Raw genomic sequence first — 72,089 nt, 5'->3', positions numbered from 1 at the left:
GCAGTCTAAGTGATAATTTTGTAAACTTCCATGTCAATATGAACCATCAGTCTGATTCATGTAACCAATGGATACACTTAAAACAGACAAACTGTGAATGTCCGAAAGTCATATTATTATGCGAGTCAACATCGTTCACTTAAAACAAGGCAAACAATTAGAAAATACACATCAAAGCTTGAGAATTGTTCAGCTGTTTCCGGCTGACATCGCAAGACTAACTCAATACTTTTAGCACCATATAGTGATATCATGGAGTCAACTGAAAACTAGTTGACAACTAAACCAACATGAGGAGCTGCCAAAATATAACAGCTCCCAAGAAGATAATTAACTGTAGATCAGCAAACATGCCATCAATTCTATTCTAGATGTAGTAGGCAGGTACAGGGAGAAATAACTTATATATTCCACTATAAATTCTGAAGACTTAATCTTAACCTTCAACCGAAACAATTATATCGGCTGCGTGTTTACATAACAGTTCGATGCATGTGTATTTGTATAAATAGATGATTGTGGTGTAGTAAAAAGCACTTCACAGTTGACAACAAATGTAGAATATGACATAGCACTTCTAGACAATTTTTTAAACTAAATAGCTTCTATACAAGACATAAACCAAGTAATTGTCGATGAGGAATATTTCCAGTAAAAATCCACCATCATTATAACTAAGAAACAAAGAAAAATACCCATACTCGCATACCCAGAAATTCAAGAGTTCTTTATTCTCAAATTCCCTGCTTACCAGTGCTTATTTCAGTCTAGAAAGTGCTGTGTAACTCATCCCAACTACAATGGGTCATCCACTCATAGGTGCGACTGCAATCTTTAAATTATTCATCCACCTAAGCATTCTGATATTTATTCCAAGATACTCCCTCCGTCCCAATTTAGTTGTCCATCTTTCCGTTTTGGGTTGTCCCAAAATACTTGTCCACTTACCAAGTTAAAACAATATATTTCACATCTTTCCATAAAATACCCTTAAAATTTTAAAAATTTCAAACTTGATTATATATATATTTAAACTTGAAAGGGTAGCTTTGTAATTTTTAAAGGGGACAGTGCAATAATTACCTGTCCCCTTAAAAAGTTCTACTCCCCAAAAGGGACAGAGGGAGTACAACTTTACCAATATTCCCACACAGGATTTTGTAATTAGAATCTTCCAATGCAACTACAACTTTATATGCAAGGCAACCTCTTGTACAAGTAATGGCAGTAGAAAATAGCAAGTAAATACTGCAGAGAGCCAAAAATTAAAACTGTGGCGACCTATGCGGGTTGTGTGCATGGGCAAGTGCGAGGCACTGGCAAGCTATTACACTGGACGAGCTATATGTGCACAATCCCGCATTGCCTGAGTAAGAGAGAGGTAAAGTGCTTATATGTGGTGATGCTATCTCCAATTGGTATGAGGTCTTTTGCGGTAAAACCCAAGAACAAAACCATGTGGGGCTCAAGCCCAAAGCAGACAATATCATACCATGTAGTGGAGGAAGTCATTAGTAGGAGTGGCAATGGGGCGGTGAACGCCATCCCCATCCCCATCCCCGTTTAGAATAGCAACCCCCATCCCCGCCCCAAAACTCTTTATTAAACAGGGCGGAATTTGTAGAAGAGTATTTTCGTAATTGTAATACAAATATAACAAAAGTAAATAATAAAACAAATTTTCAACTATGATAATTATTCTTTTTCTTTGATGCAAATAAAAACAAGATTCAACTTCTCAATTGAAACTTAAGACTAAAATTATTGTTGGAACATAAAAGTAATACATGGAAATTATCAAATAAGAATAATACAAAATAATAGCGAGTCATTAGTAGGGATGGCAATGGGCGGTGAACGCTATCCCCATCCCCGTTTAGAATAGCTACCCCCGCCCCAAAACCGTTTATTAAACGGGGCGGGATTTGTAGAAGAGTATTTTTGTAATTGTAATACAAATATAACAAAAGTAAATAATAAAACAAATTTTCAACTATGATAATTATTCTTTTTCTCTAATGCAAATCAAAACAAGATTCAACTTCTCAATTGAAACTTAAGACTAAAATTATTGTTGGAACATAAAAGTACATGGAAATTATCAAATAAGAATAATACAAAATAATATTTAGTGATTAGAATAGAATAAATTAAGATTTGGTTAATATATACCTTAAAATTGTAATTTATAACTATAAACGGGGCGCGGGGGGGTTGGGGTTGTGACCTTTTCCCATCCCCCCCCCCCCCCCCCCATAACTTTGCGGGTTTTCAATCCTAACCCCCATCCCCACCCCAAAACCATTTAACCGCCGGGGGGGAGGGGGGCGGGGGGAAGGTGAAGTGCTTATATGTACTAGTGCTGTCTCCAATTGGTATGATGTCTTTTGGGTTAAAACCCAAGAACAAAACCGTGCGGGCTTAGACCCAAAGCGAACAATATCATACTATGTGGTGGAGTGGGTCTTTACAAATACGGTAACAATTGAAAGATGCTTTACAACTTAAAACAAGTGACCAAGAAAGAGTAATAATGAAATCTGTCTTTATGGCTTTAATCACTAGAACAGTAAAACATTTTTGGTTTGTTCCATAGCAATCCTTAAAAAAGAATTTGGAAACGGATAGTACTGGAGTTTAATCGCCGACCCCATTTGTTTGGGATAAAGGCAAGGATGATGATGGCCTTAGAGTTTAAGGGCCTATAGTAACAAAATTATAATAGGCAATGCAGTAGTAAAAATTAGGTGTTTCAGCAATGGAAAGTTGGAAACTACCAATGACCAAGCAGTTCGCAAAGAATAATCTTTAACCGCTAATGTACAATGTTCATGCTTGCAATCAGCTGAGTCGATGGTTGCAAATATAGCAACCAACAGGATGGCGTCAAAAAAATGTGATTTGTCCATGCAGAGATAAAAATCTCTCTCACCCCCATTTTGAAAGTAGTAATATGAGGCATATTTCTGGCGAGAAAAAAATATAATCATAATAATAATAATTATTATTATTATTAATAATAATAATAAATGAAATAAGATTTTGTCCTAATAAGAATGCCATTGAGTGAAAACAACAATTTCAAAAACTCGGCGTTTCAACCACACTTCGAGTGTGCAACTTTCCTTGCTGCAAACCACAGAAAAAATAGTATTCCTACTCAACGAATGTGAAAAATGGTAGCTTTAGAAAAGGAAATTGCAGACAATGACAGAATGATGAAGGAGGACTGAAATGCAAAAACCACCTTACCAGATAGTTTATGAATTCATATTCATCCTTCTTTTCTATTTAAGAAAATATTTACTGACCATGTAAGTGCTCCAGCCTTGTGCAGGTATGTTGCCTTGAGAAGGAGAAAGAACAATAGGCATGTAGGCTTGGGGACTCTGAATGGAGGGACCAGATAAAAACGGGGCTCTTGGTGGTGTCCATGCAGGAAGTCCACCTAAATAAGGTAGACCTGATGAAGGCATAATTGATGAGCCCGCAGATCCAAAGGCAGTAGGCCCACGAACAGGCAAGACAGTTCCAGCTGATGCAGGCTGAGGATGATGAAACTTGCATGCGACTCCAAACTTACATAATCCAGTTCGCATGTAATAAGGACACGGCTTTTCTTCCTGAGAAAAAAATTGATTTTTATTTTTATTTTAAATTCGATCACCTCACTATATGTAGAAACAAACAAATATTTGGCAACACAACTGCTTGCACAAATAGAAAGGCTAATAACCCACTATGGTCCCTGTAATCAAGGGTACTAGGAGGGGCAGACTGGGTACAGATTTAAATTTGGCAGTACAGTGGCTGCCCTTTGATTCAAACCCACTTCTCACACTAGTGAGCTTGAGCTTCTACCACTGTACCATGTAATGGCCCCAAACTGCTAGCACAATGATAAGTCAAGAAAAGAATCCAGATATGGAAGGGAAATGACAACCTGACGCATTGGTAGCCCCATACTGTTTAATGATATTGTTCCAGCACCGTGCCTATCCCTTGGATGATGATATTTACATGTTGATCCATATTTGCAAGTTCCTGTCTTCAGAAAATACTGCAATGCACAATTGGAAGTGGACAATCATTAATAACATAACTCACCGAGGAAACCTTTCTAATTGTATCATCCATAAAGGGAGACTTACTAATGATTTGAATCTTATTCTCTTGCCACATGGATTAATAACCAACTTTGGGGAAGTCAAAACATATATCAAAAACTAACCTTTTTCTCTTAAGCCACCTCAACATTTTCCACTTACACAGTCTCCTCACTTGGTTCCAAAAATAAATAAATAAATAAAGGGCTTATTAGGTTGGCAGGTGTCTTAAACCTATTTCCCAGTTGACATATACTGTCACGGGCTTATTAGTCAACAAACTGACTAAGCCTCAATCCATAAAAAATCAAGTTAAAATTGTGACCGCTACTGACAGAAATTTGTGGTACAAGATAAAACACATGCTATGTTTTTATAGCTTAAATTTTCTTAACGGATGTAGAAACTGAATGCACCCACAATAATATAAAATTGCAGTCCAGTAGATTCTACCAAGTCCAAATACAACATGTTCTTTTACCACATGAAATGTAAATAAGAAGACAAATACTCCTGAAATTATTTAACATCCCATGTAATTGCATGCTCTAACAAACTTTAACGTTTTTCATGAAAATTAACATGAAAAGGAAACCATGTTTTCCCAAATTAATACAGCTAAGTAACTGCGACAAAAATTCATAATAAAAACAATGCAACTGAACATAAAGGAAAATTGGTGAAACAACTACGAACAACCTTTAACTGACTACCTTTTGAACAACTTCATTAACAAAGTTTCTCTTGAGAATACTCCGCAGTCTTATCTGATGGAAATCTGGAACAAACTCGCATACTTCTAAATAATTACTTTGACTATTTATTCAACAAATATAATTTAATTTTACAAATACAAGAAAAATAAATCATATAAACAGATGTAAGAAACTAATAATCAAACAACATTCTATTCCCTTCTGCTATCCAAAAGACTTCTAGTATATCCCAGCAAAAGACAGTACAACCATCAATGTAACTGCCAGTTAGTCGAAAGACAAGAATCTCAATTGGTAAACAAATTTACCTCACAGTCAGGTTGCCCAACTCTTTCCGGGAGTTCACCTCTGCAAAGACCATCCTGTGCTTAGACACATGTAATGGATGTATTAGAACATTTGAAAAGAATTATCAATATAAAGCACAATGGATTACTAAGAGCAAGCAAAGAACATAGAAACACTCACAAATCTTCAAATATAGGTGTCTCAAAAGCAGTCAAAACTTGAATTGAAACAAAACACTAATCGGATACAAGCTCATATACCTGTCCAGTATAGGCTGGATGATTGAATTTACAATTGCTTCCATAGCCACACAACCCAGTCCTCAAATAGTAGATGCAGTCTGGTTCCCCAGGACGATCCGGATAGGGGGTCGAATAACCCACTGCATCACTGTGATGATTATCATTGGTCTGAATTTTCAACCGCCTTATAGCTTCTACAACACATTAATCAAAAGAAAAGCAATCAAAATCAACACAAGTTAAGGATTTAGAACACCAATATTCATCGCATTGTACTTGATTTTATACGCATAAATACATGTACGTGTGTGTGCGTGTGCGTGTGCGTGCGCGTGTTTGTAGATGCAGACATATATGCGCAAGATTAAATATTTCTTCAGGAATAAACAAAGCACACAACTTAGGACAACAGAACTAAAAAAAAAAAATCAAACATAGAGTGAATTCAACACTTGTAAATTGCTATGTACAACAATAGATGCATTGCAATACAATCTAAAAAGAAAAATCAAAACTCTGATCATATTCCAAAGATCGTCGCTTTAAAATCAAGCAAAAACAGAGAAATGCTTTCAAGATCGAAATTTACCTTCGATGTTGTTGACGGATGGATTGGACGAACTGGGCAAACCACCATTGCTCCGGACTTGCCGATTCTCCGGCATCGATGTCCGATGGAAGCTATCTCTCACACACACACAACAATCTATATATGTGTTTAATCTCTCTATGTGTACATAAAAATCTAAATCTATAGGCAACCCATAGTTAAATCACCAATTCGTACCAAAATCAGATGACAGTTTCTCTCTCTAAAAAGTTAACCTAAGCCGAAATCGATCAGAACATATTATGATTTATGGATGAACAGTAGTAAAGAGTTGTGATATTACCAAACTGGAACAAAGTTTTCATCAATGAGACTGAGATGAAGAGAAAATAAGTTGAGAGAGAGAGAATCACAGACGTAATTTAGGTTCAATTCAATCAATGTGAAAAATCTACAAATATTCCAATTCTACAAATTTTCTATTTCTCACTCTCTCTCTCTCTCACTTTTTGTTCCCTTTCACGATTTAGTTTTAGATTCGGAACTAGGGAAATTTCGGATCTGTTCAGTCTGAAACTCCCCCAAAATTGTATTGAATAATAAATAAAATAAAGTTTCTTTCCACTCGTGTACGATAAAATTACAGTAAACAAATAAAGATGTCTTCCACAAAAGACAAAAACATCCCCCGAAAATTCCAAACTGTACAACGTTTGTTACGTTTTGTCGCGGTAATAAAGGGCGTTAATGTCTTTTCCACTACTAATATAAGCGCTAATTCACCCGAGTATTTAGTGTGTGTATTGTGTGTTGTGTTGTATTTTTTTAAAGTGGTGTATTTGAAAAAGTGTAAGGAATCGTCGCCGTCAAAGCTTGTTAAATCTTGGTTGCGTAGATGAAGGGGTAGTGAGATCTGGGCCGTTGGATGCCACAGGAGGTTCCAGTGGGGCCCAAAAGTTATGAAAACGTTTCTTGTCAAATATTGTTTCGTGAGTAGTTGGGGCCCACTGGCGTGTCTCTCTCTCTATTTCCCTCGGGCCGACCACCTTCGTCTTCAATGGGCTCCAGGCACTACACCGTATTCTCATTAATTTTGGTAAGTAAATTTGTTATTAATACTCTACTTGGCAAGTTTGGTATCTATTTTCTAAAAACTGAAATTTTATAATACTTCGCATATAAATTATTCGATTGACAGTTTTATGAAAATTATTTATTAAATTAAAAAATATATGTTTTTAAAAACTATCCTTAGGAAAATAAATGTATTTATTCTAAACTTTTTATAATTATTTTCAAAAAATTGAATCAAACAGACCATAAATATTTTTTTCTTTTTCTCATAAACCTTTCCAAAGAAAAAGCAATAATATAATAATGAGTTTGGTTGGTAACAACTTTTTGTTCTCTAAGAATTGAAAAACAAAAAATATTAACAAATGAGTTAAACACATCACTTTTATAGTTATATTGTTTTAGAGTTTTTTGAAACAATTTTATGCTAGATAACTTTATCATAAATTTTCCATCCTAACCAAATAGTTGAAATAAAACTTAAATTTATTTCATTCACTTCGCTTTTTATTATTTTTGCTTTTTGAAATTATTTTATTCATAAAGAAATGAAGCCAAAATATATATGTTAATAAGGAGAAGGAAAAGGAAATGAAAGAATGATGACATTAATTATGAAATAAATTATATTTATGTCAACTCTTTTTTCTTGTAATCAATCTGTTCTAGAGTGAAATAAATAGAAGTATTTATGTAAATACTGTTTAGACTCGTTACATGAATAAAGAATATAAAATAGCACTAATCTCGCCAGCATTAAAGCACCTCGTGTCTGTGTGATGGTAAATTGGAGACAACCACCATAAGCAATGCCTAAAGAAATTATTGGCATTTCCATTTTCCTATAGTTATGAAAGTAGTTAATGAAAATATACTTTCATCTTTGTAATCATTCTAATTTTTCAATAGTCAATTTTTTGACACATGAAACTTCACTTTAGCAGTTTTTTTATTTTTTGATTTTAAATGTGACTTTTTTAAAAAACACTTCTATTTTCAGTAACTTGACAAATTAGAATTGGTTTTAAGGAAGAAAACTCACACTTATTAGTCTACTATTGACATGGAAGAGTATAAATCATTTGGCGGAAATTAAAATTTAGTAAGGAATTATTTAGTAGTCTAATTGGTATTAGGTTCGTCCATATTGGGTCTCCCTCCCATAATTTGTCAGAAAAAAATAAAATAAAACCTCAAATTTAGTTGAAGGTAATTTACAGATTGTGTTTGGAATATGCAAGAAGGGGAGGGGAGTGCTTATTGAAGGGTACATTTATGAAAATATTTAAAAAATGATATGACCAATCAACATAAGGGGCTTGCTTTTGACACCTGTATAGAAAAGAATGTTATATTAAAGGACTAATTCCATAAAACCCTATCCCGTATTACTTTCAAAGTTTGATCATAAACTTTCAATCTATTTCAAAAAAATATTCAACACTTAAAAAAGTTATCACATTACCCTAATATTCGTGTCCGACCCGTTAACTATGTTGTGAAATGTCAAATTTGATCTTGCTATTTAATATTAAATTAAAATATATAATTATTATTTTTGCAATTATAAAAATACTCCCATCTTCTTCCTCCTCTCCCCCCTCTCCTTTCAATATCTAAACCAAAACAACCACCACTAACCACAATCCAAACATCACCATCCAAACATCTCTGGTTGGTTCGGTGCAGAGTTTTGGCCATCGCAAATAGCAGCGATCCGCTACTTTTAATTGACCCATAACAGGTCATCGGCAGCGATCACCAAGGTCGCTGGAGCGCGATTGGAAACCACCATGGACGGCGACCCATAGTTGTCGTCCCTCTCTAAAAATGTTGGGTCACTAACAAACGACCCAACCCTTTCCAAATTGCGACCCAAGGTCGGTCATTGCTCTTCACGACAGCTTACCACGGTGAGTTAATTCTCACTCCCATCATTAACGTCTGTGGTTCCGGAAATCACAATAATAATAGTAATAAATTATGTGATTCATAAACCAAAATGAAACCTTTACAAAAAATAAACCACCATATATAAATGCGGGTTGATTTGCAGATATGTCCGTGTGTGTGTATGTATATATATATATCATCACTCAAATTACTATAATTGCAATATATATTTATATCACAACAAAGATGAAGAACTGAAGAGAGTGGGTGTGGTTTTCGTTTAGAGAGAGATGGGGTAAAAGTTTCAGAGGGAGGAAGAAGAAGACATGGAGATATTTCTGTAACTTCAAAAATTATAATTATTTTTTTAATTTAATATTAAATAGTAAGGTTAAATTTGACATTTAACAGTCGGGTAATGGATCGTATATGAATATTGGAGTAATGTGATAACTTTTTAAAGTATGGGGGATTTTTTGAAACAGATTGAGGATTTATGATAAAAAATTAAAAGTAACAGAGGTTTTATGAAATTAGCTCATTAAAACTTATAGTAATTGCAAAACTTTTATTAATTTCTAATAAACAAAATAAAATAAGGGAAGGATTCTTCCATCCCTTTTCCCTTTTTAGTCATTTCAAATATATATATTTTTTCTCACTGTCCAATGAATTATTAAAAACACAACAGAAGAAAAGTTATGGAAATCACTTGGGCAAAAAACATAAAAAATTAAAATTAAAATTAAAATTAAAAGCATACCAAATGTATTTACAGTTTTTTGTTTTCAAATAACTCAAAATCGAAAAAATGCACAAAAACCCTTTTCAAAAATTAGTTTTCTAAAAGGTCTGCTTGGTTTATAAATTTGAGAACTAGAAAATTGTAAAAAAAACTCTGTTTAGTTCATTTTTTGAAATTTATTTTCTGAAAATTCATACATAAAAAGACCTATTTTAAGATAACTGAAAATATGTTTTTGTTTTCTGAATTATTAAAAATTGTTTTAATAGTTACAAACTAATCAGACCTAATTATTAAAAGATAACTGTTTTTTAGAATTATTTAAAAATAATTTTTTATTTTATAAATTTCTAAAAATTATTTTCAGAATTATAAATCAAATTATGATTACTTAAAAACATTATAAAATGAAATTTCGCAAATAAAATGGGGGCACTAGAGGCATGGGAGCAAGTGTACCAAAACTTTCCCCATGGTAAAACACGGCCACCTCTGTGATTCTATTGACCCGGCAGATCTTTCCATACCTTCTTAGTCGTCTGGCAACATGAAAATTTAGTGGGTCCCAAGAAGATTTTTAGTCAATTATACATGCAATGACAGAGAGCCACGTGGCCAATGACCTTTATTTTGCTTCAAAATTTCCACGAGAGATCCCTTCACATGCCAAAAATCAGTTCAAGCCTGAGACCCAGTGTAATGATGAGTGGCTCATTTCCACAGATGAGTGGCCCATTATTATGAGGAGTAAAAACCACCACCAGTCAACTAATTCTACAGCTCCCTCTATCTCTCTCTGCTCTGCCCTAGAATTGCTCTGCTCTCTGCTATCTGTTCTTGACTTGAATTTGAATACAAATCTATATCCCAAATAAGCAGAGTAAAGTCAAGAGTGTCGGCTCTGTGTTCCCTATTGTTTGGCTCTGGAATGGAAAGGAAAAAGAAAAAGAAAAAGAAAAGAAAATTTGTATGTCATTTTCTCAAGTGATGTCTTCTAAGGTCCATCTTAAATTAAGACAGGGATAGGAGCCTCGATCCTTCGTATCAGTTTTATCGTTCACTCGTTCAAGTGATGAAATTCGTTAAAAATGTATTTAATTTTTTTATTTTTTTACGGTCACAAACAAGAAAAGATTTCTCCGACTTCTCTTCTAATGTATTATGATGACATTATTCAAAATTATTCTAAAATTTTAATAAAGTAATTGAGTAAATATGAGCTAGATTTGGATTCACATTAAGTCAAATAAATTATAGTCCAACTACATCGAGCCATTTGTATTCATTAAAAAAAAACTTAAAATGAAGTCTCAATATCATCCTTTTGTCCTTGTTAAAATTTTAAAATTGCATCATTGATGACATATGATGCTCATAAGCTTCATCATCATTAGGGACCTACATTGCAATTTTTTACTAATACTAATAAAATAAGCAGTTGGAAGTTGGGCTAGGAAGTTAAAGCAAAGTTAATTATTGGAAACTATAGCTTAGGTCAAGATCACTTTGTTGTCTGGTTAGTAACCAAATGGATGGTCATGTGTTCACACTTCCAATTGAACTAATGTTTGATCCAAACGATGGTCTTGTTCCACAAACTTTAGACCAAATGTATTTTAATTTAAACTATGGTTCTGTTTCACAACTTTAGACCAAATAATCCAACAACCAAACAAGGAATCATATCATATCAATCAAAGGATGAATTTCATAAAGCCAGAACTTCTTTCTCTTGGGTCAAACCTACTTTTTCAGCAACCGACTCTAACATCCAATCACTCCTAAATGAGTGATCATTGTTCCCCCAAGTTCCATGGACAAGAAGGGAATGCAGAAATCAAGTTGGTTGAGTGTTCGAGTTATTGTGACATAGAAATATATATATTAAATGTGCGAGTTTGTTTGAATTTTTAAAAAATTTAAAAATGAAGACGATGCTCGTTTTTCATATACAAACACTCAATTTGTATAAAAAAGAATGACATTTTTTTTTTTTTTTTAATGGGTTGGAGAATGAGAGTTGAGAAAATGCAAGATAATGGAGAAGACACGGTATTAAAGATATGTAAATAGAGGGGAGATAAAGGTAGGAATAACAAATTGCTAATTTTGGAACTTATTTGTACTGTCAACCATTAGATCAGGGGTTCAAGGACCGGTGAGAAGAAAAATAAAGATGGTTTTTGATTGCCCAATGGCTCTTATTAGTGGAAAAACCTAAGTCAGATTACCTTTTCTGTTGCCTGAATTCTCTTGGGTCGGATGTTTAGCATGACACCGGATCATGAATTGAGTTTGATACAAATTGTAACGAGTCGGTGTTTCGCGTTCTGATCCAAAAACTCAAACACTTAGGTGGGAGCTACCACTCAACTGGTATATACGCATTTTAAATCGCATCCAGATTCGATACGGGACTTGTAACACTTAACTTGGGTCAATTCTCACATTTTGCGTTAGATAGGTAAGATAATTGTTTCCATATAATTGCCCAAAAATTCATTTTTAAAGTATGGATGATCCATTCAAAATTATGTAAGCATACAATTCAAGAAAACAAAATTAATTGATAAAAGAGCAAAAAGAAAGCCCCCACAATCCCATTATAGATCCGTGTTTTATGTTTGAGAGAGCATTGAATCAGTTAGAATATATTTTATATCATTACCATATATAACATTACGTTGGTAACTGCCTTAACCTACCCTCATTACCATATATAGAATTACCTTGTATGATAATGACTTGCTTTCTACACACGACCTCTCCTATATAAACCTTCATATACTACATCTAATACATGAGTCCTATACTCTTTCTTTATTTCTAACAGAATTGATAATTAAAAATTTAAACTAATTTTTTTTTCCCAAAAGCAACAGTAGAAGCAACATTAGATAACGTTTGAAACCCAAACTAGATTATCAAAATCTTCCATGGCTTCATTGTCCTTCTTTGGAAACGGTAGCAACCGGACATTTAACATTACTAGTTTAACATTGTTAAATACTACAAATAGGAGGAGATGGTCCAAAAGGGTACAAGTAGCTGAAGCTGGTAATCAGTCAAAATAGCTAGGCCCAAAATCAGTGGAATCATTTGCATTTGGGCCAAACGAATTGTCCAAATAAACTACAATTGATTTTGCACACAAGTACTGTTCTTAAGGCCTCCATGATAAAAACTTGGGTCCCTCTGTGCTATTTGGGTTCTCTGGATGGCTTTAAGGGCATTATTAGCAGTACGTCCAACACTTAGAATAGGTATATTTGTGTTCGAGTTTTATTTTTTTAATTTGTTAAGAAAAAAAAAAAATAGATACAAAAGAAAAAGAAAAGAAGAAAAAACTAGTGAAATGTGCTTTGATTGAAAAATCACTACTGAAATTTATATAGTTAATGGTGAACTAAAAACTTGAACGCTCGTGAAGCACTATAATTGAAAAAAAAAAATACAAGATTTTCAAAATTGTTTTAATTGTGTTGGCGTTCATCAAATAGATGGCTCATATTATGGGATGTTTTGTTGGCTTTTTCATGAAGCTCAAAATAACTATTTTTTCTTGATCAATTTAATGGAATTTGAGTGTTTTCGGGTCTTTTGACCAAAAAGATAAAAAAAAAAAAAAAAACATTTTAAAAATAATTTGCATAATGCGTTTTCCTTTCATGTAATTTAGCCATATAACAGTGGCGGTTGGGTAAATTAAACCCTCAAAAACGGAAAAAAGGCGGTTTAATTTTGACCGAGAACCGGCGTCTCCTGTACGTGGAGAGATCGCGTGGGCCGTTTCCGACCTCAAAAACGCTCCACTGTGGGCCTCCTCTCAATTCTCAACCATATCTCTCTTCTCTCTCTCCACAATAATCTCTCTCTGTAACCACAACCACATCACACAGTTCAACTTCATCACCATAGCGAGCGTGTCTCAATTCTTTCTTACCTCTCACATCCACCATCGCCTTTCAGTGTAAGCAAAAAGCTCACATCGTCTAAAGAGAGAGCGCGACTATACATACATAATTATAAGTATCTATTTTTTTATATATATATAGAGGGAGAAAAATGGACGAGGTCTCAACGGGGGCACTCGTGCCGGCCGTGAAGACGGAGGCGAGACCGTCCTCCTCCGACATGAATCCGGCGGAGGCCGGCGGAGCCTCCTCCGCAGCAGCGGGGACGGCGGAGGTAGGAGTGCCTGAGCTGGACAAGGACTACTTGTGTCCGATTTGTATGCAGATCATCAAAGACGCGTTCCTCACGGCGTGTGGCCACAGCTTCTGCTACATGTGCATCATCACTCACCTTCACAACAAGAACGATTGCCCTTGCTGTGGACATTACCTCACTACCAACCAGCTTTTCCCCAATTTTCTCCTGGACAAGGTTGGTTTAGATCTCGATAACTTGCTTGATTTTGTTGATCTCTTTGCTGCCTGTATATATGGAAATTATTGATCTGATTCCTACTTAAAACTGTGTTTGCAAATGGAATGTACAATTGTATTCAATTTGGTTTGCAATGTAAAGATAATCATAACTTAAATAAGCCAACCAATTATATTTCACACACTCTAGATAAGTTTTTTGATTTTTATATATAGGTTTAGGTATCAGCAACCAACTGGAGGACACTTGGTTTTATCTGGTTGATTAAATGATGAGCTGAGTGTTTGTTAAATTTTTAACAACGCTTTGGATAGGTAGAAAACATGAACTTCATGTGTAAATTGAGTTATTTGTTTCAAGGAATGTTCTTGAAATATTTATATCCAGAATGGAAATTGAATAGAACTGTTAATGAACTTCCATGACCAGTTCAGGTCAAACGTTACAAAAATTGATTCTCTCTATTTTTGTACTTCATTAACTGCAGGGATTTTTTTTTTTTTTTTTAAGTAGAAAAGGAAAATTTGTAGGGCTTCTGAGGTTTTACATAATGAAACGATAGTAATGGCCTATGCACCAAAATGACAAAATAACTGAATATAGATTTATTAAGAAAATTAGAATTTCACCTTCATCTCATTAGTTCCTTATTAGTTTTGAGTTATCTTTTTCGTTTTAATGAATTATCATTTTGCTATTGCTTGATGAATTTGGTAAAATTACATAATTTCACTTTTACTATAACTAGTAAAATTCACACATGATACACGTGGTGAAACAATCATTGATTAAGAACGGAAAAATAATAATAATAATAATATATATGAACAATATCATTAAAGCTCAAGTGACTCATTCAACATTTAAATAAGCATATAAATTAAATTATACACAAGTGATTGATGGTGAAAGGCATGATGGTGATTCTGGTAATAGGCTTGGTTTTTCTCGGCGAAGAGAAGTTATGGGTGAGGGAATTACGGTTCGTGCTGGTCGGGATGTGAAGGTGAAGTTGGATGATGAAACGGCCTCTGTTCTATTGAAGGAGTTACGGGACCATTTAGCTTTGAAAGGCGTTCTTTGTGATTAAGGAGGTGTTTTGACAGAGGAGGAGCTTGTTTCGCAGTTTTGCTCGCATTCCTCTTCAGTTCTTGATGATTGGGAGGGAGCTGCAGGTTCATCTTTTGATGGGGACTCGGGCATGATTCCATGGGAAGAATTGGAACAAGCAGTGAATTTGGCTGTTCCTTTGGCTGTTGTTCCACCAGGGGGGAATTGGGTTTGTGACTCAGATGAGGTTGGAGTGAATGACCTTGAGGAGGAGTGGGTTAGGGAGAAGGCCTTGGAAGTGCGCCCTTTGTTGGGTGTTTCTTTTGAAGGCAGGGTAGATGAGGCGATGTGTTTGTTTAATGATGTCCTCAGTTCTCATTTTAAGGAAAAGGTGGGTGGTAAGGTAGGGTTGCAGGAGGAGAGAGGGGAGACAGTGATGCAAAGTCTTAATGATTTTATCACGTATGAAAGGAGGAATAGGGGGTCCAGGTCTGGAGGGAGAAGTGGTGGAAGGAGGGGAGGGTTTGCTTTTCCAAGTGTTTCCCTATGAAGCTACAAATTCTTTCATGGAATGTCCGGGGTCTCAATGACCCGGTTAGAAGGAAAGTGGTGAAGTCGGTTATTCGTAAAAGTGGGGGTCATGTGGTGTGTCTTCAGGAGACTAAACTTGCTTCGATGTCTGATAGGATTGTGAGGAGTCTTTGGTTTTTTTGGGGGGGGGGGGGGGGGGGGTTGGATTTGTGGAGTGGGTCGCTTTGGATGCTATTGGTTTCTCGGGGGGCATCTTGATCTTGTGGGATAACAGATGGGTGTCTAAGGTGGATGCTAAGGTTGGGCGTTTATTTGTTTCTTGCTTTGGTAGAGGATGGAGTTCATTGGATTTTTTCTGGTGTTTATGGTCCTTCGGAGGACGGTGAGCACCACTTGCTTTGGGAGGAGTTGGGGGAGATTAGAAGTCGATGGTGTTTGCCTTGGTGTATTGGAGGGGACTTCAATGTTGTTTGCTCTCCATTCGAGAGGTCAACGGGAGGTAGGTGGACGTCTGATATGGAGGCTTTCTCGGAGTTTATTTATGAGTTTGGGCTGGTTGATTTGCCTTTGGTTGGAGGACCGTTTACTTGGTCAAGTGGTCGCTTTCCCCCTACCCTCTCTCGGATTGACAGATTCCTGGTGTTAGGGGAGTGGGAGGAGAGGTTCTCTGATGTTGTTCAGACTACTTTGGCTCGTCCTATCTCTGACCATGCTCCGTTAATGTTGGATTGTGGGGGACTGTGAAGTAGAAGTTCTCCTTTTCGATTCGAGAATATGTGGCTGCGGGCTGAGGGTTTTCTGGAGTGGGTCCATCTTTGGTGGGAGGGGGAATGGTGTGGTTGGCACCCCTAGTCATGTGCTTGCAGGCAGATTGCGTCTCTTAAAGGAGAACCTTAAGACTTGGAATAAATAGGTCTTTGGGAATCTGGAATGGAGAAAAAATCGGGTTCTTGCTGAGATTGTAGCTATTGACCGGATGGAGGGTCAAGGGGATTTGGTGGAGGCTTTGAAGGTTAGGAGGGCGGAGTGCAAGGCGGAGTTTGCTGAAATTGCAATCATGGAGGAGATCTCGTGGAGGCAAAAATCTCGTGCCTTGTGGCTTAAGTAGGGGGATAGAAACACACAATTTTTCCATAGATTGGCCAATGCTCATAAAAGAGGCAATCGTATAGGGAGGATTTGGGTTGAAGGGGTTGTTTATTGTAAGGAGGAGGAGATCTGCAAAGAATTTTCAGAGTTCTTTGAGAAGTTGTTCACAGAGACTGTTGAGTGGAGACCTTTGCTTGAAGGGTTACAGTTTGACTCGATTTCTGAGGAGGAGTGCTTGGGCTTGGAGTTGCCTTTTTCTGAGGAGGAAGTTCTGTTTGCTTTGAAGAGTTGCAATGGGGATAAGGCCCCATGTCCAGACCGATTTACCATGAGATTTCTTCTGGAGTGTTGGGAGGTGGTCAAAGGGGAGGTGATGGGCGCTTTTCATGCTTTCCATTCTCGGGGTTCGTTTAAGAAAAGCTTGAATGCCACGTTCATTGCCCTCATTCCGAAAAAAGAGGGGGCATTGGATGTTAGGGATTTTCGCCCTATTGGTTTGGTGGGTTGTATTTACAAGTTGATTACCAAGGTGCTTGCTTCTAGATTAAGGAAAGTTATGGATGGCATCATTTCGGACTCTCAAAATGCTGTGGACTCCAGATTGTGTAGTGGGGTCCCGGGTGTTCTTTGTAATATGGACATAGAGAAGGCATATGACCATGTGAGTTGGAGCTTCCTTCTTTACCTGATGGAGAGGATGGGGTTCGGTGATAGGTGGAGGAGATGGATGCACTTTTGCATTTCTGCTCGGTTTTCGATCCTTGTTAATGGTGCTCATTCCGGTTTTTTCTCTAGCTCAAGGGGCTTGAGACAAGGGGATCCTCTCTCCCCCTTCTTATTCTTGTTTGTGATGGAGGCCCTTAGTAGATTGATGAGAAGGGCTATAGAGCTGGGTTTTTTGAGGGGCTTTCGGGTGGGCAGTGATGTTGCTTCTCAGTTGGAGATCTCTCATTTGATGTTTGCTGATGATACTTTAGTTCTTTGTGATGCGAATGTGTCCCAGATTAGATATCTGAGATGTGTTTTGATTTGGTTGCAAGTTGTCTCCGGCCTTAAGGTGAATGTGGGCAAGAGTGTTTTGAGGCTTTTGCTAACATTCTTGGTTGTCGGACTGGGTCATTTTCCATTTCTTACTTAGGTTTGCCTCTGGGTGCTCCTTCGAGATGTGTAGGGATTTGGGACCCAGTGGTGGACAGATTCGAGAGAAGGTTAGCGGGTTGGAAGAAGCAGTATCTTTCCAAGGGTGGCAGGGTCAATCTGATTAAGAGCACCCTCTCTTGCCTTCCCACTTATTTTATCTTTTTTTTTCAGATTCCCTCTTCAGTTGCGGAGAGGATTGAGAAGCTGCAGCGTAATTTTCTGTTTTGGGGGGGGGGGGGGGGGTTGAAGAGTTTAAGTTTCATTTGGTGCAATGGGAAAAGGTTTGCAGGCCTATTCGGAATGGTGGGTTGGGTCTCCGTAGATTGGTGCCTTTTAATAAGGCCCTCCTTGGGAAATGGTTGTGGAGATTTGGTGTGGAGAGACATTGGCTTTGGAGGAGGGTTGTGGCGTGTCGTTTTGGGGAGTTGAGAGGAGGGTGGAGTTCTTTGGAAGTGCGGGATCCTCGGGGGGTGGGGGTTTGGAAATTTATTCGGAAGGGTTGGGATGAATTTTCCGAACACATTCGGTTTCGACTTAGAGATGGGAGGAGGATTCGCTTTTGGGAGGATGTGTGGTGTGGAGATTTTCCTCTTGCTCTCGCTTTTCCTCAGCTTTACAGGATTGCTTCGGATAGGCAGGCCATGGTGGTCAACTGTTATCATCTTGATAATGGGAGACTGGTTTGGGATGTTCGATTCAGGCGTTACTTTCAGGATTGGGAGATCGAGGAGGCCATTCGTTTCTTGGAGTTGCTGTATCGCCAAAGGATTGTGGAGGAGGATTCGGATTTTTGGTCTTGGGTAGCAAACTCTCAGGGGCGTTTTGAGGTGAGGTCTTTCTTCAAGTGTCTCTCATTTGATCTTGATGTTCGTTATCCTTGGAAGTCTGTTTGGCGTTCCAGGGCTTCTTTCAAGGTGGCTTTCTTTGTGTGGATTTCGATTCTGGGTAGGATCTTAACCCAGGATAATTTGCGAAGGAGAAGGCAGGTGGTGATCAATCGTTGTTATATGTGTCTTCGTGATGAGGAATCAGTGGATCATCTTCTCATTCATTGCTCTTTGGCTAGAGAGTGTTGTGATTTGTTGCTCGGCTTATTTTGGTTTTATTGGGTTATGCCAGGATCTTCGAGGGGGTTGATTGAGGCGTGGAGAGGTTGCCCTGTGGGGGCTCACAGTCTGGATGCATGGAGGGCTACGCCGCTTTGTGTGTGGTGGTGTATTTGGCTTGAAAGGAATAGGAGATATTTTGAAGGAAAGGCGATGTCGATTTCGGTGCTTAAATTCTCGATTATTTCCACTCTTTTTTGTTGGGGTTTCAGGGAGAGATCATAGATCGTTGGAGGAGATTGTTGACTTTTTGGCCTCTTTGAAGGCTTGAGTCCGTTGTGGCTTTTTGTTTTTTCTTGGGATCCGCTCCCCTTTTGAGCGTTTTTTAATAAATTTTTATTTATCAAAAAAAAAAAAAAGGTAAGTAGATGAAAACTAAATTCTAGAATTTTTTTTTGTTTTTATTTTTATTTTGAAATTTTTTCTCACATAGAAAATAATAAAAATATGGTTATAGATATTTGTATGCATACACATGCACACAATATAACTCTTGTATTTTTCTTTTTATTTTTGAGATAGGTAAATCAATACTCCACCACATGTGTAGTGTTATTAAAACAATATAAAGCTATGCAAGTATTGGTAAAATTGACTAAAATAATTTTTGACAAAAATCAATATTGCTTTATTCAAAGCGCAAATTAGAGTAGTGGCTCACATGTGCAATGGTTAAGAAGAAGATGATAATTTAAAGAAAAATGGTGCAGAAATAAGGTATTTTAAAAGAAGATAACAAAAATATAAAGATTTATCTTTGTAAACCCCAAACGAAAATGCAAACTCTTATTTTAAAAGATTAGCAAATGCGAGATACGATATTCAAACAAGAACACATATAAGCATTAGAGAAACAATCTCGCATTAGTAGTGCGATCTGGATGTGGGCAACCTGTTAAAATAAAACAATACCACATAACCAAATTTATAAAATGGACATAGATACATATAATACACTTATCAAAAAAAAAAAAAATAGATACATATAATACACGAGAAATGGACACAATGAGCACAACAATATAACATCTACATATTTTTCTGTCATACCAATTTTACATTCTTCAACAGGGATGTCAGGTTGAGGAAAAATTATCTCGTTATTTTTCCACGGAAACAAACAAAGGTTTAGTGAGCTCTAGAATCATGCATGAAATAATGGAGACAAGCAAGAATGACCAAAAATAACTAAACAACGAATTAAACATAACAATAGATTTTGTATTGTCCTTTTGGTGATTGTTTATTTGTAGGTGATCTTAATTGGAGATTGCATCCGCGTTCTCTACACCATTGATTTCACAGTTGTGAAGTAAAGGAAATATGAGAGTCCATATAATGCGGGTGATAAGTTCATCATTAAAAGAACATTAAATTTTGTAATAGTAAATCTTCATTCTAAATGAACAAGAGCTTTAATGTTCCGGGAAAAAAAAAAATGAACAAGAGCTATAATGATTTTGGATAATTTTTTATAAAATACTTTCAAAGTAAGATTTTAAGTAGAGCATGGTTTAGTCTGATATTCATTTTTAACTTGAGATTAAAGAATAATGTTGGCACATGCTAATGAGTATTAAAAAACAAAAACAATACTATTCAAGCATTACATTTTATAATAATTTATCTTCAATATAAACGTGCAAAAATATAATGATTTTTGTAAATTTTTATATCTTACCTAAAACACCTTAAAAGTAGAATCTGCAAAGATCTTAGTTCAAAATTAATTCTTTAATTTGAAATTATAGTCTAATTTTGTGTTGGTGTATTGCTGGAACCTGTTAAAATAGTATTTAATGTCAAAAACAACTTCAAATGCACATTATATTTTATAAGAGTTTATCTTCTGACAAAAATTAATTATTATTTTTTATTTATTTTTATAATTTACCTAAAAAATCCTCAAATAAGAGTTCAAGATATAGCATGTTCTTAATACAATATTTACTATTCATTCTTAAATTATAGTATTATTTCATGTTAAGCTAATCAAAATGATTCCACCAGAAGCTAATCCACTCTAAACCATATAAATCAACGAAAACAAATATCTTAAAGAACAATCTTAGAACCCACATGATATATATATATATATGCATATGAGTGGAAATCTACTCATAATCATGAACTCAAGATATAAGATATATGAACAAAAACAAAGATCTCAAAGGACAATCTTTGAATGCCACACGATATATACATGTTTATATATATATATGGGAAGAAACCCAACAGGCACATTGGACCAATCTCAGAAAAACCATTCACATATAACAGATGATACATGATCAGGTTCCTTGTCCTGTTTTTGTCGTCCATATCAACATATACTTTAGAAACAAAGTCAAAATTATTGTTGTTGTGAGAGAGATTAAATTAGAGTTGAAAGAGAGAGGGAACGGTTCATCATCTTGGATAACCCTTTAGACATAGACGTTATTAACATGAACCATGAATGTTTAAAAGCAAACCTTTAGTAATATATTTATAAAAAAAAAAATTAAAATAGTATATAAATATATATAAAAAATAAAAATTGTATAGACTTTTAATAGTGTTATAGATTATAGATTTATACATTACTAAATTAAGCACATATACTGCGTTGTCTGACTGTATAATTGGACGGTGATTTGTATCATGAAATTATCTCCTTCAAATGCAGCTTAATGTTATACGGTTTCTCTGTACCACATTTGTAGCTATTGAAGAAGACTTCTGCGCGTCAAATATCAAAAATGGCTTCTCCTGTAGAACAATTTCGACAGGCATTGCAACAGGTCAGTTTATTGTTTCAGACTAGAATAAATTGCTAACATGTCAAATGTAGTATAAAAAGATCCACTTGAGACTACAAATTCTTTAGTTTCAAATTATTTTTTCATGTAAGAAGTATAAATTGTGATTCTTGCTTCGGATTCTTAGACAGGGTTGTGAAGTGTCAGTTAAGGAGCTAGACATCCTATTGTCTCTGCTTGCAGAGAAAAAGAGAAAGTTAGAGCAAGAAGAAGCTGAGAGAAATATGAAAATTCTTTTGGACTTCTTGAACTGCCTAAGGAAACAGAAAGTCAGAGAACTAAATGAGGTTCGTTCCATAGAATTGGGTATCTATTTTGATGGTGTAATCATAGAAATTCATATGTTTGGTAACCACTACTACTTCTAAATTTGAATAGACCTGTCGATGTTGATTGCTATGTGTTCTGAATATATAACTATGGGATTCAATGTTTCATCACTATTAAGGTCCTTCTTTAAACTTCATGAAGGAATTATTTATTGCTTCCTTGATGCTCAAATTTGATCCAATGGAAAGGGGATAAGGGCTTACTGCAAATTTTGTTGTGCTGACAATTGATTAATTTTTAAAAAATGTGATAGGTGCTCTGTTCCCCCCCCCACCCCCCTTCCTGAACAATTAAGCAGATTGATAATTAGATTAATTGGTCTCTGTTGCCTTTTCTTTCTTATTTTCTTTTTAGATACAAACTGATCTCCAATATATTAAAGAGGACATAAATGTGGTGGAGAGGCACAGAATAGAGTTGTACCAGGTAAGGGACCGGTTTTCAGTGAAATTACGGATGCAGGATGATCTTACGGCGACAAAATCTCGGCCTTCATCAATTGATAAGAACAGTATTGGCCTTATCTCCAGTTCTCGAAATGAGCAAGTAGGCATGAGTATGGGAAATTTTCCGTACAAGAAAGTGGATGGGAAGGCTCAAGTAAGCGCTCTTGCATGCCAAAGAAAGGATGCTTTCAGTGCATTGGATTCGCAACACATGAGTCAATCAGGTCTGGCTGTAGTAAGGAAAAAGCGTGTCCATGCACAGGTTAGTGATCTTTAACAGCTTCAATTGCAGAAATGTTGACCATTAAATGCTTTTTATCGTATTGGTATTCTGTGGATTGCCTTGTAATTATTCCAGTTATTGGAGGAGGTTAACTTTTGTGACTGGAAGGACCATAAAACCAGCCAACAGTCTACAGATTCACCTAATATGCATATATTTAAATATGTTAAAAAAGATTATTGCCTAGCTTTGGTCCCGTCTACAAAAGGTGTTGGGGAAGATTGGAGATGGAGATAGACCTAAACTCTGGTGCTATTTTGCATAAAATGGGTTCTTTCAAACTTGATTGTGAACCCAAACAAACTTCTACTATTGCACTAAGCAATGACCCCCCTATGTGTTTATATATATATATATATATTATTCAGGTCATTTTACTTCAAAAATTTCAATACTTTCAACTTTTATTTATTTAAACAGTCATAAATGTGGTCCCATTAGTTGAAGGTGTTGGTAGGGGCAACTGGATAAAGACCTAACCTTTGGCATTATTTGCACAAAATGATTGTTCTCAAGATTAGAACCCGCATTATTATGTTTGACAGCCTGAGCATTTTACCACTCACCGGGCTTTTATTTCTTTATAATTTTTTGGGTGTTGCATAAGACAGTTAATAGTATAATTGGCCTCGTGTTCTTCTGGTGCCAAAACAGGTAAGGGTTAAGGAATATGATCCTGCCTCCTATGCTTACTCAATGTATAAGGGCTGGCTGTTGATGAGTTACTGAGTTTCGTAACCCCAAATAACTAATTAAACTAAGCCTTGTCTCTATTTCTACTTGTTAGCTACACAAATCCCTTTTCAGCAAGGACATCTTTAGGACTCCTGTAAATTGTTGCCCACATTTTTACTTGTTAAAAAGCACCCCACCCCCCACACACCCCCACCCCCCACCCCCCCCCCCCCCCCACCCCCCGTTCTCCCCCTTCTCCCTTTTTAAAGTTCTTTCCATACAAGGATTTGATTAAGAGACACATTGTGATACTTTTTCATGTATATGTGCATGGGTTAAATTCTTTTGCTGCAACTGTAGATTCCCCTATAAAGCTGTAATTTTTTATAATTCGTTTGTTGGAATTATTCTGATATCCTACTCTGGCTGCAGTTCAATGACCTACAAGAGTGTTACTTGCAAAAGCGAAGACAGTTGAATCACCCACATAAGAACGAAAAAAGGGATTTGAATGTCATACAAAGAGAAGGTTATAGTGCAGGTCTTGCAGATTTTCAATCGGTGCTGACTACCTTCACACGGTACAGGTATAATTGTCCACCCTTGGTTCTTTCCTTGAAAATTTTGTACATTTTTAGCTTAGCTTCCATAATTTATTTTCTTTAGCTTTCAGCTGATTTGCATGTTTAAATTCATCTAAAACAGTCGACTAAGGGTCATTGCTGAAATTATGCATGGGGATCTTTTTCATTCGGCCAATATTGTATCGAGGTTAGTTATATTTATTAATCTTTTGCATATTATGGTTGTATTCAAGGGTTAGAATGTGGTTTAGCCAGTTGTATGCCAAAAGGTATGAAAAGGAATAAGTTTTACATCAAATCGAGATATGTACAGGAGAATTCGTCAAATAAGAATATAGGAAATGAGAATAATTCCTACCAATGGGCCATTAGCCCAATGGTATAACCTTCCTTATCCTCAAAGAGGAGGGGAGGGGGTTCTAGCCTGGGCGTGGTGGGCAATATGTGTGTGACTACTTACCTGATAAAAATAAAGAATATAGGAATTCCTAATTTTTTGGGTTTCTTTGTTAGATTGACAATTATTAATTTTGGATTGCTTATGGAAAACTGCGTGAAAGCATGAAAATACTAGTTTTTCTGATATAGTTAATTTTCTTTGTCGGTGTAGTGTCATCTCTGTGTGTGTGTGTGTGTGTGTACATATATAGTGCCACATAAAGCATGTTGGCTTGTGCTTATTCATTCTTATTATGGAACTGTTTAGTTGTGCATCAACAATGATTAGAAGTATGGTGGATGCAGACGGGCGGAGCCAAGGGGGGGCTAGGGGTGGCCATGGCCCCGCCTAATTTTTTGAATTTTTTTTTAGTATGGGTAAAAATAAGAATAATATAACATGTATGGTCTAAAATCCATACGTGGCCCTCCTAAGAAAATTTTTTTTTTTTTTTTTTTTCTTTAATTAGCATTTAACAAAAGATAATTTATATATAATATAAAAGAAAGTGATTTAAATGACTACTATAGAATCCTGATAAAAACTGACTTATATAAAAATTTAATGTGACTATTTTAAAATTTCAACTCAAACACAGTTATTTCCATAATGTGACCACCTTAAAATCCTTTCAACTCACGATTCTTTCAATAACCTTATTATCCTAAAATTCCATTTCATACATGATTCTTTCCAATCACTTTTTTTTTTTTTCTTTTTTCTTTTTACTTGCCAATATTCTTTGATTTAAGTTACTCAAAATTGATTTATTGTTGTTTGTTTTTTTATTGATATATTGTGTAATGATTATTAATTTGTGCAAGTATTACATGACTTTCTTTTTTTTTTTTTTATAAATTAAAATCTAATTGTTTAATTAATTTTTTTTTATAATTTTGGCATAAATCTTATTGGTGTTTGTTTAGAAAGTTTGATAAAAAGCTTGTTTAAATACCTATTTTTTTATTTAAATAAATTGGCAAAAGTTTAGATAGATATATTTTTATAGGGTAAAGTGCATTAAACCCCTTTGAACTATTGGTCATTTGCAAGAAACCCCCCTAAACTACAAAAAATCCCCCTGAACTATGATTTTGTTGCAATTTACCCACTTGAACTATTGGTCATTTGCAAGAAACCCCCCTAAACTACAGAAAACCCCCCTGAACTACGGTGTTGTTGCAATTTACCCCCCTGAACTATTAATTTGTTGCAATTTACCCCCATGACATCAGCTTCCGGCACTGAAAATTTTGAAAGACCAGTTTACCCTTATAACACACTGCGTCGTTTTAACTTATACACTTCTTACATTTTTTTTCTGCCAAAAGATGTTTTTCACCCAACACAACCCAAAACAGAGAGCTAGAGAGAGAGAGAGAGAAAAGACCAAAGAAATCCGAGGTTGGCGGACTGGCTCGGTCTCGGATGACGGCGGCTTGTGCGCGGAGGACTCGGTTGTGATGAGAGCTCGGTTGACTCGGCCGTGAACTGTGGAAGCGGCGGCGAGCGCAAGGGGGCTCGGCGGTGAACTGTAGACGGCTGTGTGCTCGAAACACGGACGACGGTGTGCTCGGTTATGGAGATGGCGGAATTGGCCAGCGAGCTTGGAATGGACGATGGAATGGACCAGCGAGCAAGGTGAGCTGAACGGTGGGCAAGGCGGTGACGACGATGGGCTGACGCAACGGTGCAAAGAAGTGCGATATATATGGCCAACGGATCTGGCGGGTGGTGTAACGGCTATGATGGAGCTATGATATGAGACCCACCGATCCCAGCAACAAATTAATCGGCTTCATCGTCCCTTTCAGTCAATCAATTCGCTCGGATGGGATAAACTGCAAAAAAATATATAGTTCAGGAGGGTTTTTTGCACATACCCCAATAGTTCAGGGGGGATTTTTGCAACTTGTATAGTCCAGGGGGGGTTTCTTGCACATACCCCAATAGTTCAGGGGGGATTTTTGCAACTTGTATAGTTCAGGGGGGTTTCTTGCACATATCCCAATAGTTCAGGGGGTTTTTTTGCAACTTTTATAGTTCAGGGGGGTTTCTTGCACATACCCCAATAGTTCAGGGGGGTTAAATGCACTTTACCCTATTTTTATATGAATATAATAAATAGTACAGTAAAATATTTTTGCCTACGTAATTTTTTTTTTTTCCTAGAAGTTCTAGCTAAGTAATGTTGATTATAATTTTGGGCCCCCCAACCTCAAGATCTTGGCTCTGCCCCTGGATGCAGATTTATATTACTTGGATCATTAGATTTTTTTCTGTTTGACTTTATTAATAAAAAGATTTTTGTTAGAAATATACACTCTTAATGCAAAATGACTTTGTATGCATCTTCCCAAATGATATAACTAATTAGAACTGTTGTGCTGGTGACAATTTAGTCAGCATGTTTGGTTTTTTTTATATACCGAGGGCTTTCCATAGTCTAGAAATTTGACCTGTATCTCTTTCATAAACTTCTCCCACTTCTATAATTTTCTTTCAGTTGTATTTTGGTTTACATATTTAATTATCTTGTCTAAGACCCGGTCACTTAAGCTGCAAGCAGGGCTTATCTTGTTAACTGCTTGAGGAGGCAGACAAATATGAGTAGGTTACCTTTCATAGACGATGGTTAATTAATTTTTATTATTACGTATTTATAAATATATGATTATGCAATCTACAGTGTATAATATGGACAAACCATTTTATTTTGCATTGTTCAAATTGTCATATTTGGATTTAAAATAAAAAAGAAGCAGTTGTATATAACTGAATTGCAAAAGAAATCTCTGATCCAACTTGATTAACTGTCTGTTCCAACTTGATTAAATTTCCTTTAGACAACTTTTGTAGATGAATTACCGCTTTTAATGGTTCGTAACCTATGTTCTTGTGTTTTATACTTCAAGTGAAATAGGAGTGGTTTTGTTCAAGCTGGGGACCTTACAGGAAACTTAGGCCTAAGAATTTGTCTAGAGTCTATGAGAAACATATAAATTCAACGCATGGGTGTTTAAGGTGCTCCTAGGAGCCAAAAGCAAGGTGCAGTCAGCACAGGTTTGCACCTCGTTTAAGGCCCCATGAGGGGCTTTAAGGCATGCACCATTTGGTCAGGCACATGGCTCAAGAAATTTCAAATTATGAATTTTTAATGTTTTACTGATTTTTCTTTTATGGCTGCTAGTTAACTTTTGCACACAATTTTATGGAGCAATTAATGTGATCAACGGCCTCTCTCTCTCTCTCTCTATATATATATCTATATATGTGTGTGTCTGTGCGCGTGCACATTATGTGCTAGAAATCCACGAGTAGACTGTTTTTTGGTGATTAAAACCATCGACAAATAGATACGACCTTACAAATTCCTTTATTTAGAAGTCAACAATCTCTCTTAACAACAGATTAGAATCTCTTCTTCTCTAGAAGTCAACAATATCTCTCTCTTAACTTTTACATGTACAATTTTTTCCCTTTGCCCTGTTTCTCTCTTGATCAGTACCCAATTTTATCTTCTACTTTTCACTGTCCTTTTGGCTTAATAGAACTTAACTTCAAGCCTTGTTTTACTCTTTCTGTTTGCCACTCACCTGTTTGAGTCTCACTCTTCTTCTATAATGTCTAACTTATATCTGAAATCCAAGAACTGATGCTGGGGATCTAATTGTGGGGTATTGCTTCAGTTGATATTTTTCTCTCTTTGCTATACCTGTATCTTCCTATTTTATGCAGATTGTTGTACAGTTGAGTTGCGCTTGGTCTGCAGTTCCTTGTTACTAAAATTACTGCTCGGTTGATTGCATTGTTGCATGCTCATTTTGAGCACCATTTGCTGTTCATTTTCATTTTTCTTTATTATCTGCCCCATGCTAATGTCATGTTCTTGATTGTGGTATATACTGCAAAATATGTATTTAAACTTTAGATGATTGCATCAGTTCATATTGCAGATTTGGAATGATATTTGATTTCTTTTGACATGTTATATACCATATAGCCTCCCTTTGCTCAGGCGTGCATCTTGGATTGCGCCTATGATCGAGAGACCTTGATATTTTGGTGTGCCTTGAGCCTTAAAAACTTCTGAAAAAGTATTACCAAACCAAGTTGTTTGTAAGGCTTGAAGTAATTTTGTATACTCAAGTCTAAGATGATTGGATACCTATTTTATACAGGTATGATGATTTAATAACTCCCTGGCATGGCATGCCGTTGTTGGGCCATGATTTGCCTTTTAGTTTGTGGGAAGACTTATTCTTGAGAAATTATTACATGGCCATTTCATTTGTTATTTCTCGATTTTCAGGATCTCTCTCTCTCCCTTTCTCCCCTGCTCTTTGGTATTTTGAAACAATCAAATCTGCTAAAACTTATAGAGATGCCCTTATTTTATTGCAGCATAGAATTTGACCGAGATGATGAGTTGTTTGCCACTGCTGGAGTTTCGAGGCGTATCAAGGTTTTTGACTTCTCCTCGGTAAGTTTTTTTTAGTTAGTTTTTACCTCAGTAGTACACACAATGAATGGGCAAAAGTATAATAGTAAATATGCCTAGAGATAGGAATCAGGATGTTTATTAGTATGGTCAATCACAGTGAGAGAGGGCAGGGAGGAGTATAATGGGTTACATGGCTGATATATAATTCTCATTATCATCCAATCATGTGTAAGTTAAACTCAGGGGACTTTATCCCCCTTAAAACTTGTGATTATTGCTCATTGTAGTTCGTTGTTGTGTACATCTATGTTGAACAGTTATAGACACCTGACTTAATAATCAATACATGTGTGTGTCGATATATGTCAGTCTGTATTAAAACTTTTTTTTGTATACCACCTTTTGTGATAATATATAATTAAATTTGAAATGACCTGTAAATCTTGTTAATCATTATACCAACGAGAGAGTCTCAGGTCGAAACCACGTTGGCTGAGAGAAAAAACCACAAAGATAGATGGTGATACGGGCTAGAAGAGTTCCAGCCTGTTGGAGGGATATTTCTTCATTTCTATGCTTTTTGTATGGGGGCTCATCCCCGAGTCCGGTAGATTCAGTTTTGGCATACATAGGTTCATTTCCTCCTCGTTCTATTCAAGAGTGTCCCTCTAGCTTCAGGCTGATCTATGCCCTTCACTTATAGAAGTAGAAGAAGGGAGTTCAGGTTATACTCCTTTTCTACAAGAAAGTCATGCCCTAACATTCAAAGTGTGGTTAGAGTCTTTTTGTTGCGTGTTGGGGAACGTGCACCAGAAGTGTTGGTCTAGTGTCTAAAATTGTGAACTGTCTTTTGACCGATCCAAAGATGCACTAGACACATTCAAGGAGTCTTCAAGAAGTGTTGATTCAAGGAGTTTCCAGCACTTGTCCATTTGTGGATTCAACTCTAGGAAGTGTCCTTGCAATTTAGAAAAATATTCTTAAAAGTCTTCTAATAATTCATGATGCTGGTGTCTTCATATGGCGGTGATCATTATTTTGTACCATAAACATTGTTAATTCTACTACAGAACTTCTCTTTTGTCTTTGTCTTGGTTATATTGGGATGCTGCTAGCTATTCTCACTATTTAATCTGTTCAAATACTTATTAGACATCCTTTTTTATTTTTTTTGGCTGGTCTGTTGATAGTTGATCGTTCTCCTGCTTATCAGGTTGTAAATGAACCTGCAGATGTGCACTGCCCTGTTGTGGAGATGTCAACACGATCCAAGCTTAGTTGCTTGAGTTGGAACAAGTTTACTAAGAACCAAATCGCTAGTAGTGACTATGAGGGTATAGTTACTGTTTGGGATGTTACTACTCGGCAGGTATGATACAGTCATGTGATTGATTTTTGGTCTTCTATAAAAATATTGTTCTTGTCATGTATCATGCAGTTAGTAACATCTACTTTTTGTTATTGGTCTTCAGAGTGTGATGGAATATGAGGAGCATGAGAAACGAGCTTGGAGTGTTGATTTTTCACGTACAGAACCCTCTAGGCTTGTATCTGGCAGTGATGATTGCAAGGTATTCAAGAAAAAAATTATACCTCAAATTAAGTCTTCTGTCTTTGATAATCCTTCATTCATTTTAATGCAAAAAGAAAAAAGTGATTGATAATTGGCTTCAGAACTCAGAAGTGTTGGATAGCATCTCATTCCCTAAAAATATTGTACTTGATATCATTTGTAGACATGACTTGGTTATTGCATTTTGATTACTTGAGTGGGATCATAACAATATAAAAAATATGGTCAAGATATAGGTGTGTGTGACAAGGAAACTTGTCATTATTTTCAAACAATACAAAATTTGTCAAATCTTAAGCTAACTTGTTGAGAATCAATGTCATGCGCTGTAGTCAATCCCAAATGTAATCAAGACGCTAAATTGAAATTGAGAATGGGACACAGGTAACAGGAATCTACTGGAAGAGTGACACTGATGACTTTTGGAATGTCATATGGTCCAGAGTGCCTATGTTGCACCTTCTATGTTTCCGGTTGAAGAAAAAAGAAAAAAATTAGTACCAATGGGCCATTAGCCCAATGGTATAACCTCTCCTCCCTCAATGGGGAGGTGAGGGGTTCGAGCCCCGTAGTGGGCAATTGTGAAATGTGTGTGTGAGTACTAACCTAAAAAAAAAAAAAAAAAAAAAAAAAAAAAGGAAAAAAATGAGTGGAAATTCAATGCAGAAAATGCTACACTGTACAATCGCTTCATTTTTCCCTTGAACATAGAAGAGAAAAACTGAATGCCTGTGACCAAGGGCGGATCCAGAAATGCATAATGGGGTGGGCTAGTACTATTTTATTTTTATTTTTTTGAGCTGGCCTAAAATTATAAATTTTTTTTTTTTTTTTTTGGGGTGGGCTCAAGCCCACCAGAGTGCACCCCTAGATCTGCCCTTTCCTGTGACAAAATAGTTTTGCTCATGCATGCTAAAATTGGAGGTGGGATAGATCCTGACATCCAGAGACATACTAGTAGACGGCATGGATGCTCAGGTCTATGTGAGGGAGGACCTGAAAATCAGGGACACAGCCAGCATAGGCCCGCGGGGGGGGGGGGTGGAGATGTTCCCCCCGTGCCCATGCTGGCCCAATATATATCTATAGAAATTTACATAATACACCCCCCCCCCCCCCCCCCCCCCCCCCCCCCCCCCCCCCCCCCGGGGGGGCGCCCTTTAAAATTATTTTTTACTATAAATGTTTCTAAATTTGTATTCCCTTTATTCAATCAAATCCTAAGTTTTTCCCCTTCAATTTTGCCTTGTTGCACTGTTAGTTGGATTTTTATATAAGGTTTAATATGACCCCCACCCCTGGAGCCAAATTCCATGCTCCATCCTGCTGAAAATGGTCTAGGTGCTTGGGAAATTGGCTTGGTCGGTCAATATGACTTACTGGTTTAGCAGGAGAAAAGATAGAAACTAATTCTAACTTCCTGTTGTTTCTGATTAAATCTGAAATTGAAAGAGGAAGAGAAGAGATACAGGGAAAAATAAAAACATGCCTCTTCTTTTGTGAAAAATTTTGACTGATAAACTGCAGCTCCGAAGTATAGTAAATGCAACAAATATTGAACAAGCTAGCATTGAATTCAATGCAGCAGATGTAGCTGAAAGTCTTGAGTGGATAAAGCAAGGCAAGGATGAGGATGAAGTAGATGATAGTCCCCATGGATGCCTGAAAGTGAATGTAGAGATGGTCTTAGGAAGAATCCAAAGATTAAATACTGCAGCATACTCTTTGAGAAGGCAACAGCTGTGTGGACTTCCAAGATAATAAAGGAGTCAACTTTGATGATTCGTTCAGTAAGAGGAAAAAAAATTGGATGGAAGGGAGAGAAGAAGTGATGGATGAGACATCCCTAGAGAATATATTGTGTCCTTCCCTCTTTTTGTTCGGTTGGATGGAAGAGAAGGAATAAGCTCACAATTTACTGTGTTCGTTAGGAGAGAAGGGAAGAGAAAATTTTAATTCCTTACAGTAGTAATTTAAATTTATTGTGTTTGTATAATTTAGGACAAGAGTAATTTAAAACTTATATAATAGCCCCACTTGTCTTCCCTCCTTTCTTCGCCCATATTTGGAGGGATGAAGAATTGTAAAGGAGGAAGGATGACTCATCCCTCCTATTATCCTTTCTCTCTTGTCTCCTCTCAACCGAACGAAGGAAGTTTGTTCCGTCCTTCCTATCTTCCCTCCACACCTTTTCCTTCCTTCCAACCGAACAAAGCATGAGAGTTGGGGGCGGGAGCAAGAAAGAAGATTTGGTTGTAATTAAAACTTAAAAAAGGCTTGGAATTTTTTTTTAGGGTTGTTTTGGTAAAGGGCCTAGGTAAGTTGTGGCTGAAAGGTTTTGATCTTTGTAAGAATATTTTTAGTAGAGCATACTTTGAATGAATTGAATGTCTCTTTGGTTCTGCATTGGTGAGAGCATAGATGTTAAAATTTTAATTGTCCTTGTTTCAGCCATATTTTCTCCTATATACTGTGTAGGCCTTTGCCCAGTAAACCTAATAGATCGACATTTATTTATTTTTTTGATAAGTCTAATAGATTGACATTTATGTATTATGCTAATCAAAAGTATTGCATGGTGCTTGCATTTTAGCATGTTAATAGGAAAATGAATATCTATGTTGGTAACAAAGTGCAACATGTGGTTACTAATTTTACTTATTAGCTATGTTACATGGACTCTTCAAAATGCAGGAAATGCCAATGTCTTATACACTATACTTGGATATGGGAATGGGATATATCGAATAATTCTACTTGGAACTCTTATTTTGTTCATTTTGTTAGCTATTGCACCAAAATGAGTTCAGCGTCCATGTTGAACACTCTCTATGACATAAAAACGTTATTAAAAGATAATATTAAGAGATAATACTAAAAATATTAAAAGATAATTTTACTGAGTGGCCATGCCATTGGGTTTTGGGATTTGATAAGTCTGGCGTTTGGATATATACTCACACCCAACAAACATAAGCAATTATGTCTAATATGCTTTTTAGTAAAGTAGATTATGATTGTTTACATAGGTTTTAGAATTTGAATATAATATAAAAAAGGCTATTATTATCTAGTGTTCATTCACTCTGTGTGCGGGGTGTGGGAGGAAGATTGAAGATTTGACCTTTGCCATTATTTTTTCACAAAGTGACTACTTTGATGTTTAAACTCGAACTTAATCTTGTCAAGCCAAGCTCTTATCATTGCATCAGCCCCTACTCTGAAGACAATATAGTTGTTTTTTCCCTGGTAAGTAATTCTTCTGTGACTGTTAGTCATGACCATTCAGGATGCTGTTTTATGATACATTTTGGTGCTTGCTGAGGGAGATGTCATCTTGGCCTATTCATGTCTTTAGAAATTTGTCCTCCAATTGTCACTAACCACATATTTTCTTTGCAACTAACAGGTCAAAGTGTGGTGCACAAATCAGGAAGCTAGTGTTATTAACATTGACATGAAAGCAAATATCTGCTCTGTCAAGTATAATCCTGGATCTAGCATACATGTTGCGGTATTCTCTATTCCAACCTATTTATTCTTCTTTTACCTTCATATTATATATATATATATATATATATATATATATGGCACAGCTCCCTTGTGTGTGTGTCTTTGTGTGTGTGTGAGAGAGAGAGAGGGAGGGAGAGGGGGGGGGGGGGGGGGGGGGGGATTGCAACAGTAGACTCAAACTTGTTTGCACTTTAACCTCAAATGTGTTGAAACACAGATTCAAATGCATTGAAAAATGCTACAGCACGCTACAACAGAGGATCCGGACACCTAGAGTAGAGCATGCCTTATTATGATTACAATAACAATGGTTTGCAGTTTCTTGTATTATGGTTTCCTCTTTTGAGACCAGAACCTTATAACGGGTACGGTGTATCTTCTGACATTTTGCAGGTTGGCTCTGCGGACCATCATATCCACTACTATGATTTAAGAAACACCAGCCATCCACTCCATGTGTTCAGCGGGCACAGGAAAGCTGTTTCCTATGTGAAATTCTTGTCTAACAATGAGCTTGCTTCTGCATCAACAGATAGTACATTACGATTATGGGATGTTAAGGAAAATCTGCCGGTGAGTAATTTGTTTATGAGGATGTTTAATTTCATTTTGCAATCATATAGACGTTGTGTAGGAGAAAAAAAGAGTTTAATATTAAAGGAGGCATCGTTCATAATAGGAAAAATGGAAAAGGAGAATTCACGTGACTGCCCTCATTCATATGGGACAAAGGCAGAGATGATGATGTTGAGACGTCCGATAGAAAAATGCTTCATAACTTTTGCTTTGGTGCTAAAGAAACCTTAATGAAACCATATCCTATTCGTTTGCCAATTGGAATTTTGGTCTCCAGTAGTAGCAGTTATTGACAAACTCAATTTAATCAGATCAATGAAGGTAAATTTGTTGTGTGACAAAAAAGAAACTAAGATACACAGTTTGTGTTAGAAATCCTTGAGGTTCAACTTTCCATGACTGGCAACCAAAAAAAAAAAGGAAAAAACTAAAGAAAGAAAAGCAAAATAGGACAAAATTTAGAGATATTAAGGAGGTTTAAAATTTCAAGCTGTGTACTTGATGTTTTGTGACTCCACAAATTTCAGCAACTAGTCTAATAGTACTGAAATCTAGATTGCTTGAAGAAACAAGATTCTGAAGGGATGTTTTAAATTATATATTTATTTTGTTATTATTTATTTTTTTATATTGTTGGGGGAGTTTCTTCGATGTTTGTATATGAACCAAACTAAATATACAACAATTTTTGTGTTTAGAAAGATTTTCTCAATTATTCTAGATATTATAGGGAGGGGTTTTGTTTGGTCTCATCTGCCACCTGCTATTGTTGTTGCTGCTGCTGCTTTTAATTTATTGCAGTTGTTTAAATTGTAGGGAAGCTAAACCATTATCCAATAAACAAACCCCATGAAAACATGCATATTTTTTAAAGTTTCCACAAAATAACTTATTATAACAAAACAATTAACTCTTAGTCGAATGTTAAGAGCTGTCCACAAAGGATCCATTTTAGTAATTGAATGACTTTCGTTCTTGGAATTTTTCACCTCCTTGCCATCTCTCTACTCGCGACTAACATGTATGCTTGTGCAATTATCTCCCATGTCATTCTTGGAGTGAAGTGATGTGCTGGAAAAATGATAATGTGCCTTGAAGCAGAGGTGAGATAGAGGAGAGAAAAAAAAAAAAAAAAAAGGGACTAGAGAAGAAGAGGGAAGATATCTGAAACTCAAAAGAGGTGAGCCAGAGCAGAGAGATGAAAGAGGGACTAGAGAAGATGGGGAAGATATCCGAGGCTCAAAAGCCTTAATATATTATTAATCTTTTTGGGTTTATGGGGGTTTTTTTACCGGTTATAAATTGTTTTCTGATTGCGTTCATTGATTAATTCTTCTTGGTGACAATATTTGCAGATTCGAACCTTTAGAGGGCACACGAATGAGAAAAATTTTGTGGGTCTCTCGGTAAACAGTGGATACATTGCTTGTGGCAGCGAAACAAACGAAGTATTCGTCTACCACAAGGTTAGTAATGTTCTACCGGAGGCATTTTTTCGTTTCTGTAAAAATCCGAAACTGATTGAAGTCTTGGGACTTGCAGGCCATCTCCAAACCCGTGACTTGGCATAGATTTGGTTCACCTGATCCGGATGATACTGATGAAGATGCTGGATCATACTTCATTAGTGCTGTATGCTGGAAGAGTGATAGCCCTACGATGTTAGCTGCTAACAGTCAAGGAACGATCAAAGTGCTTGTACTTGCAGATTAAATTGTAAACTAATAATTAAATGGGGAGTGATTGTTATTATTTTGTAATAAACCCTTCATGTACAAGGTTTTACAAACCTGAAAATGTTTGGATGTTGAATAATGTAGTTACCTGTTCGGCTAGTGTTCAACCGAGTTCTTTATTCTTCTCAAGTCAATGATCGCTCTGTGTTGTGGAAGAGAGTCTCAACTCTCAAGTGTTTCATTTCGTATTTACAGGCTTGGTTGTTTGAGTTGCCTTGAGCGATTGAGTATCATACAAAAATATACAATAATAGCAGTAACACACGCTTAACCCATCTAAACAGTTTCGTTAAGTATTTAAAAGTTAGCGTTTGCATTTGGCACAATCATTTGGTATGAACATGTTGCAAAACTTTTTAGGTAAGAGACAGAGGATTGCATGCGTTGACAAAACGATAGTGTCACAAGAAAATGCAACCATGGTATGGATATTGTGTCAAATTAGTCGGCTTTAAATGGTCTATCCCATTGAATTTGGTTGCACGCAATGGCCATTGACTAAGTAACTAGTTGATACTTGAACTCAAACTCAAAATGTCAACAAATAAAAAAAATTGGTGCAAGAGACACATTTTTTTTTTGGGTCAAAGAGCGTGCCTCCTAATTACAAGCAATCCTACTGCACAACACACAAAGTGTGTGCATGTGTGTTTGTGTGTGCGAGGGAGAAAGCTTATCTAGATAATAGATTGGAGACTTGTGACTTTATAAGGGTTCATGACAACGTTTGATCTTTACCAAAAAAGTGGCATCTATATTTCCCTTTTCTTAATGATAGAAGTTTGTTGATTTTGACTTTTTGAGCAAAAAAATAAAAAATTGGTTTTGTTGGGATATCTCTTGTAAATGTGACATTTATCAAGTAAATAACAAATTTTTTAAAAATGATCAATATAAAATTTGGGAGGACCACATGCACATTACAAGGTTTATTTTGGTAGGTTGATTTTTAATTCCATAATATTTGGAAATCTCTACCCTATATTAGGTACATCTTGATTATTATAATTTTTTTTCCCAAATAAGAAATACTGTCATATACTCATTTTCATGAAAACTTGAACCCTCCACTTCAATTTTGAAGGGAAGGACTTACAACTAGGTTAGAGTCATAAATACTTTGGTCATGTCATTCATTATTGTATATAGTAAAATTAACACTGGTTACCTATTATTCATTTTAATTTTAGAATTTATAAATAAAATTTAATAATTGACATAATTAAATTTACAAATTGAAGAAGGATTTGCTTTCGTGGATACGCAACGTGTGATTAATTTTCTGTTGAAAAAAATAATGGGTTTCAAAAACATTGAAATAGCTTGAAAGTTTGTGAGGATTGTTCAACGTTAAATATAGACTATAGAGTGATTCAATAATAAATTAAGAGTAAATTACACACTATTACACGTTTATTATTTTGGCATATCTTAAATCTATTTGTCAGTCGACAAAAAAAAATGACTTTTGAAAATTCAGTAATATTTTTAAAATTACACACTATTTAATTCCACGTTTATTATTTTGGCATATCTTAAATCTATTTGTCCCTTGATAAAAAAAAAAAAGTGACTTTTGAAAATTCAGTAATATTTAACATTGTAATAATATATTATATTTTATTGATATACAAAAATGATATTAATCGTATTTTATAAAATTTAATCAATAAGTGAACGGTAACCGTATGACTTAGGAAAACCGCCCGCCAAATTTTATTGGTGGTCGTGTATCCATGTGTAACAGGATGTCAGTATAATTTATCCGATTGTTTTATGATAAGGAGGTAAGATTCGAATTTCCAAGCAGTAGAAGCAGAAGCGCATTTTGTATTTGCACTTTTTCGCTAAAAGGACGTGGCGCACAGGTCTGACATTTAAAGCGGCTACAAAACAAGGACACTCCCAAACCGGATATTCCTTCGAATGTACTCTTCATCCATTCCCCAACTTTTCTTGTTATATGCTGTCCTATATATATATATATATATATATATATATATATCACACGCACACACACAGTTGGCGCCACTCATCACTTTGTCACTTACAAGTACAACCCAAGGTTAAAATTAGAGAATGGTAGTTTAATTGTCACCTAAAATAAAATGGAAAGTATTTTTAATTGTCAAAATAGTACTCCTATGTACTATTATTTATTAAAAAAAATAAAATATCAAAATATATAAATATAACCCACAATAAGATAAAATAAAATATGATAAAATAAAATATATTTTATATCAACCAATTGTATAAGAATGCACAACTGTGCATAATGTTTGACGTGATTCCCAATCATATGATTATGATTATTACTAGTCTCTTTAATTTTAGACACGAATAATAAAGTTAACATTTGACCTGATCTCCAATCACATGATTATGATTATGATTATTACTGGTCTCTTCAATTCCAAACACGAATAATAAAATTAACAATTAATGTGATTCCCAATCATATGATTATGATTATTACTAGTTCTTTCAATTCCAAACACGGAAAATAAAAGAATCACATGATCATGATTATAACTAGTCTCTTCAGTTCCAAACACGAATCATAAAATTATGCCAAGAGCAGGTTATTAATCGCTAGTATTCTCTCTCTCTCTCTCTCTCTCTCTCAATATTAAGTGTTATTTTATTTTGCATATATAAAATCACTCTATTTTCTTGCTTAAGTTATTAATGAAGTGTCCTCTTTGTTTACTTCTCTTCGTGCCCACATAGAGAAGATCCTACCCAACATCTAATAATGGAGATGGAGGGTTCATTAATCAATATTACACCGTATTAACAAAATTTGTTTTATCCAAGGTATCTTAAAAAATAGGAGAGAAATTCGAAACCGTGTGAAAATAGTATGTGTTTTTGTTTTATCATTAAACAAAATACAAAACAAAACAAAACTTGTTTTGACAATAATACTCATAATAATGTGAATTGCGTAGATCATAGATGTAGAACTTTATGCGTGATGGAGTTGACAAAGAGTTAATGTCTGAAATTCTTTGCATTCAAATGTCTGAAATTCAACCCCCTACGTTAATCGTGTAGACAAAGAACTACTGATTAAACAAAGTCAAATTCTACCTATATAAATAATAAATGTTTCAAGTTCAACAACCTTACTCTAATCTGATCACATACGAAATCTAAAAATTAATACTAGTTTTGACCGTACAAGAGATTAAGAATTACTTCCCCTCTATGAAAGGAAAGGAAAACACAGAAAGAAGAAAAAATAAATTGTCATTTTCAACTGGACATCGATGTATGAACATGCTCACCTCTAGTGTTTGTCCATCACGCTCCACTATATCTATATCTATATATATATATATATATTAATCACCGTATGTATAAGCTAAATAATGTGCGTGTCTAGTGAGATGTGAATCAGATGTTCGTGTCCGGTGGGCTTTATCTTTTCAATTAAACAAGGTAATAAAGTCACACATTAATTATAAGAGTTAATTTTATACCTCATTGAGAAATACTTTGCGCAATTTATGAGTGTACGCTTTAATGTTAGATATTGAATTGATTATTATAGGAAATGTATATCACATAAATTTGACCATTAATTTAAATATATATATTTTATGATTTGAATTTTTTTATGAAGGACCTAGTAGTTTAATGATATCTCTTCTATCTTCCAAAATGTATGTACGAATCCTTTATCCCACTCATCTAACTAGCTCACGTGATTCACCGGCTAGACCTGAGTGACGAAGTCGATACATAAGTAAGCTTGAAGTGTTGTGTGTGTGTGCGTCTGTGTGTGTTGATCGCTCCCACACCTTACGCGTTCGTGATCCGTCTCTTCAACTGTGTATTGAAAAAAAGGCAGGATGATGGAGGTTCGAGTCTCCAAAAGGACAAAGGGTATATGAATGGTATATGTGTGAGTTTCTTACCAATGACAAAAAAAATGTATATATTGATTTGAATTTTTTTTTCTTTTATTATCTCTGTAGATATTTAATCACAAACGATTTTAATCGAAGACTACATGTTAACTATACTTCTTGATCACCTTTCAAAGGTCAAACATATAACAATTCAAGTTCGAAGCAAAGAAGGTGGGTGAGTTTTTTTTTTTTCAACATAAAAAAAAAAAAAAAAAAAAAAATCACAAATAGTGTTACTCATTTTTATCCCAAACCAATTGAGAAAATAAATAATAATGTTATTATAACTAAAAAGAACAAATCTGCCAAGTGAATGTCTTCCAAACACGTGATACTTTAAGGTGAGCTCGCATTAAATTATCAAGGATAATTATACTTAAATTTTTATTATTCAAGCAATCTGCATAGAATTTATCATCTAATTTTAAATATAACATTGACCTCTCATTTGGTTTAGGTATGCGTAACACTAATCCCCTTAACGTAAAATTGAATTTTTGTCTGTTACGTCATGTTCAATATTTACTTAATATACAATAATGTTATAAAAAGCTTGAAAATATTATTTATTCGTAAAAAAAATAAACATTTTAAATTTTAAAATAATAAAACTACAGTGAGTATGATAATCATTTAATATCTTCCGATCAAAGTCAACACTGACACAAAATATCAAACTCTACGAGAGATCTTGTTGTTTAGAGCAATTGTAATGTTGGGAAGCGTAACTATTCCAAATACTTTTCAGTCCATGAAATTAGTTAAATTTCAATCCTTCTAGATCAAAACTAGTAGTACTAGCAATAGTTATTGGTGTGTGGGACCGAAACGCGCACACAACTCGCGTGGACATATTCCATTGGGACTCCAATGGGAAAAGCAACCTATTTCACGCTATTTTGTTTCTATATGCATATATTTTGCTCCTATTCCTTGTACAAAACACCCAGTGCTGTTGCTTGCCGTTTCTGCCTTTTTATCTCTCTCACACTTTCTCTCTCTATATAACCTTTACATGTATATGTATATATACCATCGCCACCGCGCATTTTCACAAGAATCACAACCCTCCCGCGCCACCTGAGACACGCACACACTCTCTCTCTCTCTCTCAATCCCACTCTCTTTATAACTGCCAAAAAGGACCTGCATCAGAATCTTCAACACTTTCTCTCTCTACTCTCTAGTCTCTGCATCCTGTATGTATGGTAGCACTAATTATGAAAGTGGACAAAGTCCAAGACAGTACTGAGATGTGCAGAACCATCGAAGTCGCCATGGTCGACCCTCAGCTCTCGCCGCCGACGGAGATCTCCGCTACCGGAGACGACGACTCCGAAGACTTCCACACTCCTCCTCTCAATTTCGCTATGGTCGATAATGGCATCTTCAGGTCTGGTTTTCCAGACTCCGCCAACTTCCCCTTCATACAATCCCTAGGCCTCCGTTCCATCATGTCAGTATCTACACATATATATCTATATATACATTCTAATATTTATATTCTTGCCTTTTCATATATATATATATATATATATATATATATATATATATATTGTTGATTGACATTAGATTTTTGGTGAAAAATTCATATGTAGATATTTGTGCCCCGAACCGTATCCGGAGCGGAACGCCGAGTTTCTCAAGTCGAATAAGATTCGCTTGTTTCAGTTCGGGATCGAAGGCTGTAAGGTATGTTCTATTTGCAGTTCTATTTTAAATTAAATTTAATTGATTTTGTTATATGATTGTGATATTACTGGTTTTTAGTATGTGATTAGCTTAGTTGGTATAAGTAACTCCTGTGGTGTGTATGGATTTGATTTGATTAGCTATCTATAGAATTTGAGATCTGAATTTGTTGAGGTGTTATATTTAAGTACCCTTGAATGAGCTTTGGTTAGTGTTGAATGCTTGGGGATTGTACCAATATGCTTCATTTCTATCATGTGAAATGGAGTTTTACTGTTTGACATAAGAACCATGAGAAGTGTTTGAAGTTTAGTAGTTAGGTTTATCATTTAAACGAGAAGTGAATGGCAAGAATGCAATGTTTGAAGGGTTTGAGGGGCATTAGTGGGTTGGGAAGAAGATTTTATTATTTATAACAAATATTAAATTCAGTTTATTTTAATTGATTTTGTTAACGATACTTTGTTGCTTTACTAAATTCAGCATGCTCTCCTCCTTTGGAAACTTTACTAGTTAAAAGTTTTACAACACATTTTTTTTTTTTTGTTTCTTTGTTTGGTTGTTTGCCTGTTTGTTTATAAATCATTTTTTATTACTTATAATTAAGCATGCCACACATATATATTTATTTTAAAGGGGTTTAGATTAGACAGGGAAAACATTTTTAGTTTTCCCTTTTCCTGTTAGGTTATCTGCCAAAGTGTAATGCAATGCAAGAGTAGTAGAAGTTCCCAATTTAGAATGAGAAATCTTGGAAGATTGGAATCCTCGCTTGTCTGCCATGTGAACTGATAGCATTGATCAACAGTTATCACATGCTTTTGTTCTTTTGTGTGTGTATATCTACATCTACTTTGTTCCTCCATATATTGGGTAGTGTTTTTAATGGATGCATTAATCCAAATTTATTAATCTCCATGCATTATTCTTGGCCCTCATGGAGGCTGTGAAACCTAGTTTGTGGGATTAATTCTCTATCATGTTTTGTCATGTGTAAATACTGGTTTGCATTTTCTTATTCTTTCTAGTTTGTTTTTTTTTTATTTTTTTATTTTTTTTATCCTCTAATATTTCATAAGTTGGTATTCTATCTTTGGAGTGAAAGCTATTATGAAACAAGTTAGTGTTTCCTTTTCAGTTGTTTAACTTGGATTGAGGTTAGTTTGATGTCTTAGCGATCTTGTACAGTAGTACTGTAATAGAATATTTATAGGGTGTTTTGACTGGGTTAACATGGATTGAGGTTAGGTCAATAGCTCAGTGGTCTAGTGCTGTAATGATTTATTTATGCATTGAATTTTTAAACAAACGTTGTAGCCTAGTGGTATCTCCTCTACCTTCCAAAGTGAATGGTGAGGGTTCAAGTTCCCATAGGGTCAAATGGGTGTGTGAGTTTCTTGCCAGGTCAAAAAAAAAAAAATAAAAAAAATAACTTTTCAAATTTTGGCCGACTTCTTAGACTTGCTTATGCACTTGGTTTTAACTCCAAAATCAAGAACCAAGATTTTTGATATATCTGGTTTTAATTCATTCACAATCAAGTATATATAGGAATGCAGTACAAACATGCATTTGGATGACAAAGACTGTGTCTCATCAATAAAAACGATCATTGTCGTCAGTGTGTGGATTACAGAATCTTGTTGCTGTCATGGCACCTGTTTATTCGTCTATTTATCTATTTTGATTTGAGAAAGCCATTTTTCTTCCATTAATCCCATGTAGTTGTAAGTACTCGTAACCATAAGGTTGTCATTTCCAGAATTTATAAGTGGAAAAATCATTGTGATCCTTTCTGTTGCCTATTTGTTAAAGCTCATGAATCACTGAATAAGTCTGGCTAGATCTGGAAATTTTGATTTGGGTTTGGGCAACCTGAAGAAGGTGTATTATGAATTTATTAATTTCGATCCGATCTGATCTAAGAAAGAGATGGGATTTCAATACATTTATGTGGGATATTTGGTCTAATGTCCAATTTAATTTGGTTCAGTTTAAACCTATATTGCCACTTAATGGATCATTGGATAAAACTGTATGCCAAAGTCAGCTGAGTGAATTTTATTTTTCCATGGTACAGAACATTCAAAGGCTAAACCCCAGACAGCGGATCTGGTGCACTTCCAAGGTCCAAGAAACCGATGTGTTCATATCGTTAGTTTGCACTAAAATTCAATAAGATTAATGCTGGAATCATACTTTTTGGTTAGACTAGAAGCATCTAGAAGCAATAGGCCATGCACTGCTATTTGCTGATCTAATCTCACTGCAGTGGTAGTATTTGCGAGTTATACATGTATATGCACCAATTGTGTTCCCCTAATCTGCATGTCTACAAAGGATGCTAATAAAATGGAGAGTTGTAAGTTGCACCTAGATTTCATTACCCAAAATGAAGAGTAAAATTGTTTTTATGATTATCCTCTGAACTAGGGTAATGGAATACATCTTTTAATTCAAATGCCTTTTTCTTAAAAATAAAAAAATAAAAATCTTGAATCTGCTCATCTCAGATCTTGAACATTCTGGCCATCACTCCGTCTTTTCAATTTTGGCTTTTTCATTGCTCTTTTCTGCATTAGCTTTGTATTGATCACTCTCTTCATTTCTTGTATTATATTCCTTTTGTTCCTGGTATTTTACTGCACAAGGTGCAAATTTTACGTTATGTAGGCATCACGTTATGTTTTTGTAGACAATTTAATTGTTTCTTCTTTACCTCTAGGTACAACAAGCTCATGGTAAAATTTATAGGAAAAAGTAGTTGAAAGATGCATAGATGTTGGTAGAGATGACAAATGAACTTGTTGGTCATGTTGTCAAACATGAGGTTGGGGTGGATATGAGTTTATCTGTGTCAAAATGCCTGTGAACCTGAAAATTAGTCGATATACAATAGAATTGGTGGATTCTACAGTTTGAGAATCATATACACACACTATGATCCGGAAGAATCTTACACACACACACACACACATACACACACACACACTAGTCAATATACAATAGAATTGCAAATTGAGTAAACTCACAGTAATGGTCTTAGTTTTGTATAAAAAAACTGACTGCTTGAAAAGTGAAAAAAGTTCTCTAATTAGAATTGATTCCTTATCTCTAAGAATTGATATTCCAAATTGTGTATCCAGGAGCCATTCGTAAACATCCCGGAGGATACAATTTACGATGCACTAAAAGTCGTCCTTGGTATAATACTTCATTTCTGTCCCATAATGAGTGTAACTAATTTAGGTTTTTTTTTTTAATTACCGAAAAAAAAAAACTATTTTAGGGTTTTACTTTTATTCACTTTTTCTTCTTCTTCTGTTTGTAATGCAGATGTAAGGAATCACCCACTTTTAATCCATTGCAAACGAGGAAAGGTATGTGCAGTACTTGTTTTTCTGTAGTCTCGTCACTGATTTTAAGAATGGATCTTCTAAATTCTATATGGCTGTTTCGTTTTTGCTTCCTTTTTTAGCATCGAACTGGTTGTCTTGTGGGATGCTTGAGAAAGTTGCAGAATTGGTGCCTATCTTCTGTCTTTGATGAGTATCAGCGCTTTGCAGCTGCCAAAGCTAGAGTGTCAGATCAAAGGTTTATGGAGTTGTTTGACGTCTCTAACTTCAAGCATCTGTCAGTGTCATTTTCATGTTTGAAGAGGTAAACAACCAGTAATGTTGAAAGGCTTTTTCTTCCTTTTATTATTGGGAAGAGCATCTTAGTTCCTGCTTTGGATTGGAATCAACCGGAAAAAGGTGATGTTTCTGGAATGCATGTCGGCAGCAAATGAATGATCGTCTTTTTCCTTCTAATGATAATAAAAAGCATTAATCAGCATTTCTTGCTTTTGAGATCTCACAAACTCCCATCTATGCCCTTGATTCACTCTCCTGTTAAGCAATCTATATATGTTTGGTTGCATAATAAGAACTGATATTGTTTATATATTTGGATTCCTTTTTTATTTCATAACACGGTTAGAAGGTTTCAATCAGATGCTATAAGGATGTTGGTGATACGTATCAGCATTGAAGCGCATCTTTTTTATCCCAGTTCTTCCAGCCAAAAGATTACAATGAAAATTTGAGGCAGCTAGAAAAGGAGTTTGTACCCATAGTTGACTTATTAAATACCAGAAATATTTATATAAAAAATGTATATTTAGAAAGATTATTATGGAATCTGTATGAAGGATTTTGGTGATGTTTGAGGATTTAAATATGAAAGTTACACACCCTCTCTCATAACTTAAGTTTTAAGAGTAGATGGCGATTAACATGATATCACCCGAGTTCAAACCTCACCGTGACCCTGATAATTAAAATTGGAGCATGTGATGGACAAAAAAGAAGGCCACACATGAAGGGGCGTGTCATTCTCTCTGACAGTGTAAGCATTTAGAGTAGATGGTGTTTAACAGATGAATAAGAGTATACTGGAAACATCAACCTTTTAGGAATGCTGTTCTAATACTGGTGCAAAAAATCTAGTAATTATCCATTGTTGTTTATCTAGGCGAGGAGGATGAATTTCTGTTTTAGAAAGTACTCCATTTTTTCTCTCGCTCAATGATTTTCAGAAAGTATTGTAGAGAACATATCAGATTTAACTGGAACTTTTATGAAATTGTGAGCAGTTTTGACTGAAAAAGGTCAATAAGTAGCATGTATTAGTGAATTGTAAATAAGTAATCATCTGTACTGAATCCAGGCTATAAAGATTGTTGATAAAGCATGTATGACAATAAGCTAGATCTTACTGGGAAAACAGATGTTTCTTTCTTGTTACAGCTAACTGGCTGAAAACTAGCAATTAGGTAATTTGATCTCCTCACCTTAGTTACAATTAACAAACAAAAATACCTAGAAAACGTATATGGCTCAGAAGTATAGACATGTTAATAGATGTATTGATTGATATCTATTATTATCGAAAAACATGCAGAAATTATTAAAAATTACATATGAGATCATAGAAATTTGTGATGAATTAGATACCTCGAGGTCTTGGAAATGCCTTAGTATTGCAAATATTGTGGATACTTATTCCTGGGTTACATGTGGAAATAAGTCGGGTTTGAATGTCACCACGTCTTGGGCCGCTAGTTTTTCAGTCTGAATATCCTGTTAGATGTGTTTTTGGGTCCTATAAATTGGGTTGTTTTGATAAACATGTTAAATGCATAGTGATGAAGGCAAATATAAGAAATGCAAAAAAAAATTCTTAAAAAAAGTTAAAAACTGAATAAATTTGAGAATAAGTTCAGATTGATTTTATTTTATAGTAAATAAATTAAAAAAAAAAAAAAAAACCATCCTGGGATTTAATTCTTTGATGCAAGAGAGACCTGAAAATATGGTAAGCAGGGTGGTTGTGATGAACTCCAGGATAGTTCAATAGTTTAATCTACTACAGTAAGTGTGCATCACATGGTCGCTCTTTACAAGTTCAATAATATTATCTACTGCAGTAGTTGTGCATTCAACGGTCAATCTTCAAAAGTGACAACCTCTATACTAATTAGATTACCTTTCTTTACGACTAATTGAACATTCTATGGTTGTTAAATTATATATCTGTAATTTACAATTTAAATGTACTAAATGATGGGTGAGAATGCACATTGGATTTCATTGGGAGCAAAATAGGCTAGACGCGATACCAAACTATTGACATAATGTATCTAATCTAATTAAGGAACTTGGTGTGAGTGCGAAGATATATATTAGATTTCACTGAAGCAAAATGGACTGGATGTGACACCAAACTATTCATTTATCATATGTATCTGATTAAGAAATTCGGTGAATGAACTAAAGTTAAAGTTTAAGTACTCTTAGTATGCAGATGTTTAACATCAAAAGATTGAATGTTCTACTGTTTGTGTTTTGTTTCTTATGGATTAATAACAAAATAGTGAAATGTTCAAAGAGAATTGATCCTCTATTCTGAATAATAACAACACTGGTGATAGATATGTGATTTCTGCTGTTATATAGGGATTGATATGCGATTTCTTCTGAATAATAACAAGTGATTGTGCAAAGAGTTCAGAATTCATCAGTCAAATTTCTACTGAATTTGATGTTTGAGACTTATGCTCCGTTTGGTAGGATGGAAGAAAATTGGATGGAAGGGAGAGAAGAAGAGATAAATGAAACATCCTAGAGAATAGATTGTGCCCTTCCCTCTTTTTGTGTGGTTAGATGGAAGAGAAGAGAATAAGATGATACATTATTTTGTTTTTTAGGAAAGAAGAAAAGAGCGTGTTAATTATAAGGAAAGTTTTGTAATTTAAAAAACATTTATAATAGCCTTGCCTTTCTTCTTTCGGGTTTTCTGTCTATATTTGGAGGGATGAAAATTTGTGTAGGAGAAAGGATGACTCATCGATCCTCTTTTCTCTTCTCTCCTTGTCTTCTCTCTACCAAACAAAGGAAATATGTTTCTTCCTTCCTATCTTCCATCCACCCATCTTCTTTCCTTCCTATCAAATGGAGCATTAAGGAATTGAAGGGTCTAGCTAATGGTGAATTAAAAATTTGAAAGATATGAATAGGAACTATAATTTTTTTTTATAATTTTTCATTGAAGTCAACACCTAATCTTAGGAATGATTATGCAATATTTTGCAGTTCATCTAGATGTAAACCTAACTTTAGGCATTAATTTTGTCTTGAAGTAGATATGTTTAACTAAAATGGCAAAGGTCTTTGAGGTTACCCTCCAGGCTTGGGTTCAATGAGACTATTATAACAAAAATACTACCTTTTATTATTATTTTTATTGAAGGAAAAAGCCTATTTTTAAGGTATAATTTTTGCTTGCAATTGAGTTAGGTTTATTGCAAGATCCTATTCTTATCTTTCTTGCCTTAAAGCAGATGAGAAAGTGACATGTAATGGAATATTTAAAGTAGCTTTTGCTACAGAGTTTGCCTTGTGTTTTTTTTTTGGAGGGAATGCATGCTGAAGCTTTAATCCACTTAAAAAGTGCATTGCATGATCATACTTTCTTAAAATTCAAAAAAAAAAATAATAATAATAATAATAAATAAATAAATAAAAATGATCATACTTTTCTTTTCTTTTCTTTTTTTTTTTTTCATATTTGTCTTGCAGTGTTGATCTTTCTTGAATATTCCAATTAGCATTTGGAAAAGGAAAAGGTATGAATTTTCTGTATCCTTTATTCTGTCAAATACTTATTAGCTGCTCCACTCACACTAGTTGAATGATGATGTGGAGTAACCCATTTAGGGAAAAAAAAAAAAAAAAAAATTGATGAGGTGGAGTACGTGTTATTATCACAAAATACTATGTAACTTTTTGGTGGATTATGTCTTCATCTTGTGATGGCAAGTTGGTCTTTTCCGAAATCCCTCTGAAATTTCCTTCAACACTTTCTCTTACTTTTCCTTTATTTTATTTTATTTTATTATTATTATTGTTCATTGTAGTTGATAATTTTATAATAAGCCTCTGTTCATTTCGAACAATACCGTTGAGACTAAATTGTTGTATTTTTTAGAACTGTGCTAGAATAAAAAAGTTGGGCTATTGGAGAGTATGACTTCCTTTGTGGCAGTGGATATAATTCTCTATCACATAATTAATTTATTTTCTTGGGAACTGAAGCGGAGTTTTGGGTTTAATTAGTTAATGTGGTTAACCATTTTGGTCTTGCCTATATGAGGTCCTAGGAGAGAGATGAAGACTGGACTAAACCTTTGGAATTCTTTTGCACAAGTGAATGAAGTGGTGTCCTTGTATTTTTATTCAAGCAATGATGACTACATGAATAATAGCAACCATATGTTCTCACAGAAATAAAGTTTAAATAATTGTTTTATTTTTTGGTTACAACTTTTTGGGCCCACCTGTATTTTAATATTGAAAAAAAATTACTAGGGAGAAAAAAACAGTAACAACTAACTTTGTCTATAAGATAACATTATTATAAACTACGAAGTATGAACTTTGGCCACTTTCAACAAATGGTATGCTATGACTTCTAAAGAAGCAAACACCTTTAGATATTATATTGCTTACACCCCTAAAAAACAAACAACATCATTCCTTCTCTATTAAAATCAACACTTAAGCTGTTGCAGTTTCCATGGCTTTCATGACTTCAAATCTTGGTTCCTTGGCCTGAAACTTTAGACCAGCATATAGCTTCATGTAGTCGTCAAACACGAATTTCGGGTACACTGGTTTCTTCTCCTCCGATTCTTTCTCTATCAATGCTGGTGCTGGATAGATAACAGCATCATTTCCAGGATTGTAGAATGAAGCAATCGACATCCGGGTACCGTCTGTTTGAGCAATCACACGGTGCAGCACACTCTTGTATTTGCCATTAGTGATCACCTGTGTTTGTTAAAAGTATTTTAGAATCGTAATTATAAATACAATATTTGACTAGTGATATATTATTACAACACTCTGGATTATTAAATATACCTCTAGTTGGTCACCAAGGTTGATCACAATGGAATGGTGCATCGGTGGAACATCAATCCACTTGTCATCCTTGAGGAGTTGGAGACCGCTGACCTTGTCGTCTTGGAAGAGTAAGATGATGCCACCAGCATCGGTGTGGGCTCGCAGTCCCTTGATCAAGTCTGGCTGAGGGCATGGTGGGTAGTTGCTCACCTTGGTGCCGAAGTTCGGACCCTTTGATCCATAGAAAGCTTTCTTCAGGTAACCTTTCTCTAGTCCGAGGTTTTCACATAGCAAGTCCAGAAGCTCCTCTGCCAGTTTCTCTAATCTTACAGCAAATTCTTTCATCACCTTCCTGCATCATTCAAATGGATGTCAAACTAGAAAGAAACATAGGATACACCATTTTATTATTTTTAGGCGGTTGGGGTTCAATTTTCCGTCGAAACATTTGATTCATGTAACCGACCCAAGTAATTGGGAAAAATGCTCTATTGTTGTAGTAGGTCGGGGTTCAATTCTTCATATTGATGAGGTCATTTTAAGAAAGCAATGTAGATTGAGGTTCAACTTATAAATTGGAGAAATTGATGAGGATTAGCATAGAGACTTAGATTATGATAACATTTTTTACTCTCCCATTGCTGGTACCCAAGGCCGGATGTGAAGAAGAGGTGGGTTGGTGTCAGGGAGACAAATCTCTATGATGATGGACATTTATGCTAAAATATTTTGATTTATTTACCTGTACTCATCCTCCAGGTCGGGGACTTCTGAGATGGTTGACACAGGGAGGTGGCGCAAGTGGAAGGTGCTCTCCCAATCAATATCGGTAACCTCTGCTTGGACACCCTCTAGAGCCTTGCTTGCCACCATTTCTTTGAACCTCTGCTCCATACACTTCTTGTAGTGCTCCTTTGTCATTCTTTCCACGGTGTCCAAAAGATCATAAGGAATTCCATGATGCACCAACTATGATTTTATAAACCAAAAAAAAAACCCCTTTAGATTCATATAAATAATGTGTAGGTATTGATCTAAACAAAAGCATGACAAGGAAGAGTTGATATATAATACCTCAAAGAAGCCCCAGTTCTCACAGGCATCTTTAATCATCTCCATGGTGGCACCTCTCTCCTCACCATTCAGCTTCTCCATGTTGATCACTGGGAAGTTCTCCATCTCTCTCTTCTCAAAAGCTATTCCTCTCTCCCTCTCAAAAGTTATTTCTCTCTCTCTCTCAAAAGCTGTTTGTTTTTTCAATGTAGAGTATGGGAGTTTGGCGTGCAATTTATAGTTGGTTTAAAGTAGCAACAGTAGGGAAGATAGTTGTTTATTGGTATGCTACGTCACTTGTGGGGTTAGAGAAAAGAAAATTCACTTGGACTTTTGTGGGCCCCCACTGTTCCTGTTTGGTCCAATCCACGAATAAGGGCTATGTGCCTTGTCCAACCATCTCTCTTCCATGGTGGGATTGGACCCACCTTGGTGGCCAAAATTTTCTTCTTTGCATTCTTGACCATGACCAGAGTAGTGGCTGCTAACATTTTTTTTATGCATCTGCCATTTTTAATTTGCTTGGTTGTTTCTGATAGGGTTGATGCGTAGGAAGTTGCCAAGCTATTTCCATTCACATCCCAAACAACTACACAACCCTTTTGCATATCTAATGTTTCTTGGAGAGACTGTTGACAACTTGACATGTGCACATTTTACACATTAGTGTGTGCTTTTATCTTTGTGGCTTTGCGCCCTGCCCTAATTACTGTCAACCAGTCATAATCCCCATTACAAGAAAAGTTATACGTTTAGCAAACAGAATTCACTTGCATGGTTGCATATCCCTTTCATTAGGTCATACACTGTTTCTTACGCCTATAATTTGTTTTTATGGCTATAATTGTCCATCGTCTGTCGACAATTTTGTTTTTCTTTCGGATGTGAATTACAATGGCGGCTGTAAACCCACCGAAATGAAGTTAAATTGATGATAAAAAAAACTAGTATAATGATGGTTAACCACTTGATTACTAATATGCTGTTTTTGTAATTATTTTTATACATACATACAATGTATAGGATGTATTGGTATAGTTACTCTCCGTCTGGAACACCAAAATTCTATGAACACCGAAATATTTTACGTCATTCTGAACTCAGCTCACGCAGTTTTAATGGGCGAACAGCTTGACCCTTGGAAGAGAAGTACACCTCACTGTCGACTAAGGCACATGTGGTGGGGGCACACACATTATAGGGTTTTTCACACACTAGGAATGTTTAATATGTTGTGAGCAGCCTGATAATGGCACATTTTTAACAATTCGTATATGAACCTACCAATTTGGACGAGTGTATTTGGAAATATAATATGTTAGCGTCGTAGGATTGAGACGTTGGGTGGTTTGGAATGGGATATATACTCATATAGATATAGACGAATCTTATGTAATGAAATTGTACTGTTTCAAAGATTTTGTAGTTAAATTTCGAACTTCTCTTTCTTTTTTATTTTTGTTTTAGAAAGAATGGTCAACTTATGATGACGATGGAATAAGGCTTTATGCTTTGTTCAGTAGGGAGAAAGGTAGGAAAGAAAGGAGAATATGAAGGACGGTCCATATTTCCTCCTTTACAATTTTCATCAATAAAAAAATGGGCGGAATAAAGGAGGAAAGACAGGTGAATTATTGTAGAAGTTTTAAATTAAATATTATCCTAAATTATATACGTTTTAAATTACAGTACCAAAAAAAAAAAAAAAAAGGTGGGGGAAAATAAACCATCTCTTCCCTAAATATGTCTCATCCATTCCTTTTTCTTTTCCTTACATCTAATATTTTTATTTCCTATCGAATAGAGTATTAAGAATGCCAAACAGTGATGTTGATAAATGAATCCCACAAATGTGAGTTCATAATAAAGAAATGTAGAAATTAAGACAAATATAAAGGCATGAATTAAAATAAAATATTAGATTAGCTTTTTAGTGCAAAATAAAGTCAAAAAGGCTTGTCTATAATCTTTAGGTCTAAGGGAACCACTTTAATTTGTATTAAAAAAAACACACACACACACACAATGGTGAAAAGCTTATTTGTAGATTAAGTTACTTTAATTTAAGAGAGTCAGAAATATTAGTAGCTTGAAATGAGCCGATTGGTCAAGGAGATTAATACATGAAAATGGGGTATTTGCAAGTGTAAAATTACATAAATTCAAAAGAGCTAAAAAGGAAATTAGTTGTAACCTTGAAATGTACATTATAAATATAAGAATGGACAGAAGTGAGAAAAAGGTAAAAGAGAAATAGGTTGGATGGTAGTAGTAGAATGGTTGAATTTAGAATATAAGAGGCGAGGTAAGAAAGGACCATCGACAACATTAGGTCCACTCTTATGGTGTGATTGCACCCACTCACATGATTGATGAATACTTGCTTTGGTAAAGTACTTTCCAAAAAAAGAACTTGCTTTTATGAGCGTGTGATATACAATTTTTTCTAAAAAAATAAAAGCATTTGATGTGTGTGTGTGTGTGTGTGCAAATGGGTATTCATGTGATAGAAGAGTTTCATGGATTTAGCTGCATGAATCGATAGCTGATCAACAACATTAGGTTCACTCGTATTGTGATTGCACCCATGATTGATGAGTTAGAGTAACAGCTTGCTTTGGTAAAGGTTTTTTCTTTTTCTTTTTTGGGTAACATGACTTGGTAAAGTACTCACCCAAAAAAATAATAATAAAAAATTGATTTGGTAAAGTTTTTCAAGCAAGAAGGGAAAAAAAGTTATTCAATAGGGAGTTAGTCTTTGCCAACGGAGAACAAAATTTTATAAATCTGATGAATATAAAGCATGTGATATATATTTCTTTTGTCAATCTGGTTAAGCATGAGATATATGTATATATAATTGGTATTTTTGTGTTGAAGCCAACAAAAAAAATGAATATAATGTGGAAAACTAACAATTATGAGCATAATTGAAATAGAGGCAAAAAGGTATTTGCCTATATGAGGTCCTAGGAGAGAGATGAAGTCTGACTAAACCTTTGGAATTCTTTTGCATAAGTGAATCAAGTGGTGTCCTTGTATTTTTCATTCAAGCAATGATGACTGCATGAATAATAGCAACCATATGTTCTCTCAGAAACTTGTTTAAATGATTGTTTTATCTTTTGGTTACAACTCTGTAGGCCCACCTGTATTTTAATATTGAAAAAAAATACTAAGGAGAGAAAAACAGTAACAACTAACTTTATCTATAAGATAACTTTATTATTATAAACTACAAAGTATAAACTTTGGCGACTTACAACAAATAGCATAATATGACTTATAAAGAAGCAAACTTATTTGGACATTATATTGCTTAAAATCAGCACTTAAGCCGTTGCAATTGGACCCCCTAATTTAACATCAGTTTCCATGGCTTTCATGATTTCAAATCTTGGTTCCTTGGCCTGAAACTTTAGACCAGCATATAGGTTCATGTAGTCGTCAAATACGAATTTCGGGTACACTTGTTTCTTCTCCTCTGATTCTTTCTCTATCAATGCTGGTGCTGGATAGATAACAGCATCATTTCCAGGATTGTAGAATGAAGCAATCGACATCCGGGTACCGTCTGTTTGAGCAATCACACGGTGCAGCACACTCTTGTATTTGCCATTAGTGATCACCTGTGTTTGTTAAAAGTATTTTAGAATCGTAATTATAAATACAATATTTGACTAGTGATATATTATTACAACACTCTGGATTATTAAATATACCTCTAGTTGGTCACCAAGGTTGATCACAATGGAATGGTGCATCGGTGGAACATCAATCCACTTGTCATCCTTGAGGAGTTGGAGACCGCTGACCTTGTCGTCTTGGAAGAGTAAGATGATGCCACCAGCATCGGTGTGGGCTCGCAGTCCCTTGATCAAGTCTGGCTGAGGGCATGGTGGGTAGTTGCTCACCTTGGTGCCGAAGTTCGGACCCTTTGATCCATAGAAAGCTTTCTTCAGGTAACCTTTCTCTAGTCCGAGGTTTTCACATAGCAAGTCCAGAAGCTCCTCTGCCAGTTTCTCTAATCTTACAGCAAATTCTTTCATCACCTTCCTGCATCATTCAAATGGATGTCAAACTAGAAAGAAACATAGGATACACCATTTTATTATTTTTAGGCGGTTGGGGTTCAATTTTCCGTCGAAACATTTGATTCATGTAACCGACCCAAGTAATTGGGAAAAATGCTCTATTGTTGTAGTAGGTCGGGGTTCAATTCTTCATATTGATGAGGTCATTTTAAGAAAGCAATGTAGATTGAGGTTCAACTTATAAATTGGAGAAATTGATGAAGATTAGCATAGAGACTTAGATTATGATAACATTTTTTACTCTCCCATTGCTGGTACCCAAGGCCGGATGTGAAGAAGAGGTGGGTTGGTGTCAGGGAGACAAATCTCTATGATGATGGACATTTATGCTAAAATATTTTGATTTATTTACCTGTACTCATCCTCCAGGTCGGGGACTTCTGAGATGGTTGACACAGGGAGGTGGCGCAAGTGGAAGGTGCTCTCCCAATCAATATCGGTAACCTCTGCTTGGACACCCTCTAGAGCCTTGCTTGCCACCATTTCTTTGAACCTCTGCTCCATACACTTCTTGTAGTGCTCCTTTGTCATTCTTTCCACGGTGTCCAAAAGATCATGAGGAATTCCATGATGCACCAACTATGATTTTATAAATAAAAAAAAAACCTTTAGATTCATATAAATAATGTGTAGGTATTGATCAAAACAAAAGCATGACAAGGAAGAGTTGATATATAATACCTCAAAGAAGCCCCAGTTCTCACAGGCATCTTTAATCATCTCCATGGTGGCACCTCTCTCCTCACCATTCAGCTTCTCCATGTTGATCACTGGGAAGTTCTCCATCTCTCTTCTCAAAAGCTATTCCTCTCTCCCTCTCAAAAGTTATTTCTCTCTCTCTCTCCTCTCTCTCTCTCAAAAGCTGTTTGTTTTTTCAATGTAGAGTGTGGGAGTTTGGTGTGCAATTTATAGTTGGTTTAAAGCAGCAACAGTAGGGAAGATAGATGTTTATTGGTATGCCATGTCACTTGTGGGGTTAGGGAAAAATGGAAAAGAAAATTCACTTGGACTTTTGTGGGCCCCCACTGTGCCTGTTTGGTCCAATCCATGAATAAGGGCTCTGTGCCTTAGTCCAACCATCTCTCTTTCATGGTGGGATTGGACCACCTTGGTGGCCAAAATTTTCTTCTTTGCATTCTTGACCATGACCAGAGTAGTGGCTGCTAACATTTTGTATGTATCTGCCATTTTTAATTTGCTTGGTTGTTTCTGATAGGGATGATGTGTAGGAAGTTGCCAAGCTATTTCCATTTATATCCCAAACAACTACACAACCCTTTTGCATATCTAATGTTTCTTGGAGAGACTGTTGACAGCTTGACATGTGCACATTTCACACGTATTAGTGTGTGCTTTTATCTTTGTGGCTCTGCGCCCTGCCCTAATTACTGTCAACCAGTCATAATCCCCATTACAAAAGAAGGTTACACGTTTAGCAGACAAACAGAATTCACTGGCATGGTTGCATATCCCTTTCATTAGGTCATTGACACTGTTTCTTATGCCTATAATTTGTTTTTACGCCTATAATTGTCCATTGGCTGTCTACAAGTTTGTTTTTCTTTTGGATGTGACTTACAATGGCAGCTGTAAGCCACCGGAATGAAGTTAAATTGATGATAAAAAAAACTTAGTATAATGATAGTTAACCACTTGATTACTAATATGCTGTTTATGTATTTATTTTTATACATACATGCAATGTATAGGATACACTGGTGTGGTTACTCTCCGTCTAGAGTAGCAAAATACTATGAATGTCGAAATATTTTACGTTGTTTTGAACTCAGCTCACGCGCTGTTTTAATGGGCGGATAGCCCGGCCCTTGGAAAAGCGCTTTATACGGCTACACTCGACTACAGACTAAGGCACATGTGGTGGGGACGCGCACATTATAGGGTTTTTTCACACACTAGGATTATTTAATATGGCGTAAGCAAAATATACTAATTCGTATATTCTGCACATTTTCACACACTGCACATTTTTAATAATTCGTATATGAACCTACGAATTTGGACAAGTGTATTTAGAAATATACTATGTTGTGTTGAAGGATTGAGACGTTAGGTGGTTTGGAGTGGGATATATACTCGTATAGATATCAATGAACCTTGTGTGATGAAATTGTACTGTTTCAAAGATTTTATACTTAATTTTCAAACCTCTCTCTTTTCTTTTTTGGTTTTGTTTTAGAAAGAACTGTCAGTTTATGACTATGATGGAATAATACTTTCTGCAGTGTTCTGTAGAGAGAAAGAAAGAGGTGTGGAGGGAAAATAGAAAGAAATGAACTAACAATCTTTGTTCGATAGAGATAATATAAGGAAAGGAAGGAGCAAAATAAATGAAGGAAGACAAGTGGACTATTATAAAAGTTTTAAATTAAATACTTTCATAAATTATACAAGTTTTAAATTACAATATTATCCTCTATAAATTATAATATAATAAATAATATTGAATATAATGATAAAAACAATTAACGTTTTTTTTCTCTCTCTCTCTCTCTCTTAACGAACATAGTAAATTATGAACTTATTTTCTTTTCGTCTATCCAACTGAATAAAAAGAAAAAAATACACAATTTCTTCCTTAAAAATGTTTCATTCATCCTTTTTTCTTTTCCTTGCATCAAAAGAAAAATAGGAAGGATGACCTATCTTTTCTTCTTTAGAAATTTTAATCACTCAAAAAAATGGGTGAATAAATGTAATACTCCTAATTTTAAAAGGATAGTTTTGGTATTTATTTATTTGTTTTAATTGTATTTTTAATTATTTAATTAATTATTTGACTAATTGCTTATGTGTTTAATTGAATTAAGTATTACTTGATTATTTGATTATGTGTATTATTTGTATTTGTCTATGTGTTAATTGTTTAATTAGATTGTGTGCTTAAATGGTGTTTTGATTAATTGTAAATTAAATGTTTTCTTTTCTTTTATTATTTTATTTTATTTTTCTTTTATGGTTATGGTTAGTAGTAATGGGCCAACCAATTGGGTCCCATGGACTACTTGGATAGAAGGTTGGATGTGTATGGATTATTACCCATGGATAGTGTATGTATATATATAGATATATATTATATACATATATAAAAAGGAAAGTAATTTATTAATTACTTTTATGGTAACTTGGGTAGTAATATTTAATTTGATGTATATGTTTTATATTTAAATAATAAAAATATACATAGATTTGATACGTGTTATGTTTTAAGTTACTTTATAATATTATGGTAACTTAAATATTATTGGATAATCCATTAATAAATAATGGAATGTGTATAATTTATTTATTTAATAAACATATACATAAATTATATACGTAACATATTTTGCTTACCTTTTTAATATTTTTTTTTTATTATTTTTTAGTTGGCTTGGATTGGGAAAGGGGTCAGGGTTATTTTATTTAGCCTATAAATATATAGCTATAGGTTGTAAAAGGAGGTTAGAAATATTCACGTGATATATTCTAGAGAGATAGTGTTAGAGAGGGAAGGAGGAAAAGGAAGGAATGAGGAGAAAAACCCTGTAGAGAGAAGATCAAAGAAGAAGAAGTTTAACTTTCGATCCGAAAGTTTAAGGCAAGTTCTTCTTCTATTTTTTTCCATTTGATTCGTGTTTCTATACATGCTTAGGAAATTCCAGGATTTATTAAATACATAAAATTAAATAATTATGCATGTTTAATTGGATTAAAACATAGGTTTTTACGAAATTGGTTCATATCTGTTTCTGTGTTATAAATTGATAAATGCATGATTTTGATTTGATTTCTGGTGTGAATTTTTACATGTTTGAATTATGTATTTTTCATATCTGTGGAATGATGGAACGTAGAAACATGTCTAGGATTCCTGAATATTAAATAGGGATTAGGTTTGGGTTTAAATAAATTTAAATACACTCAATCATAACGATACTTGCTATTTGAATGTTTTAAACAAACGAATGGATTTAATCTTTTAAAATGCTTTAGCAATTGAGATTAAATGTGTAGGATGAATTGGATATGGAGAATGCTTATTTGACGATATAATAAAATATCATAATGTATAAGATTCAATTTGTGTAGGACATATGATATAAGAAGCTTAAATAAATAATAAGTCATTCATATTATGTGTAACTTGATATCATATTATCATAATTATTTCTGGAATGTTTGATGTATTTCTTTAATTGTTACATCAATTGTTGGATTGTGTGGTTTAATGCACCGGTATGGGACGGTGGCATTTTAGGGACGGATTAACTTATCAGTTAAGTCCTACCTATTTTATATAAGGGAATGGGTTAACTAAAATGTTAAATCCTACTTATATTCAAGTCAGGTCAGCTGAACAAGTTGAATGACTTATGGATGATTAATTTATTATATAAGGGAATGGACTAACTAAAATGTTAAGTCCTACTTATATTCAAATCAGGTCAGCTGAACAAGTTGAATGACTTATAGAGGATTAATTTATTATATAAGGAAATTGATTAACTAAAATGTTAAGTCCTACTTATATTCAAATCAGGTCAGCTGAACAAGTTGAATGACTTATAGAGGATTAATTTATTATATAAGGAAATGGATTAACTAAAATGTTAAGTCCTACTTATATTCAAATCAGGTCAGCTGAACAAGTTGAATGACTTATGGAGGATTAATTTATACTGGATAGGATGGTTACTAGATTATATATATATAAGTATGGTACCATGATATGAGCTTGAGTCTCAGGATCAGTGGTTAGGATGCGTATATCGCCAGGGATGTGTAGCTAGATATAGTGTAGTTGTGTACCCTGGTAGGTCTAGGTACTCATGCCCACTATATGTGCGTTTTGCATGTTGCCTACTATTCAGGTTAAAACAACCCTATAGTCTAGTGAGGTTCCTTTAGTGTGTGTATATATATATACGGATTACTAGTTACTGTTGGATTGACTAGGATGTATACGTGTATCGGATCTCTGCTTGGACTATAGTAGAGTAGAACTTGTTTGTGGGCCTGACCCACCATTATTTTTCAGGTGTTCGTCAGGAGTAAAGGTTGTTCGTGCTGAGTTGGGATCAGTCTACTTCATTCCTCCGATGCTACATAGGAGTTCCTTTATGATTCAGTTTACTGATTTAGACAGATATTGTTGTCATTTGTTTAGTTTGGATTTTCTAGGGGTGCACACAGTATGGATTCTCGAGTTGTATTTTGGAGGATCAGTTGTATCAGAAGAGTTTATTAATTAATGAAAATATATTATGAGGTTTATTATTAGATTATCATTTTAGTTTCTTGTCAGCATTTTATTTATTCTTCTTTATTCTTTTGTACTCTATGTTCGTTTATTGCCGATTTTGTTTTTGATATCCTCGGGTATTCGGGCGTGGGCCTGGCCAACCCGCATTCGGAAATCCGAGGGTATCACAGTTGGTATCAGCGCACTCCAGATTCAAGTGTCCTTAGGAGTGTCTTTCGTTATGTGACTTCCGCGTTGCGTCTCTTAAAACTTAGAGCCCGTATTAGGATTCGTTGTACTCTATTTACAGTTTGTTAGGAGGAGCTGATGTCAATTATATTTGAGTTAGGGATCGATGGTTTAGGTTCATTTGGCGTTACTTTAAAAGTATAAGCCAAGGAAGGATTTAGGTGTACGTGATAGGTCATCGCATATCGGGGCCAACACGACTTCAGTTGATCTCAAAAAGGAGACAAGCGAGGAGTAGGAGCCGAAGATGATCCTAATGGAGGAGATTTATGTGCATCCAATAGAGAGGGTACTAAATCTTGAAGATGGATGATCGCGCGAGGTGATCTGAATTGCTAATAGTATAGCGAATGTTATTAGTAGAATTGGGGTTGATCAATTTACAAATAATTAAGCTTTCTTATCATCTCTAAAAGAAGTATATAAAAAGTATTGTTCAGGAGTTTGGGGGTTGGATGTGTTCTTATCAGAATGAAATACATAATTTTTAAATCACATACAAGAGGACATTGGTATTATGTTGTGACGTTCTAATTCGCTTTAAAAAGCCAAGTTAGACAGTTTACATTACGCATATAAGAAAGATGAGGGTTAAGCCCTTGGTATTTTCCTAGGCAAATATTTGTGTTTTTAAGTATGTTTTAAAGGATATGTTTCGAGATTGGATGATTATTTATAAAATTATAAAAGAAAATTTTGAAAAAATCTAGTAAGGTTGATTTCAAAAGAGACTTTTTTTTTTTTTTTTAATAAAAAAAACGATATCCTAAGTAGGAGTATATCTTGTTTTATTGTGTTTATTGTACATGTTTTATTTTTATTTTTTTATTTTTTAAATTTTTTTTTAATTACTCGGGATTTGGTAGGTGGTTTAGTTGAGGACACAAGTGTGTGATCAACTAATTATTGTATTAATAACATGGTGTAATAGTGCTATTTACGCTAGATTTGTGAGCATACGGTCATAGGATTTAGTAGATACACATAAATCTAGCCAATCTATTGGACCTGGACATGTATCATTATGGTGTGTTTTGGGATGGGATAATTAAACCATCACTACGAGTCAAACAATCTAGAACGATTAGTTTGATATACTTTACGTTAGGTATGGATTCGTATAATATTACAACACCATGATATTGGTGGTTGTTAATGTTTAGGTATGCATGAGGTGGTGGTAAATAAAGATAACTGTAACACCATGATGATTTATCAGAGGTGCTGGATTTGCTGAACATTTTCTTGAAAATTTCAGAAGTTGTTACCAAGTCGGAAGGAGGATTTAGTATTGGATTAAGTACTTATTGGAATAACACCGAGTGAGGATAGGATACTGAATAAATATTCATCAGTAAATTCTTAATCAAGAATTTATTCGCGATGGTATGTCATTAGGAGGAATTTGCCGGTGTTGTACATGGAGGAGGAAACTAAATCTCTTCATTTCCATAAATAATATGGAATTATTTTTTTAGTCACAATTTGCAACAATTAGCTCTTGCTAGGAAATTGATGACTTATGTGGAGGATGGAAATATTTCATATTCTTTTGAAGTTAAACAAAGAAGTCGGATTGACACTAACTTGTCTTAAAGAAGCAGGATGTGTCGAAGACAAGATGGTGAGACCAAACACCTATATAAAGATGAGGTGCATGGTATGTATGGAAAGGTTGTAATTTGTTGACTTTTGTTGAGTTAAAGTCATAGTTGACTATTGATAAATGAAATTACTGATTAACTTTCAATATCAGTAAGTTTATCACAGATCAGTGGTGGATAGATTTAGTTGCAGAATTCGTTTTTGAAAATGCTCCAATTTAAACAATGAGTACAGACGAAAGCTGGTGGTACCGGATTAACGGTATTTTCTGCAGACAAATTGGATAGAGGATGCAAGGACTGAGTTTCACAACTCTTAGTTCTTTATTTATCCTAGTGGAAACATGATACTTCATGTTATGAAGCAGACGTTTGGAGGACAGGCAGGAGAGGGGACATAGTTATTTTGTCTCCCAGTGTAATATTTATTAGATAGTCGAGATCGACCATCAGAGATCACTAGATCATTTGCAGCAATTCCCTATATTGAAATGGAAATGAGAGAGTATTTTCTACGGATTTAGTTGAGGGATTGCTGACTTCGCACAAGGGTCATGATGGGATATTAGTTGACTGATAAGTTAGGTCAGCTTAGTTTTTGTATGTTTCGAACTGGTAAGACTTCAGTTCATACGAATATAATGGATCACGAGATAGTTTAGATGGATAGAAGTGGTGATTCATACTTTATATCAAATTCCGTCTAGTAGAAACAATTATGGAAATGGATGCTCTCAACAACCGATAAGATATTTAAATCATTCGGTTGGTTGATGAGTTATCAGTTGAATTTATAGCATGTGTAATAATAACACTTGTTATTACCAAGATAATTTAGGAGGTCAACTTTGAATATCGGAGCTGACCCTGGAGAAGGTGTTACCTTACTCAGATGGAGTTTAAGGTACTGAAGAAGGATTTAATAGTTTCTGTAAATAGTGTTATGACAGTCAGGCGACTGAGATGGAAAATTTATAATTTTTCTCGGTGTGCTCAGACGGTTAGAAGGTACATCATGACATCAAATGTCAATTTTGGTGAACAGATACGGATAAGGATGCATATATAATTGCCCTAAGTGTAAAACCTGCTACAATGATGGAAAGTTGATCATCAGATATCGTAGGAATCTTTAGCCACTTCCTAAAACAAATATGGAAGTTGAACTAAACAGGAGTGACAGTCGGTGGGAAGGATCGACATTGATTTGGAATTTCAATTTTCCATATGGAATCCGAGTGGTGGATTGAGAAAGATCGTTTGAGGACATAAATTTGAGTGATGCATATTTTAGAACTTCATAGTAGTTCTATAGTTCAGTGATAGTGGTGTTGTAGCATGTGGATGTCCATATTAGTGGATGTAAAATGCTATTTCGAAGGAGCTTTATGAAAAATTTATAGCAGCAGCTCTACTTCATATCTATAGACGGAGGAATTAATCGAGAGATTAAATTAGACCATAAAGGATATGTTTGAGGCGTATATCCTAATTTGATGGACAGTTGGAAGTGTTTACTTCACTTGTCGGAATTTTGTCTGTGATATTGTTGGCACAAGGAGGTTAGTGTGACAACTTTGGAGGTTTTGTATCTTTCACAATGCATACCTCTCATTTGTTGGTTGGAAATGGAAGTAAGGGTTGTACAATCAGACCTCGACTTCATTTAAAAATATGTCGGAAAGAGATACTTCCCTTCGTAATGGACTGCGCACAATTTGGAGGTAGCAGTGGAATGTTGTAAATAGTCGACCTCATATACTAGATTTTCTATCAGGGAGTAGTTTGCTCGTTATGTCTTCCATGTAAAAAGAAAGGCGAATTTTGGAGAAAGGTCAATTTTACTTATTATATTGACTTTTAGATAATTGTGTTTCACAATTGAGGCAGTCACCTCTGGATTAGCGTTACCAAATTATTAGTGCTGGGTGTATAGGAGTCTGTGCGTATATTCTATGGCACTTGGAAGTATGTAGATCATTCCCTTGTTAACATGGAAGGATTACGTTGTTATTTGATACAACCTATGCATCGTATGATTATTGTGTTTCTTAAAATATAGGAACCCTTTATACCATTTGGTATATTGGAGTTAAGTGGAGTCCTTATAGTGAGGTTGCGTCTACTTAGGAATAGGAAGATGTTTTTTGCTCACAGTTTCCAAGCATAATGGAAGAAGTAAGGGCGAATTCCGAGGACGGAATTCCTTTTGTTAGGGGGGAAGAATGTAATACCCCTAATTTTAAAAGGATAATTTCGGTATTTATTTATTTGTTTTAATTGTATTTTTAATTATTTAATTAATTATTTGACTAATTGCTTATGTGTTTAATTGAATTAGGTATTACTTGATTATTTGATTATGTGTCTATGTATTATTTATATTTGTTTATGTGTTAATTGTTTAATTAGATTATGTGCTTAAATGGTGTTTTGATTAATTGTAAATTAAATGTTTTCTTTTCTTTTATTATTTTATTTTATTTTTCTTTTATGGTTATGGTTAGTAGTAATGGGCCAACCAATTGGGTCTCATGGACTACTTAGATAGGAGGTTGGATGTGTATGGATTATTACCCATGGATAGTGTATGTATATATATAGATATATATTATATACATATATAAAAAGGAAAGTAATTTATTAATTACTTTTATGGTAACTTGGGTAGTAATACTTAATCTGATGTATATGTTTTATATTTAAATAATAAAAATATACATAGATTTGATACGTGTTATGTTTTAAGTTACTTTATAATATTATGGTAACTTAAATATTATTGGATAATCCATTAATAAATAATGGAATGTGTATAATTTATTTATTTAATAAACATATACATAAATTATATACGTAACATATTTTGCTTACCTTTTTAATATATATATATATTTTTTAGTTGGCTTGGATTAGGAAAAGGATTAGGGTTATTTTATTTAGCCTATAAATATATAACTATATGTTGTAAAAGGGGGTTAGAAATATTCACGTGATATATTCTGCAGAGATAGTGTTAGAGAGGGAAGGAGGAAAAGGAAGGAATGAGGATAAATGCATGATTTTGATTTTATTTCTGGTCTGAATTTTTACATGTTTGAATTATGTATTTTTCATATCTGTGGAATGATGGAACGTAGAAACATGCATAGGATTCCTGCACATTAAATTGGGACTAGGTTTGGGTTTAAATAAATTTAAATACACTCAATCATAACGATGCTTGCTATTTGAATGTTTTAAACAAACGAATGGATTTAATCTTTTAAAATGCTTTAGTAATTGAGATTAAATGTGTAGGATGAATTGAATATGGAGAATACTTATTTGACGATATAATAAAATATCATCATGTATAAGATTCAGTTTGTGTAGGACATATAATATAGGAAGCTTAAATAAATAATAAGTTATTCATATTATGTGATAACTTGATATCATATTATCATAGTTATTTCTGGAATGTTTGATGTATTTCTTTAATTGTTACCTCAATTGTTGGATTGTTTGGTTTAATGCACCGGTATGGGACAGTGGCATTCTAGGGACGGATTAACTTATCAGTTAAGTCCTACCTATTTTATATAAGGGAATGGATTAATTAAAATGTTAAGTCCTACTTATATTCAAGTCAGGTCAGCTGAACAAGTTGAATGACTTATGGAGGATTAATTTATTATATAAGGGAATGGACTAACTAAAATGTTAAGTCCTACTTATATTCAAGTCAGGTCAGCTGAACAAGTTGAATGATTTATAGAGGATTAATTTATTATATAAGGAAATGGATTAACTAAAATGTTAAGTCCTACTTATATTCAAGTCAGGTCAGCTGAACAAGTTGAATGACTTATAGAGGATTAATTTATTATATAAGGAAATGGATTAACTAAAATGTTAAGTCCTACTTATATTCAAGTCAGGTCAGCTGAACAAGTTGAATGACTTATGGAGGATTAATTTATACTGGATAGGATGGTTATTAGATTTTATATATATAAGTATGGTGTCATGATATGAGCTTGAGTCTCAAGATCAGTGGTTAGGGTGCGTATATCGCCAGGGATGTGTAGCTAGATATAGTGTAGTTGTGTACCCTGGTAGGTTTAGGTACTCATGCCCACTATATGTGTGTTTTGCATGTTGCCTACTATTCAGGTTGAGACAACCCTATAATCTAGTGAGGTTCCTTTAGTGTGTATATATATATATACGGACTACTAGTTGCTGTTGGATTGACTAGGATGTATACGTGTATCGGATCTCTACTTGAACTGTAGTAGAGTAGAACTTATTTGTGGGCCTGACCCACCATTATTTTTCAAGTGTTCGTCAGGAGTAGAGGTTGTTCGTGCTGAGTTGGGATCAGTCTACTTCATTCCTCCGATGCTACATAGGAGTTCTTTTATGATTCAGTTTCCTGATTTAGATAGTTATTGTTGTCATTTGTTTAGTTTGGATTTTCTAGGGGTCCACACAGTATGAATTCCCGAGTTGTATTTTGGAGGATCAGTTGTATTAAAAGAGTTTATTAATTAATGGAAATATATTCTGAGGTTTATTATTAGATTATCATTTTAGTTTCTTGTCAGCATTTTATTTATTCTTCTTTATTCTTTTGTACTCTGTGTTCGTTTATTACCGATTTTGTTTTTAATATCCTCTGGTATTCGGGCGTGGGCCTGGCCAACCCGCATTCGGAAATTCGGGAGTATCACAATAAAGGAGGGAAGACAAATAGACTGTTATAGAAGTTTTAAATTAAATATTATCTTAAATTATATAAGTCTTAAATTACAATGCTATCCTCTATATTATAATATAATAAATAATAATGAATATAATGATAAAAACAATTAAAGCTTTCTCTTTCTTTCTCTCTTAACTATTATGAGCTTATTCTCTTCTATTCGACCGAACAAAAAGAAGGAAATATACAATCTCTTTCTAATGATATCTCATCCATATCAAATAGAGCATTAAGAGTGCCAAACAGTGATGTTGATAATTGAATCCCACAAATGTGAATTATAATAAAGAAATGTGGAAATTAGGACAAATATAAATACATGAATTAAAATATTAGAGTAGCTTTTTAGTACAGAATAATGTCAAAAAGGTTTGTCTATAATCTTTAGGGTTTAGGATTTAGGGGGGAAAAAAACAAACAGCGATGTTGATAAATGAATCCCACAAATGTGAGATCATAATACAGAAATGTAGAAACTAAGACACATATAAAGACACGAATTAAAATATTAGAGTAGCTTTTTAGTGCAAATAATGTCAAAAAGGGTTGTCTATAATCTTTAGGTTTAGGATTTAGGGGGAAAAAAACACACACACACACACATGGTGAAAAGCTTATTTGTATGTTAAGTTACTTGATAATTTAGTCAGAAATGTTAGTAGCTTGAAATGAGTCGATTGGTCGAGGAGGTTAATACTCTTAATTAATACACGAAAATGGGGTATTTGCAAGTGTAAAATTACATAAATTCAAATTAGCTAAAAAGGTTTTTAGTTATAAACTTGAAATGTATATTATAACTATAAGAATGGAGAGAAGTGAGAAAAAAAGTAAAAGAGAAATAAGTTGGATGGTAGTAATAGAGTGGCTGAATTTAGAATATAAAAGGCGAGGTAAGAAATGACAATCGACAACATTAGGTGCACTCTTATTGTGTGATTGTACCCACTCACATGATTGATGGATGAAGAATACTTTATTTGGTAAAGTACTTTCCAAAAATAGAACTTGCTTTGGGTAAAGTAATTACACTTTGCTTATGCGAAAATAATTTAACAGATTTGATAAAAATGGAGCATGTGATATATACTTTTTTTTTTTAAAATACTTTATTTGGTAAAGTACTTTCCAAAAATAGAACTTGCTTTGGTAAAGTAATTACACTTTGCTTATGCGAAAATAATTTAACAGATTTGATAAACATGGAGCATGTGATATATACTTTTTTTTTTAAAAAAAAAAAAGAAAAAAAAAAAGCATTTGATATATGTGTGTATGTGATAAAAATTTCATGGATTTAGCTGCATGAATCAATAGATGATCAACAACATTAGGTTCAATCTTATGTGTGATTGCACCCACTCACATGAATAATAAAAAGTTGATTTGGTAAAGTTTTTCAAGCAAGAAGGGTAAAAAAGTTATTCAAGTGGGAGTTGTTAGCCTTTGCCAATGGAGAACAAAATTTAATAAATCTTATTAATATAAAGCATGTGATATATATTTCTTTTGTTTTGAATGGTGTGTGTTGTGGTGTGGGATTGATACACGTGATCTAAAATATATATATATATTTCTTTTGTTAATCTTGTGAAGCTTGATATATGTATATATTTTAGTTGCCGGAGTTATTTTTTCAAATGCCCTCCTTGTAATCTTTATATAATTTATTTCAGTTGCTTAAATTTTCAAAAAAAAAAAAAAAAATCTCGTGAAACTTGATATATGTATATATATTGGTTTTTTTTTTGTGTTGAAGCCAAAAAAAAAAAAAAAAATGAATTAATGTGGAATACTAACAATTATGAGCATAATTGAAATAGAGGCAAAAAGGGTATTTGTGTAAAATTGGTTTGGTGTGTAGAACACTGGTGAAATGGACAGTTTTTGGTCCCATATGGTGGGGGCTACAAAGGAAAGCAATAATGTGAACGGGGAATTAGGTCATCCGCACAGTGAACCAACCAAAGGTTATGGACATTGAAGGCACCCACTGAGTGAGTTCCAGCTATTGATCTCATCACCTCAGGTTTATATCATTATTTCTCTTTCATTTTTCAATACCGACCTATCATTCTCATAATTGATTTATGAGGTAAGAAAAACAAATCGACCAAAAATAACATGTAAAAAATGATTTAAATATTAAAAAATATGACCTATGATATAAAAAATAATAATAATAATAATAATTAGTGAAAGAAAAAGTAGGGAATACAACAAAATGATCAAGAAAAAGTAGGGAATACAATCTTCTATACTATCCTTCATTATGTAGTTCAAAGGGGGGTAAATGATGAATATTTTTGTGAATTTTTTCTTTTTCGGAGAAAAAAAAAATCCACCCTCTGGTTTTTATGCACTTTGGAATAATTTGCAAACTTTGAATGCACGTTATGAATATGCGTGGGACAATGGATTATTATATCCATCTGAAACCAAGTTATAAGGATGGGTACCTCCTTGTATCCATTAAAAGTCAAGTGATAGTAATGTAACAATGTATTTATAATTATTCATACCGTTTTGGAAGACTATATAATTTTTGAAATGAAACGAGATACCATTATTCAGCGACCTTGACAAATGATCAAAATTAGTGAGAATGGGCGACATATGTTATGTGCCTAGTGTGGACAGTACTATCTAACTTCGGAACTAACATCTCATTTTTTAAAAAATTTAAGTAAAAATTTTTGTTTTGGGGCGAGGAAAGAGTGTTATTCATGCAATTGAAGTTTACATTTTTTATAGAAAAAAAAATTCGTATTTTCAAAATTCATGCACAAATGAACTAATAAAAAATAAAATAAAAACTCAAATCAATCAAATCTTGGTCCCCACGATTTCATTTTTGCAAAAATAACTTAAATTTTAGTTTTCGTGAATAGGAATTGTTGTTTTAGCCGTGATTAGAACGCAAATCGTTTTTTTTGTGTATTTTGAACTTGCATTGTTCATAATTGAGTGCAAAGAAAATCTTAATGGCATGCAGTTGACTTGTCACAAGAACATGAAATCTTTTTAGTAATGATGATATGATTCGGCACATAGAATCTCCATTAAGAGCTATTTGTGTTTGTTTTTGCTTCTTTGATTGGCACGGAATTTGAAATTTATTTATTTATTTTTGTCCTCTCCTATATCCAAGTTATGATTGCATCGGCTGAAAAAATTTGACACAACTTGTTAACATAATTCAAACAAGACGTGAGTTAAGTAGGTTTGGATTAACTTTAAATGGTTTCGGATGATAAACGGGTCGATATGATTAACTCGTTTAATTAATTGTGTCGCATTTGGATTGAGAAGTTTAATCCGTTTAACTATACGTGTCATAAATAAATTTCTATTTAAATTTCAAAATAATTATCTAAACTTCTATCTTATAATTTAATTTTTCGTAAATTAGAGATTATTTATTAATTTGGTTAGATTGAAACTTATACATTTATAATATTTATTGTTTGATTGAGTATTATTAATAATTTAAATAATATAATATTTTATTTTATTAAATAGGTCATTTAAATCCTTTTAATAAACAAGTTGAGTTAGTATTGAGAATTTTTGACACGATTATTAAATGAATCGTGTTCGAATTAAACTATTTCGATACGATACGATTACGACCCGCGAACATAAATTGTTACACCCGACTAATATAATAACTTAAATCTTATAACTTTTTGAGTTCTTAATATTAGGTTTTATTTTTCTTATTTTTCAGAGATAAAGTAGTCTAAGCAAATATTAAAAGTTCGGTACAATCCCTTTAATGTAGTTTAATCAACACGTTCAAAACTTGGGTAGAGTACATGTGATGTTCATGGACATATTTTTCATACTTAAAAACATAACAGCTACTTAAACTTGGGTATGTACATTCAACGCATATTTTAGATCATGAACATATGGTGTGTGGTGTACCATTTCGACTTTGAAATTTTAAAAATAAAAAATAGTCCAGATAATACTTATGAACTCTATTAGATAATGTTTTTTTAAAAAAAAAAAAAATTTAATTTGAATTGTTTAAAATTTTGTCCCGACTAGTCTCTAGTGATTCAAAAAGGCGTCTCTCCAATTTAAATCGGGACTTCAAATTGGGTTACTCATGGAGTAAGAAAGCTTTACACGCTCTACACGTGGGATTCCTATTAGGCTATGTTGATCCAATGCATTACTACTCAAGAAAACCACATTCTAGGTTTACTCCCTCATTTCCTCGAACTTACATATGACAATCATTAATGACGAAGTTGACATTTAATGTATGGTCTATATTTTTCCATGGAAATAGATTCTAATTTTGTTTTTCTTTTCAAATTTAGCATGGGGTTTGAATCTTGACCACTCTGAATTCTGACTCTTACTCCATAAGTATCCAAAGTCCTCACTTTACCAACCTAGAATTTTCACCTAGAATTTTCGGAGTTTTTGTTTTGTAAATATTAGGTATTCATTATTTTAGGCTTCCAAGATAATATTCCATACATGCTTTGGAATATTTTGAATATTATGGAAGACTGAAATATTCCATAATATTATAATGATATTGAATTAAATTAAAAAATAATCATTTTATTCAAAATAATCATTTTATTCAAAATAATCTCAAAAATTAAAATTTATCTCTAATATTCACTAACTACGATGAATTAAATCCAATCAAATCAGATAAAAATTATTGATTAACACACATTTCTATATCAAATA

General features: G+C 34.4%; 5 protein-coding genes across 7 annotated transcripts in view; 2 read left to right on the top strand and 3 right to left on the bottom strand.

The window, feature by feature from the left end:
• The window catches only part of LOC132307413 (zinc finger CCCH domain-containing protein 3-like), a 7,878-nt gene extending 1,391 nt beyond the window's left edge, over window positions 1–6,487 (bottom strand). The window contains exons 1-5 of the mRNA XM_059805160.1: window positions 5,942–6,487; window positions 5,371–5,546; window positions 5,131–5,184; window positions 3,944–4,060; window positions 3,312–3,623 (exon numbers count right to left, since the gene is read on the bottom strand). Coding sequence (XP_059661143.1) covers window positions 3,312–3,623; window positions 3,944–4,060; window positions 5,131–5,184; window positions 5,371–5,546; window positions 5,942–6,017 — 735 coding nt within the window. The 5' untranslated portion in view covers window positions 6,018–6,487. The remainder of the gene's footprint in view (window positions 1–3,311; window positions 3,624–3,943; window positions 4,061–5,130; window positions 5,185–5,370; window positions 5,547–5,941) is intronic.
• Window positions 6,488–13,463: 6,976 nt separating this feature from the next.
• LOC132307412 (E3 ubiquitin-protein ligase COP1) lies at window positions 13,464–36,453 on the top strand. 3 transcript variants are annotated; one of them, XM_059805157.1, is made up of 13 exons: window positions 13,464–14,000; window positions 21,625–21,702; window positions 21,852–22,007; window positions 22,405–22,758; window positions 23,887–24,041; window positions 24,160–24,225; window positions 28,882–28,960; window positions 30,135–30,290; window positions 30,394–30,492; window positions 33,904–34,008; window positions 34,401–34,580; window positions 35,939–36,049; window positions 36,126–36,453. In XM_059805157.1, exons 1-13 carry the CDS (start codon window positions 13,680–13,682, stop codon window positions 36,294–36,296), a joined length of 2,031 nt encoding a protein of 676 aa, XP_059661140.1. In that variant the 5' UTR covers window positions 13,464–13,679; the 3' UTR covers window positions 36,297–36,453. The 3 variants fall into 3 exon arrangements, with proteins under 3 accessions (XP_059661140.1, XP_059661141.1, XP_059661142.1); XM_059805159.1 differs by having other exon boundaries at window positions 13,863–14,000; window positions 21,588–21,702; XM_059805158.1 differs by lacking the exon at window positions 24,160–24,225.
• Window positions 36,454–41,182: 4,729 nt separating this feature from the next.
• On the top strand, window positions 41,183–46,141 carry LOC132307411 (probable tyrosine-protein phosphatase DSP4). The gene is made up of 5 exons (XM_059805156.1): window positions 41,183–41,695; window positions 41,838–41,931; window positions 45,078–45,135; window positions 45,268–45,311; window positions 45,410–46,141. Exons 1-5 carry the CDS (start codon window positions 41,445–41,447, stop codon window positions 45,593–45,595), a joined length of 633 nt encoding a protein of 210 aa, XP_059661139.1. The 5' UTR covers window positions 41,183–41,444; the 3' UTR covers window positions 45,596–46,141.
• A 3,714-nt stretch (window positions 46,142–49,855) lies between these two features.
• Window positions 49,856–51,645, bottom strand: LOC132307409 (1-aminocyclopropane-1-carboxylate oxidase 1-like). The gene is made up of 4 exons (XM_059805155.1): window positions 51,453–51,645; window positions 51,121–51,347; window positions 50,397–50,730; window positions 49,856–50,303 (listed from the first exon to the last, which is right to left on the bottom strand). Exons 1-4 carry the CDS (start codon window positions 51,555–51,557, stop codon window positions 50,031–50,033), a joined length of 939 nt encoding a protein of 312 aa, XP_059661138.1. The 5' UTR covers window positions 51,558–51,645; the 3' UTR covers window positions 49,856–50,030.
• Window positions 51,646–54,635: 2,990 nt separating this feature from the next.
• On the bottom strand, window positions 54,636–56,418 carry LOC132307408 (1-aminocyclopropane-1-carboxylate oxidase 1). Its single transcript, XM_059805154.1, has 4 exons — window positions 56,207–56,418; window positions 55,878–56,104; window positions 55,154–55,487; window positions 54,636–55,060 (listed from the first exon to the last, which is right to left on the bottom strand). The coding sequence occupies exons 1-4, from the start codon at window positions 56,309–56,311 to the stop codon at window positions 54,764–54,766; spliced, it is 963 nt and encodes a 320-aa protein (XP_059661137.1). The 5' UTR covers window positions 56,312–56,418; the 3' UTR covers window positions 54,636–54,763.
• Between the last annotated feature and the right edge of the window lie 15,671 nt (window positions 56,419–72,089).

Source organism: Cornus florida, unplaced genomic scaffold (assembly GCF_030987335.1).
Source record: "Cornus florida cultivar Cherokee Brave unplaced genomic scaffold, ASM3098733v1 CherokeeBrave_3.0.0_Hap2_Chr05, whole genome shotgun sequence".
Classification (NCBI taxonomy): Eukaryota; Viridiplantae; Streptophyta; class Magnoliopsida; order Cornales; family Cornaceae; genus Cornus; species Cornus florida.
Note: the sequence above shows the minus strand (reverse complement) of the source record. Positions and strands in the feature narration are given on the sequence as shown.

Excerpts from the sequence above, each read along its gene's own strand:
- LOC132307412 (XM_059805157.1), top strand. The coding sequence starts at position 13,680 with ATGGACGAGGTCTCAACGGGGGCACTCGTGCCGGCCGTGAAGACGGAG. Across the intron at positions 34,009-34,400 it reads GATCTAGCATACATGTTGCG|GTTGGCTCTGCGGACCATCA; the intron begins GTATTCTCTATT and ends GACATTTTGCAG. Across the intron at positions 36,050-36,125 it reads AAGTATTCGTCTACCACAAG|GCCATCTCCAAACCCGTGAC; the intron begins GTTAGTAATGTT and ends TGGGACTTGCAG.
- LOC132307411 (XM_059805156.1), top strand. The coding sequence starts at position 41,445 with ATGGTAGCACTAATTATGAAAGTGGACAAAGTCCAAGACAGTACTGAG. Across the intron at positions 45,136-45,267 it reads TGCACTAAAAGTCGTCCTTG|ATGTAAGGAATCACCCACTT; the intron begins GTATAATACTTC and ends TTTGTAATGCAG. Across the intron at positions 45,312-45,409 it reads TCCATTGCAAACGAGGAAAG|CATCGAACTGGTTGTCTTGT; the intron begins GTATGTGCAGTA and ends TTCCTTTTTTAG.
- LOC132307409 (XM_059805155.1), bottom strand. The coding sequence starts at position 51,557 with ATGGAGAACTTCCCAGTGATCAACATGGAGAAGCTGAATGGTGAGGAG. Across the intron at positions 50,731-51,120 it reads GACCTGGAGGATGAGTACAG|GAAGGTGATGAAAGAATTTG; the intron begins GTAAATAAATCA and ends TGAATGATGCAG. Across the intron at positions 50,304-50,396 it reads ACCTTGGTGACCAACTAGAG|GTGATCACTAATGGCAAATA; the intron begins GTATATTTAATA and ends TAACAAACACAG.
- LOC132307408 (XM_059805154.1), bottom strand. The coding sequence starts at position 56,311 with ATGGAGAACTTCCCAGTGATCAACATGGAGAAGCTGAATGGTGAGGAG. Across the intron at positions 56,105-56,206 it reads AGAACTGGGGCTTCTTTGAG|TTGGTGCATCATGGAATTCC; the intron begins GTATTATATATC and ends ATAAAATCATAG. Across the intron at positions 55,061-55,153 it reads ACCTTGGTGACCAACTAGAG|GTGATCACTAATGGCAAATA; the intron begins GTATATTTAATA and ends TAACAAACACAG.